We start from the raw sequence: 72,089 nt of genomic DNA, 5'->3' as shown, positions 1-72,089 counted from the left end.
TTCCTATCCTTTAAATCAAAGGAGCCCTAGTGTAATTCATATAGGAAAAAAGCATTAGCTCATACCTCATGGAAAAATTCCTTTGCTACAATCAAACAAACTTCATCTGCCTATAGGTTTTAAGTAGACATGCCATTCCAATCCTATACCTTTCCTATTCCTATGCTTTTCCTATCCTTTAAATCAAAGGAGCCCTAAATAGGTTAAACTAGGGTTTTGCCCAAGACTACAGATCAAGGTTCAAACCTTGTTTATCAACTTGAATATGCTTACTATATGACATAAGAAGACTATGTACTTTGGTTTTCATTTTTCTGATTTTTTTAATTTTCTACGCATTTGAATCTTGGTCAAATCCTAGGTTTGACCAAGATTTAGACAAGTTTAACACGTGAAAACGAATAAGTAAGCCTGGATCCTTCTTAGTCACTCTAAAATGAACTTTTGGGATGTTCTTGAAATTTCCATGTTTGAAACCCAAAACGACCTCTCTTCATGCTAGACTTCATAAGATCGACCGAGTTTAGGGTTAGGGGTAGATACATGATTTGTATGGTTTGAATATGTCCAAACCTTGTTAATTTATCAACTTGAATGCTTACTATATGACATAAGAAGACTATATGCTTTTTGTTTTTCATTTTTCTAAATTTTTTGAATTTTATGCCCATATATTTGAATCTTGGTCAAATCCTAGGTTTGACAAAGATTTAAACAAGTTTAAATTATGAAAATGAAAAGGTAAGCATGGATCCTTATTAGTCACTCTAAAATAAATCTTTTGGGAGGTTCTTGAAATTTCCATGTTTGAAACCCAAAACCACTTCTCTTCATGGTTGACTTCATAAGACAGAGTTTAGGGTTTTAGGGGTAGATATATACATGATTTTTCTGGTTTGAATATGTCTAGACCTTGTTTATCAACTTGAATGCTTACTATACATATGACATAAGAATGCTATGTGCTTTGGTTTTTCATTCTCTTTTGATTTTTTTCTAAATTTTTAGGCCCATTTGAATCTTGGTCAAATCCTTGGTTTGACCAAGATTTAAACAAGTTTAAAACATGAAAATAAAAAAGGAAGTCTCGTATCCTTCTTAGTCACTCTAAAATGGAAGCTTTTGGGATGTTCTTGAAATTTCCATGTTTGAAACCCAAAACGACTTCCCTTCATGCTAGACTTCATAAGATCGACAGGGGGTAGATACATGATTTGTCTGGTTTGGATATATCTATACCTTGTTTATCAACTTGAATGCTTACGATATGTCATAAGAAGACAATGTGATTTGGTTTTTCATTTTTCTGATTTTTTTGAATATTGTGCCCACCCATTTGTATCTTCATCAAATCCTAGGTTTGACCAGGATTTAAACAAGTATAAAACATGAAATGAAAAGATAAGCCTGGATCCTTCTTAGTCACTCTAAAATGAAGCTTTCGGGAGGTTCTTGAAATTTCCATGTTTGAAACCCAAAACCACTTCTCTTCATGATTGACTTCATAAGACAGAGTTTAGGGTTTTAGGGGTAGATATATACATGATTTTTCTGGTTTGAATATATATGTCTAGACCTTGTTTATCAACTTGAATGCTTACTATATATATGACATAAGAATGCTATATATGTGCTTTGGTTTTTCATTCTTTTGATTTTTTCTGAATTTTTAGGCCCATTTGAATCTTGGTCAAATCATAGGTTTGACCATGATTTAAACAAGTTTAAAACATGAAAATGAAAAGGTAAGCATGGATCCTTCTTAGTCACTCTAAAATGAAGCTTTTGGGATGTTCTTGAAATTTCCATGTTTGAAACCCAAAACGACTTCGATCTCTTTATGCTAGATTTCATAAGACTGAGTTTTAGGGGTTAGGGGATACATGATTTGTCTAGTTTGAATATGTTCATAGTACTCCCTCTATAGGAACTTGGAGAAAGCAATCACAGTTGTGCCACACGCTTTGTTGTTTTCCTATTTTTCTTTCATGAAGCTTTACGATGTGGTTCGTGTGTGGGGATCAAGCTCGTAATCTCGTCTCAATTACACAACCAACTACTCTGCTCATCCTTGCATGTAATTAACCAATATAGGAATTTGATTCCACGGAAATTTTTCAGTACATAAGTCTCCTCCTTAACTCCTCTAGTCTCTACCAAGCCGGCCGCCTCGCTACTTCCCTAGCTTCCTCCCTACAGCACACCTCGCCTCCCCGCACGCGAGCTAGGTCCAGCTGAGATGGGGCACAGCCGCCCCGCCGGAAGAATGCTCAGAGGAAGTCCGGCAGAGGACAAGGGTGACGCCATCCCGGATGAACTTCTCGGGCTGGTGTTCCCGCGCCTCACCTCGCCTCTCGGATCTCGTCCGCGCCGCGTCGTCGCAGGAGTCCGGCGCAAGGTCATCGCGGCGGAGGACTTTCGTGTCCTCTCCGCTCGCCACGGTGCGCCATCCTCCATAGTCGCCGGCCACTACCACATCAGCTTCTCCCATTGTCACTATCGGCCGTCTGGCTTGCTGCCCCACTTCGTTCCCTCTTCCTCGTCATGTTGGGCCGGGGTCGCCGCAAATAATCTCGCGCTCGACTTCCTCCCACGGGCGCCAAACGGCGACCTCAGTTTGGAGCTCGCCGACTCTCGGGGCGGCCTCCTACTCCTTGTGGACTTCGACCACACCGAACACGGAAAGCCTTTCGAGCAGCCTTCACGTCTCGTCGTCTGCGATCCCCTGGCAGGTCAGTACGTGATGGTCCCTCCACCCCCCTGCTGTTTCGCACACAACATTCGTAAGCTTGTTCCTGGGCGCCGCCCTCCATGGCGAGGACGCTGCAGCGCGCATCAGTCTGTCAAATTACAGGGTGACGTGCCTGATCTGTCATGACGGCATCTGCAAGACCTGCGTGTTCTCGCCTGGCCCTGGTGGCCACACTTGGACCTCCTCCGGCGCCATCGTGCCTCTCCACGCCACGCACACAGGCCTGTCGGATATCCTCTTTGTGGGGTGCAACGCCCGTTTCTTCCAGTGGTACGTGTTCGGTGGGCTCGGAAACTTCATTCTTGCTCTCGACAGAGAATCCGGCGAGCTCTCACGCTTCGAGAGAGCTCGAGACGAGGACTGGCTTCACACCGTGCCGATTGAGATGCTGGGCGGGCCCTCGCGCGTGCTGAATTGGTACGTGCTAGAGCTTCCGTGGCCACCTACCTTCCGAGCTTGCTTATCCTAGGATTCTGGCTTCCTGGGTTGGATTAGTGTCGGCCATGGTGCTGTCGACACGGTCCTGGAGGTTGAAGACGAAGGGCATCTCAAGGATTTTGTTGTAATTTCTGCTTTTTGTTCGTGTGTTTTGTACTATTTGATGTTTCTCTTAATGCCAGAGGGTTTATTTGCACTAGTCATACTTGACATAGCTGTACGTTTTGAAAATTACATTTAACTTGTTCATCATGATCCGAACTTCTAACATACTCTTAATGCCAGAGGGTTTATTTGCACTAGTCATACTTGACATAACTTCTAACTTGTTTTGAGTAATAAGTAGTATGGTATACTAGAATAGGAGGAGTAACACTTTTCGCATTTGGGCCACACTACTTCCATTTCAAGGAATAAGGCGCACGCGTACTCCAAGACGTATCTTTTGGTCAGATTACCTTGACCATTGAATTGACAAGACAATACACAGAGCATTGGGGCGTGCTCGATGGTGCTAGCTGCGGCTATACAGACATGTGATAGGCATCGCGGAAGCGTCGCAAATAAAAAACAAATCATATTTTTTGGGGGAGGATGTTTTGGCTCCTGGTTGCGTATGCTCCCTTTAGTTTGAACTGCAACATCTATATATTTTGAAATGTAAAAATTCCAAACAAAAAATTAATCTTTTCATCTTCACATGCTAAGAGCGCATAAAGTCTTTCCATAAAAAACTAAATTGTCGTTTGGGCTATGTAAAAAAGATAAAATTTATTGCTAAAAATAAAGCTGTTTGTAATACGGAGTACTTGCTTTTGTCTTCTTACATCAACCACAAAAAATATCGGCTTTTCACGAAACTACACGAACACACATAGATTATCGAGAAGTACATGCGGATTTTTTTGTTAGAATTTTTTGAAAATTAAAAATATGTTTTTTTGGGTCGAGGTAGCATATCCGCCCAATAGCCGAATTAAATTTCCGATTTTATTGGACTGACAATTTCATGGGGAAGACATGGATGCGCGCAGATGGCGTGCAAGGCAAGGCATCGATTTGACCGGACGTACTTAGGGCAGGTCAGGCTGCCAGCGTACTTATTTCGGGCAGGTGAGGTACTAGAACTCAAAGTCCTCCTCAGCGTCTCTCTCTCTCTCTCTGTCTTTATTGAGTGTACTAGCGCGCGTTCAGGGACTCAAAGTCAGGGAAATGTTTGAGATGCAAAGTAAGAGAATATTTACCAGTATAATTGGTTGATTAGAAGATTAAGTGGTGAAATCACAACAGATTAGAGCAGTACATGGTGGAAACCGCAAAATATCCTTCCAAATGGTGTTTTTGTGCAACATACGAAGTATGAGGTGGTGGAACTTGAGGCCAGTGACTTTACTTACTCCAAAATGCAACTTTACGTACATGAGCCATCGGATCAAGATCCAACGGACACAGTTGATCCAGAATTTGTAGTCACATTTTAAGTTGCTCAAAAAATCGAAAACATTACAAGAAGATATATATCTTTCTTAAGTATTCTGGTAAAGTTTTACTTCATTTGAAAATTGAGTTTAATTTTAAGTTTAAAATTTGGATCAACCATGTGCGTTGGATCTTGATCGAATGACTCGCGTACAAGTCGCCAAGAAGTCACCGGATCTCGTTCCTTGGTGGAATCTGCAATTCCTCGCCTATATATACTATACAAGTCGAAGACTACGACCCTCTAGCCCTATCTCCTTCACATCCTCTAAATTCATATTCCCATTGAGAATCGTTGGGCATGGAGGTCCCCCCCGGGTAGCTTTTGAGCTTTTGTCGACGATGCTACATTGAGAAGACTGCTCACCTGTGGTTTGTGCTCTCAATCCGCACAACCTCCATTTTGGCGGGTTAGTACTTTCTTCACTAGGTTCATCAAGATGTATTTTAATTTGGGCTAACAATGTGTTAATTTCCTTGTATTAAGCAAAGGCATGTGCGTGCAAGAAGGTTGCATGCGACAGCTGCGCTAGAACCTGCCCGGTGGCGCGTGCCCGGATGCCGTGGCTTCTTCCAAGGTGAAAGTCCTCCATCTCGAAAGCATGGACTTTTCCCGTGAATGTGTTATGGAAAAGAATGTGGTGAGAAGAACGTTCATCTGCGGTTTGTGCTCTGAAATCGCACGACGTCCACTATACCGGGTTAGTACTTTCTTCACTAGGTTCCACCCAGCTGTATTTTTCTTTGGACCAACAGTCATGTAAATTTCCTTGTATTAAGCAAAGGCATTCGCATGGGGAGGGACATCACATTGCATGCGGAAGCTGCTTAAGAAACCTGCCCAGTCTCGTGTGCCCGAATCGCGACGACATCTACGAAGAGGATGAGGATTTAAGTAGATTTGCCTCCTTGTTTAAGGTGGATTGCAGCAACGATGGTTGCGACATGAGCGGCGACTTGCTCGAATACTTTCAACATGAGGCGACGTGCCCGCATGCGCCAACGAGACGGTAGGTGGTTGATCTTGCCGGTCTCGATGGAGAAGATGATCGCGCTTTGAGGCTAATCTGAGCTCGGTGGAGAAGGACCGGATGGAGTTTCCTTTTCTAGAACTAGAGTTCTTTTTGTACTTTTGGATGTCTTGTCTGTAGTTTCCTTTTACTTGGAGGGTCCTCCTAGCTTGCAGTCTGTAATCCCACCGTCATCATCATAATATAAAAGCAGTGTCGCCTTGTCCTTCGGGACATTTCTGTGTTCAAAAAATGTATGATTTTAGACATGTCGTCTATTTATGTGTGCGATGTTGTATCATCTATTACCATGATTAGTTTGAACGTGTCCATGTCCTAGAACAAAACTTCGGCATGATGTGTCTTTGATTGTGGCAAAGGAACTTTTCCATGAGGTATTAGCTAATGGTTTTTTCCTATAAGATTTGCACTACAAGATTCCTATATGAATAGTTCCTATGAATCAAATGACTTGTATAGGAATTTTTCCCATAAGAACCAAATCCAACATAATTCCTATGACAATCATATGAATCAAAGGAGCACGATTCCCATAGGATTCAAGTAGACATGACATCCCAATTCTATGATTTTCCTTTTCCTATGAACCAAAGGAGGCCTAACTAGTTGGCCATACTGAAACAATTGCCAAATAAATGCCGTGCATCCTATGGCCCCGTGAGTTTGACCTAATTTTGAAATCATGGTAAAAGGTGCTTAAAATAGGCAAATAAAAGCATGTAGTCAATTTTTTTTTGGATGTACTACCTAGGGAAAATACCAAACATGCCATAATGCAAACTGTGTTTTAGAGAGTAGCCCTTCAAAAAAGTTGGCATCCACTTGTTGATTTTGCTATCGACATGACAAAATAACTGATCAGATGACCAAGTGGTAAAAATTGCAACAGATTAGACCACCACATGGTGGAAACTGCTAAAAATCATGAAATCTGCGAAGAAAAAGTTAAAGTGGTGGTTTGTGCAGCATATGGAGGATTGAGTAGTAGAAGTTGGATGTGCACTACCGTGTGCCCGTGGTAATGTTCGCCTATTATGATGATGGCAAGAAAACTCTGCTGAAATCGTCCCGAGCTGATTTGACGAGACAAAATACAGCTACACGGCGTGCAAGGGACGGCTATACAAGACATTAGCTTCTTCTCGGGTCACACGCCCGCACCACGTGCAAGAAGTGCAAGCAGAGACCGTAGAGAGAAGGAACGCCCGTATTATATTTGATTTCAATTCATATTGTTTTTTTCCTTGCCTCTCCATCTTCTTCACCGCCATCTTCTCGGTGTTTTCAAGAGTGATTATCAAGTGGAGAGACAATTGCATTGGGAAAGTCTCTCCACTTGATAATCTCTCGTTGAAAAACTCGCACGTCTTGTGAAATGTGAAGGCTGCACGCGTGGGGAAGGGAGACGCAAACGCCGCACCGCATCATTAGTAGTAGTATACCTTTCTCTCCTCGTGCACCCCGGCTGGCCGCCCGCCGCAATAGTTCCTTGCATAGCGCTTGCCGTCTCCTCCAAAACCCCCAGCCGCACTTGCATCCGCCATCCACCTAAATCCACCGCCGAGTACCTTTCTCGTCCTCACCACCGCCGCTGCGCCTATTCCCCGTCTGCCAGATCCGCTCCGCTACTCGCTACACACTTCGAGCGCACGATCGCGGCGTTGCGTGTGTCGCCGCCGTGTCGATGGAGGCGGAGCCGCTCAACTCCCGAAGGCGGGTCAAGCTAGATCGGGAAGAGCCTCCGTCGAGCCTCGACCTCATCGCCCGCTCTCCCGACGAGATGCCGCACATCATCATCTCCCTCCTGCCCATGATATCCGCCGTAAGGACAACATTGCTCTCCAAACGGTGGCGCCACCTCCGGCGCTCCGTCCCACTTAACCTCCTCGTCGGCGACAACGACCTCATCAGCCGCCTACCGGACCAGATTCTCCACATCATCATCTCCCACCTGCCCACTATATCCGCCGTAAGCACAACCTTGGTCTCCAAACGGTGGCGCCACCTCTCGGCACTCCGTCCCACTTAACCTCGAGATCGACGACCAACTCGCCAAGCAAAACCACAAACGCATCGCCGCGGTCTCCAGTATCCTCGCCGCTCACCCCTGGCCCCGCCGTAAGCGTGTCAATCGACCCCTTCGTAACCACTTGCAAGGTCGACACCACGCTCGACAACTGGTTCTGGTCCAGCACCCTATCTTGCGTCGAGAACCTCAGATTTGATGCTCGAACAACTGATGCGCTCCTTCCCGCTGTCCGCGTTCGCTCGTCGCGCGCCCACGCTGCGCATTGTCGCATTTCTACTTGCTATTTGCCTAAGATTCATGCCAACTCCATGCTTCTTTTCCCCCAACTCAAAAGGCTCTTGCTCTATGACGTCTACATCTGTAAGGCGACGAACATCGACCGCCTCGTTCACCCGCCGTATTGTGCTCGAGGCACTTCACCTTGAGGGGGTCCACGGGTTCACCCAACTCAACATTCAAATGCCAAATCTTCGTACAATTAGTGTGGCTAGCTATTGGAAACGTAACACCACCGAACTTATTCAGTTAGGACACGGTGCAAATTATGGATGCATCTTGCCTCGAGAGATTGGTCATATGCGTTGATGATGTTCCACTACTAATCCAGGTCGCCAACGCACCAAAGTTGATGGTGTTGGGCTTTGCGTCGTACTCCTGGCTGCCAACTTGTTATTGGACGCATAAACTTTTTGGTAGAACAGCCTTCTTCTTGTTGAATTAACTCACATTTTTGTTATTTTTTTTGACATATGTACCATTGTCCTGTAGAGGATGATGCCCATAAGCTTGGAAAATTCTCTCAGGCACAAGAAGAACTTGGTTCTAAAATCTGACGGCCCTCGTCCTGGATCAACTACTTGCATTTCTTAGATGCTTTCCTGCCTGAGAGAAGCTATATATCCAGGTAAATTCGTTGTTGTTAACTGTTTACCACTATGAGCAAAAACTCGTAGAGTTACATGGAGTTAACCTGTTATTAGCCTAGATCAGCTTGAACAATTGTACTAGAAGAACATCCACAATGGAGTTATATTATGTTGGTTCAAAACTAAACTTCTTGTCATACAATGTGTTGTATCTTGTGCATCCGTGAAGTTTCATATAAACACATGATAATATGTGATCTGTGTAAAAAGAGAAGACATATGTAAATAGTGTGACTTACTATTTACACATCATTTGTTCTTTTTTTGTGTAGATCACATATTATCATATTTTTTGGATGAAACTTCACAGAAGCACATGATAGAACACAATGTATGTCCAGACTTTTAGTTTACATTTTTTTGGAAACTTGGAAGTGTCAAAAGAAAAATGGGTGCACCGCAATTAGTTGCGGATTGGAGTTTCCCATGTTGGTAACCTTTCCCCAACTTTACAATGACAATAACAGATGTAAAAAAGTGCATCTATCAAATTGGAACGTGTCGTGATTATGTTGTTCCACGGTCCTCAATTAACACATGATTCAACTCACCCGAGATATTCATTAGTTGATAGCTATGAAGTACTTTGTTATTGTACTGACTACTTAATTTGACTTCTTTGCGCTTTTATAGAACCGGCAATAAGGTTCATGTGCCGCATAATGAGCCACCGTCCCATTGAATGCCTTGATCTCCACCTCAAAGAAATTTCGATTTCGACTACCGAGGAAGGAGAAATGATGTTATTGTCTCCAGGTTCTTTATACGTAACACTAGAATGCTCAAAGTAATGAATTTTGGTGTAAGATATCATCACAAGAAGATCTCGTGGGATACCCAGTTCAAGCAGCTAGACTCGAAGAACACCGCCTATAGAGATGTTGATTTTCGCTTGGATATTTACCATCCTTAGATAAGTTCAGCTCGGACGATGTTCTTAGCTGGTTGGTACATGACTTGTCATGGCTGATCCCTTTGCTAGAGGGATATATGCAAGAGATGGGCCAATTTCTGCATAGTGTTAGTTTAACTCCCTATATTTTGTACCGGTCTCAACAATATATTTTATCACTCGTTAATGTAGTTCAGACTTGATGTTATTCTTGTGAACATGGTCTAATATTCTAATGCTTTCGCGATGTATGTACTACTAGTGATATATACGTAAGCTAGCAATTAGTTGACAAAATTTACTAAAAAGCCCGTAACGCATGTTCACATTCAGTTCGTCAATGCTAGTGTTCACAGAGGAAAGGTTTATTGTTCACGTGAGGTCGACATTTGGGGCCCATGAGCCAGCAGAGTCCTCAACGTTTCAAAGGCGGCGGGGGATCAAAAAAAGGAAGTAGCCACAAATTAGGGTAAAAATAACTCCAAGAAAGGAAACTTTTTTTGTAAATAGAGGACGACATGCGGGTCCCATTTTGCACGGGATCGAAAGAAAAAAGGCAAGTGACCAAATATCGAGAGCCAAAAATAATCCACGAAAAGAAACTTTTATTGTACATAGAGGATGACATGTGGGTCCCATTTTTCAATAGCGGTCTCATAGTTTCCAAAGGCACAGATCAAAAGAAAAAGGAAGTAGCCGTAAATCGTGTGTCAAAAAATCCATGAAAAGAAAGATTTCAATTGGGCTGCATCCGGACATCTGGGCCTTCGAACTATCGTCTTTGGAAGCCTTTTGACTCGTACAATTTAAGCCCACTCCAAAACAGGAAAGTCCAATGCTTGGCAAAAACAAAAAACAAGGAGATTCAACATATAAGTTTGTTTATGTAAAAACAAAGATTTAATTTACCCCTTTGCAATAGCTCAGAGCGAAATACACTGTTTACTGTCTGCAAAATAATCAAGAGATCACATGTTTCTTGTACGGGGAGGCTGACATCGTGGACCCATGAGCCAAGAAGCGTCGTCAACGTTTTAAAGGCAGCAGGAGATCGAAAGAAAAAATAAGCCAAAAATCGCTTGGTAAACAAAACCAAGAAAAGAAACATTTACCTTTCTCGAGGGGATGACATGCGGGACCCATGAGGCAGCAAGATCCTCAACTATTCCAAGGCGGCAGGGGATCAAAAGAAAAAGGAAATAGCCAGAAATTAAGTAGGGTAAAAAATAAATCCAACAAAGGAAACTTTTATTGTTCTTAGAGGATGACATGCGGGACCCATGAGCCACAGCCTCAACGTTTCAAAGTCGGCATGAGATCGAAAGAAAAAGGCAAGTGACCAAATATCGAGCCAAAGATAATCCAAGAAAAGAAACTTTATTGTACATAGAGGATGACATGCGGGTCCCATTTAGCAAAGAAATTTGTAAATAACGTTTGAGAGGCGGCAAAGCGATCGAAAGAAAAAGGCAAGTGACCAAATATGGGGTGCCAAAAAAATCCAAGAAAAGAAAGTTTTATAGTACATAGAGGATGACATGCGGGTCCCATTTAGCATCAGCGGTATCACCGTTTGAGAAGCGACAGGGGATCAAAAGAAAAAAAGGAAATAGCCGTAAATTAATTAGGGGTCAAAAATAAATCCACCAAAGGAAACTTTTATTGTTCATAGAGGATGACATGTGGGACCGACCTGCCAACAAATGGGCCCTCATCGTTTCAAAGGGGGCAGGGATCAAAAGAAAAAGGCAAATAGCCGTAAATTAGGGGTCAAAAATAACTCCAAGAAAGGAAACTTTTATTGTTCGTAGAGGATGACATGCGGGACCCATGAGCCAGCAGGTTACTCAACGTTTCAAAGGCGGCATGTGATCTAAAGAAAAAGGAAAAAGACAAAATATCAGAGCCAAAGATAATCCAAGAAAAGAAACTTTATTGTTCATAGAGGCTGACATGTGGGACCCATGAGCCAAAGTAATCCTCAACGTTTCAAAGGCGGCAGTGATCAAAAAAAGGCAAGTGACCAAATATCAGAGCCAAAAATAATCCAAGATTTATTGTACATAGAGGATGACATGCGGGTCCCATTTTGCAGCAGCGGTCTCAATGTTTCAAATGCGTCTTGAGATCAAAAGAAAAAGAAAGTAGCTAGAAATTAGGGGCTCAAAAAATCCAAGAAAAGAAAGTTGATGGACATAGAGGATGACATGCGGGTCCCATGAGCCGAGCCTTACTCAACGTTTCCAAGGCGGCGGTGGGATGAAAAGAAAAAGGAAATAGCCAAAAATCGTAGGGTGAAAAAATCCAAGAAAAGAAACTTTTATAACACATAGAGGATGACATGTGGGTCCCATTTAGCAGCAGGTTCCTCAATGTTTCAAACGTGGCATGAGATCGAAAGAAAAAGGCAAGTGACCAAATATCAAGAGCCAAAAATAATCCAAGAAAAGAAACTTGAATGTACATAGAGGATGACATGCGGGTCCCATTTAGCAAGAACAGTATCAACGTTTGAGAGGCGGTAGCGATCGAAAGAAAAAGGCAAGTGACCAAATATGAGGTGCCAAAAAATCCAAGAAAAGAAAGTTTTATAGTACATAGAGGATGACATGCGGGTCCCATTTTGCAGCAGCGGTCTCAACGCTTCCAAGGCGGCACAGACCAAAAGAAAAATGAAGTAGCCGTAAATCCAAGAAAAGAAAGATTTAATTGGGCCGCATCTCGACATCCTGGGCCTTCGAACTATCTTGCCGGGCCTTTTGACTCGTACAATTTCAGCCCACTCCAAAACAAAAGAAAGTTCGGATTTTTCTAAAAAAACAGAAAGTCCTATGCTTCGCAAAAACAAAAAACAAGGAGATTCAACATATATGTTTAATGTAAATATAAAGATTTAATTTATCACTTGCAATAGCTCGTAGCGAAATACAATGTTTATTGTCTCGTAAAATAAGATATCACATGTTTCTTGTACGGGGAGGTCGACATCGGGGACCCATGAGCCAAGAAATACGTCAACGTTTCAAAGGCGGCAGGGATCGAAAATAAATAAAAACCAAAAATAAGTTGGTAAAAAAATCCAAGAAAAGAAAACATTTATCATTCTCGAGAGGATGGCTGCATGGGACCCATGAGGCAAAGAAGCATCCTCAACGTTTATTGTTTATAGAGGTCGACATGTGGGACGCGTGAGCCAAAGCCAGCGTCGTCAACGTTTTAAAGGCGGCAGGAGATCGAAAGAAGAAAAAAAGCGAAAAATCAGTTGGTAAACAAAATCCAAGAAAAGAAACATTAACCTTTCTCGAGAGGATGACATGCGGGACCCATGAGGCAAAGCAGCATCCTTAACGATTCCAAGGCGCCAGGGGATCAAAAGAATAAAAGGAAATAGCCAGAAATTAATTAGGGGTCAAAAATAAATCCACCGAAGGAAACTTTTATTGTTCATTGAGGATGACATGTGGGACCGACCTGCCAACAGCGTCCTCAGCGTTTCAAAGGGGGCAGGGGATGAAAAGAAAAAGGCAAATAGCCAGAAATTAGGGGTCAAAAATAACTCCAAGAAAGGAAACTTTTATTGTTCGTAGAGGATGACATGCGGGACCCATGAGCCAGCAGCTTACTCAACGTTTCAAAGGCGGCATGAGATCGAAAGAAAAAGGCAAGTGACCCAATATCAGGAGCCAAAAATAATCCAAGATTTATTGTACATAGAGGATGACATGGGGGTCCAATTTTGGCAAAGCAGTCAGTCTCAATGTTTGAAATGCGGCTTGACATCAAAAGAAAAAGAAAGTAGCTAGTAATTAGGTGGTCAAAAAAAATCCAAGAAAAGAAAGTTGATGGACATAGAGGATGACATGTGGGTCCCTTAAGCCAGCAGCTTACTCAACGTTTCAAAGGGGGCAGAGGGGATCAAAAGAAAAAGGCAAGCCAAAAATCAGAGGGTAAAAAAAAATCCAACAAAGGAAAGTTTTATAGCACATAGAGGATGACATGCGGGTCCCATGAGCCAGCAGGTTCCTCAACGTTTGAAACGTGGCATGAGATCGAAAGAAAAAGGCAAGTGACCAAATATCAGGAGCCAAAAATAATCCAAAAAAAAACTTGATTGTACATACAGGATGACATGCGGGTCCCATTGTGCGGCAGTGGTCCCAACATTTCAAATGCGGCTTGAGATCAAAAGAAAATGAAAGTAGCCAGAAATTAGAGGGTCAAAAAAACTCCAAGAAAGGAAAGCTTTATCGTTCATACAGGCTGACATGTGGGACCTATGAGCCAGCAGCTTACTAAACGTTTCAAAGGCGGCAGGGGATCAAAAGAAAAAGGAAATAGCCAAAAATCAGAGGGTGAAAAAAATCCAAGAAATCAAACTTTTATTGTACATAGAGGATGACATGCGGGTCCCATGAGCCAGCAGATTCCTCAACGTTTCAAACGTGGCATGAGATCGAAAGAAAAAGGCAAGTGACCAAATATCAGGAGCCAAAAATAATCCAAGAAAAGAAACTTTATTGTACATAGAGGATGACATGCGGGTCCCATTTTGCAGCAGCGGTCTCAACGTTTCCAAGGCGGCACAGGACCAAAAGAAAAATGAAGTAGCCGTAAATCAGGGGTGGAAAAAATCCAAGAAAAGAAAGATTTCAATTGGGCTGGATCTGGACATCTGGGCCTTCGAACTATCCTTCTGGGCCTTTTGACTCGTACAATTTCAGCCCACTCCAGAACATGAAAGTTCGGATTTTTCTCAAAAAAAAAAAAACAGGAAAGTCCTATGCTTCGCCAAAACAAAAAACAAGGAGATTCAAGATATAAGTTGTAAAAATAAAGATTTAATTTATCCGTTTGCAATAGCTCAGAGCGAAATACACCGTTTATTGTCTGCCAAAATAATCAAGATATCACATGTTTCTTGTACGGGGAGGTCGACATCGTGGACCCATGAGCCGCCAGCGTCGTCAACGTTTCAAAGGCGGCAGGGGATCGAAAATAAAAAAACCAAAAATCAGTTGGTAAAAAAATCCAAGAAAAGAAAACATTTATCGTTCTGAGAGGATGACATGCGGGACCGATGAGGCAGCAGCATCCTCAACGTTTCCAAGGCGGCAGGGGATCAAAGAAAAAAAGGAAATAGCCAGAAATTAATTAGGGGTAAAAAATAAATCCACCAAAGGAAACTTTTATTGTTCATAGAGGATGACATGTGGGACCGACTCGCCAACAAATGGCCCTCATCGTTTCAAAGGGGGCAGGGGATCAAAAGAATAAAAGGAAATAGCCAGAAATTAATTAGGGGTCAAAAATAAATCCACCAAAGGAAACTTTTATTGTTCATTGAGGATGACATGTGGGACCGACCTGCCAACAGCGTCCTCATCGTTTCAAAGGGGGCAGGGGATCAAAAGAAAAAGGCAAATAGCCAGAAATTAGGGGTAAAAAATAACTCCAAGAAAGGAAACTTTTATTGTTCGTAGAGGATGACATGCGGGACCCATGATCCAGCAGCTTACTCAACGTTTCAAAGGCGGCAGGGGATCGAAAGAAAAAGGCAAGTGACCAAATATGAGGTACCAAAAATAATCCAAGAAAAGAAAGTTTTATAGCACATAAAGGATGACATGCGGGTCCCATTTAGCAGCAGCGGTATCACTGTTTGAGAGGCGGCAGGGGATCGAAAGAAAAAGTCAAGTGACCAAATATGAGGTGCCAAAAAAAATCCAAGAAAAGAAAGTTTAATAGTACGTAGAGGATGACATGCGGGTCCCATTTAGCAGCAGCGGTATCACCGTTTGAGAGGCAATAGGGATCGAAAGAAAAAGTCAAGTGACCAAATATGAGGTGCCAAAAAAATCCAAGAAAAGAAAGTTTTATAGTACATAGAGGATGACATGCGGGTCCCATTTAGCAGCAGCGGTATCACCGTTTGAGAGGCGGCAGGGGATCGAAAGAAAAAAGGCAAGTGCCCAAATATGAGGTGCCAAAAAAAACTCCAAGAAAAGAAAGTTGATTGCTCATAGAGGATGACATGCGGGTCCCATTTAGCTGCAGCGATCTCACTGTTTGAGAGGCGGCAGGGGATCGAAAGAAAAAGGCAAGTGAACGAATATGAGGTGCCAAAAATAATCCAAGAAAAGAAAGTTTTATAGTACATAGAGGATGACATGCGGGTCCCATTTAGCAGCAGCGGTATCACCGTTTGAGAGGCGGCAGGGGATCAAAAGAAAAAAGAAATTGCCAAAAATCAGAGGGTGAAAAAAAACCAAGAAAATGAACTTTTATAGTACATAGAGGATGACATGCGGGTCTAATGAGCCTGCAGGTTCCTCAACGTTTCAAACGTGGCATGAGATCGAAAGAAAAAGGCAAGTGAAAAAATATCAGAGCCAAAATAATTCAAGAAAAGAAAGTTTTATAGTACATAGAGGATGACATGCGGGTCCCATTTAGCAGCAGCGGTATCACCGTTTGAGAGGTGGCAGGGGATCGAAAGAAAAAGGCAAGTGAAAAAATATGAGGAGCCAAAAATAATTCAAGAAAAGAAAATTTTATAGTACATAGAGGATGACATGCGGGTCCCATTTACCAACAGCGGTATCACCGTTTGAGAGGCGGCAGGGGATCGAAAGAAAAAGGTAAGTGACCAAATATGAGGTGCCAAAAATAATTCAAGAAAAGAAAGTTTTATAGTACATAGAGGATGACATGCGGGTCCCGCTAGCAAGACAGCGGTATCACCGTTTGAGAGGCGGCAGGGATCGAAAGAAAAAGGCAAGTGACCAAATTTGAGGTGCCAAAAAAACTCCAAGAAAAGAAAGTTGATTGCACATAGAGGATGACATGCGGGTCCCATTTAGCAGCAGCGGTCTCAACGTTTCCAAGGCGGCAAGGGATCAAAAGAAAAAGGAAGTAGCCAGAAATCAGGGGGTCAAAAAAAATCCAAGAATAGAAAGAATTTTGGTTCATAGAGGATGACATGCGGGACCCATGATCCTGCATCGTAAACGGCTCGATCGGAGAACGTTGAACGAGATGGCGCGATCTAGAAAAAAAACGATGCCAGAGAGGCTGCCATCTGGGCCCTACATCCCTCGGCGGTGCGGATTTGCGTTGACTCGGTCGGCGAACCCGAGATTTCGAGATGCACCACGTCCCGGGCCACCATACGCGACGTTTTGGCCGCTTTCGTCGGGCTAGGTGGCCTCAAAAACGAGAAAAAAAAAGTTTTGACATGCACCACAGAGGGACCCAAAATCGTCGGCCATGGTACACCAGCAACCACGGCGCGACTTCAACTTCGTCGGCCATGGCAACTTTTCTTGTAGTGAGAAAACGGGGGTTCCCGAGAAAAACCCCTGGAACGTGGCGCAGCTCAGGCGGTTCTACGCTTAGAGCCAAAAATATAGTCCCCCTTGTAAAAATACAATGTACTGAAACGCCCGCGAGTTTTCAGGCGCACTCTTTTCCTTTTCAGGGCACCGAGTGGGGCTGGAAAGGTTTTTAATGAGGCGGGCTCACGGTGCTGCAATATAATAAAAATAGTGGAGATATACTTCTTGTTCTTCGACATACTCGGGGGCTAAATGCCTTCAAGGTTACCAAATATACACAATACAGATGAACTCAACTCGCAAAAATATTTCGCCTTGGTACAAAATACCTCGCCAAATAAAGTCAGGGGATCACACCCATAAATATAGTATACTCGTTAGAATTCTATTGCTTTGGTTTAAAAACCTCGCGACAAAAATATAGAACGTCGCCACCAGAACACTCGGGGGCTTGACGAACAGAAATAATAAAAAATACATATACATAGCTGGCAGCTTTACAATATAGAAGATACAACAATGGAGAAAGTACAGCAAGATAAAAGAAAAACCCTCAGTGGATGCCTAGCACATGATCTATGGTTATTCGTTCATTTGTAGAACGAGTATTATGCTCAGCATAGCTACCCTTCACGAAGAACTCAGCATCCATCCGAAGAAGTTCATCCATCATATCTTCTGCTACGGGAGTCACAATATCGTCAATTTTGCCCATGTTTCTTTTCTTTTTTGACATCTTGGCCAGGCACTTGGAAACAATTTGATTCATGGGCAATTTTGGATAGCAAATCTTTATCATCATCATAGCAAATCTTGCGCCAGCAGAGAGTTGAGCCCGCACAAAGCCATGGATTTGAGGGGCATCTCGAAATTTCTCCATCAAAGCAGGAAGAGTTTCTGGCATCTTGTTGCGTGGGAACATGGTCCCATAAACTAAAAACAAGGTCTTTGTACAAAAGTCGAGGAAATCACGGACCTGAGCCGCGCGATCTTGGAATCTGACAATTTGGCGGGTACGCTCAGAAGTAACCCAAAAGTTAGAACCATGATGTGTAGCAAGTCTGAGCAGAACATTCGCTCGAGCATCAACGCGTTGATCTTCGGCAGCAGTATCTAAAAATGAGCCTGGTCCAGCAAAGAAATTATTAAGGAAGGAAAAATAGCAAGAACAACATCAAGCATGGTTATGTACAGGAAGCATACCTGTCATGTCCAGGCTGGCGTCAGTCATTAGTTGAAGCATATAATTTTCTCGCGAAGAAGCTTCGGTAGCCTCAGCAACAGCGGCATCCTTTGCGGCCATAGCATCCTGAGCCTGTTGAAGAGCAATTTTTTTCCCTCTCCGAAGATCTTCGAGATTGTTCCATTAGTACAAGCATTTTCTTTTTCATGGATTGAAGTTGTTGGCGAAGTTCTTGCAAATCTTGCGACAAATGTTTACTTGAAGAACCTTCGATAAGGTTATCATCGACAAGGGTTTTCTTCGAGAAAGAAGAAGCAGGCGAAGTATCGGCAGGACAAGGATTGGCGGAGTAGTTATCAAATATCAACTGGAAAAGAAAGTTTCAGTATCAATGATCATGCAAAATAGAATTTCATTGATCTTCAGGAAATTTACATAGATATTACAGAAAGGGGGTCTTCAAAAGGGTTGCTACGACAATTGTCGCCAAAGCTACTATGGCGACGACTTCAAAAGAAACAGAAAAATAAAAAAGATAGAGCATTCTACTAGACCTCCGGCTTCGATGAGCTAGGAGCAGGAGTGGGCTTGAATCCAAGATAAGCAAGGATTTTCTTCGTGTTGGGCTTCGCAGCCATGATCAGCGATCGCCACTTGGTGGTCCCCATCTCCTGTGTGTCGCCAACCTTGGTCCAGTCGATGTTTTGTTGACTGTCAGCAACCAGGGCGACAGTGCTTTCAACGGCAACCTTCATGTTTTCTTGGCGCAGTTTCAGTCCAAGATCCTCTGGCGGATTAAAATCCTTGGCAAGAGCAAGGAAAGTCGCGGGTTCCTTTTTCTTCAGAAAGAAGTAAGGATGGAGCCGCGACAATCCCTCCTGGGCCTGCTCAATGCCTTCACGGGCTTCTGTTCCGTGAAACTCAAGGAAAGAAAGTGCGTCGAGGAGAGGATCATCGTCAGGGTCTTCCAGTTCAAATTCTTGGTTTGTTTTCCCTGTCGGGGAAAAAATATGGTGGTCAACAAACAAGTAAAGAAAAGCAATTCTAACGAAGACAAAATAGATTGGTAACTTACTGAGGAAGCGTCGATTTTGCGAGTCCAAGCGCTTGAGGATCGCCTCTTCACGAGCAGCTTGTGCGGTTTTATGCTCGTTTAAGGCAGTTTCGGCGTCATGAAGCTTTTTCTGAAGATCGTCGACACCAGCAGCTTTTGCCTTGGCCTTGTCAGCCTCTGCCTTAGCCGTGCTAGCATCAGATTCGGCCTTTTTACGAGCCTCCTCACTTTGCTCTAATTTCTGAGCAAGCGTGTCGGCACGTTTGTTGGCCTCCGCAAGTTTTTCTGCCAAAATAGTCAAAAATAAGTTAAAATTACGACAATAAGGGAGTAAAGAGTCATAGGCAAAGAGAAGCAGGAAGTCAGTACCTTCAGTTTTGCTAGCATATTCGCGGTACCCAACAAATTGGGCACCGAAGCGGATGAATTCCTTAATTAAAGGCTGTTAAAGAAGGAAAAAAGGAAAAAAAGTGTCGGTAGCAGACAAAAATGCGATAGCACAAAATAAAAAGAAGCAAGCAGTGAAAATATCGACAGCATCAGGAAGCGTTCAAGAACTTACATCATCCAGAAGAGGAGTCGAGGAGCTACCCAATTGCAGGGTAGGTTCTGGGATTGTTTCAACCCTCGCCCTTTTTGGTGAAGGGACAAGGGGGCTTGCAGGAGCAGCAGGTTCGTCGGTGTTTTGTTGAGGAGGCGAAGATTCTTCTCCTTCAACTTGCACTTCAGAAACAACTAGAGTATGCAACGTACTCATTCAAGCAGTCGCATCAAAAGTTGGCATTTCCTCCTCGTCGTCACTACGATTAAATGGCGACAGTATAAGAAGCAGGATAGACAAAATTCTTCAAATAGCAAAATAGTAAGAGACAAAAAGGTGACTTACGAACTGACGAGGGCTTCAAGGTATGGATCGAAAGCTGCCTTCCGACGTGAAGGAGCAGCTTCTTCGGCTTTGGAGGTGCCGGAATCTTCGACATCAGTCCTCTTCCTTTTGTTCTTTGGAGAAACAGCAGGAGGAGGAGAGTGTGCCAAGGTGGTACCCTCGGATTCAGCTTCCTTTTCAGAGGATCCCGCAGATTTTCGAGAACCTGCGGGTTCACTATCAGGGACAGGAGCATCTTGGTTGTCTTCAATGACAACAGCTCGTTCTTCGACTTCTCCACCTTCAGGAAGGGGAGGAAGCGAGACAAGATCTGGATGGTTCTATACGAAAACAAGGGGAAGCGTCAGCAAAAGAGTTGGGCAAAGGATGGCAAATAAAAATGAGCAAAGTCGACAAAGGTTACCTCGGGGAGCGCATTGGTGGCGCTGTATGGTTTTATGCGACAAGAAGAAGGGACAGGATCTTTTTTGCTGAGGGAGGAAATTTTCCGGACAAGTTTTTCTAAGTCCTTGACCGGTAAATCCACCGACAGGCGATCTGCATCATTGTCGCCAGCATACTTCCAAAGGGGATTTTTGCGAGCCTGCAGAGGCTGCACCCTGATCCTAAGAAAATACGCCGTGATTTGGATACCCGACAGCTCCTTGCCGCAGGTGTTTTGCATCTCATGGATGCGGGTCATCAATGCCTCCGTCGCCATTTTTTCTTCCTCGGTAGCCTCTGCATCCCAGGAGTGGCGGCGATAGATTTTCTCGGCACCGTCAAAAGGAGGAATATTGTCTTCAGCACATCCATGGTTCTCCTCATGGACGTACAGCCACTTTTTGCGCCACCCTTGAACTGAATCAGGGAATTTGACATCGAAATACTCGACATCGGGGCGAACGCAGATGACAATGCCGCCTATGTTATAGGCGACATTGGGAGAGCCATTGCGGCGACAAAAGAAAATGCGCTTCCATAGCGCCCAGTTAGGCTGGACGCCAAGGAAGGCTTCGCAGAGGGTGATGAAAATGGAAATGTGGAGGATAGAATTGGGCGTGAGGTGATGAAGTTGCAGACCGTAAACAAAAAGCAATCCTCGAAGGAAAGGGTGAATGGGGGCAGAAAGGCCGCGGATGAGATGGTCGACAAAACTAACCCGATACTCCATTGGAGGGGTTGGGTAGCTTTCTTCGCTGGGGAAGCACAGCGCCTTGGGCTTCTTGCTGATCCCCAGTTTCTTCAGGAGGTTGATGTCTTGGGTGGAGATTTTGGATCTCTCCCACTCGGCGCTTCCCAGATCCACGGAAGCCATCGTCGATTCCGGCGTGCTGTGTCTGGTCAATCTACGCGGTGGCATTAACAATGGCGCAGGAATGCAGCTTGGGAGAAGATGAGCTCAGGGAACTGTGGGGCGCAAGAGGAGTTTTTGCAGAGGAGAGCAGGAAAACGGCGCGAGCGGAGGTGCTCGAGGAAGAAGAAGGGGATCTTATATAGAGGTGCGGCGAAGCGGCGTACCGTTGGATGGAAAAAGTGTGCGGCAGATGATGACCACGTGGAGGAGGGGTAAAAAAGTAATTTAACCCTGGAGGAGTTACAGTGCGTGCGCCAGGAAAAGCGGAGGACGTGTGTCCCCCACTTGCACGACGTGTCAATATGATGCGTAATTTGGGCCCGCAAGGCAGCGGGAGAGGATTTCTCGCGATTTCAGGAAATTGCAATCGTGGCTATCGTCAGCAATAACGTCACTTTAGCAGGAGAAAAAATTCGACTTCACAGATTCATAAAAAAGGCGACAGTAAAAAATATTGGAGAGCCTTTGATCAAATACAAGTTTCTGATCAAATGCTCGGGGGCTACTTTGGAAAAATGAAAAGTTCGAGAAACACAAAATAGAAATGGCGTGAGCCTATGATCAAATACAAATATTTGCTCATAGCCTCGGGGGCACTCCCATCGGGAGCGCTGTTCGCGCACCCGAGAGATTTGAAAATTTCGGAAGAAAAAGAAAATATAGTGGCATAAGGTGTGGAGCCTACACCCAAGCACAAATCCTTGGCTGTAGCCTCGGGGGCTACTCCCATCGGGAACGCTGTTCGCGTGCCCGATGAAATTATAAAAAAAGGGGAGAAGAAGAAAGATTAAAAAACAAGAGAGTATATTTCGAGTTATAAGTAACTCTACATATACTCCCATCGGGAGAGCAATATAAGTCATCCGTTGACTCAATAAAATGTGCCATTCCAACAGCCGAATAAGCACTCGATAATATATTCTCAGAACGCCAAAGTTGCGAACAATTTCTGAATGCCGCAAATTTGCGAAGGTAAGACCCCAGATCCGTTCTGTGTGGCGTGGTGCCGTCTCTGACGTCGGTTTGCTACTTTTATCCGTATCAACATATACGAAGAAAAATCCTAACGGACGCGTTAGGTACCCGATAAATATGACTGGGACTCGACAGAATGGTAAGACCTTCAGCGGCACCTGTCGAAGTTTACACCAGTATCCCGAGATCATGTCCAGGGACGTGATCTTGAAGTAGGTTTTTGCGGATTGCCACTAGAGCTGTTAACTAGTACCTGATCCGTCAGATGAACTAGCCCCAACTACCATTATCCCTGTACAATATAGAAATTCATATGAAGAAATATAGAGAAGTTTAAAGTTGTCGAATAAGTATAAACAGTGGAGATTTTCCCTGACTCTACGATTCAGGCAAAATCTCGGGGGCTACTGACATAGGCATCCCCAATGGGCCTGCCGAAGATAGTACCCAGGGTTTACTGAAGACCCACGACTCGAAGAATAAGAAGATTCGGAAGCCCAAGTTGATATTAAGGAAAGTTAGAATTGTATTAGAGATGATGTTTGTAATCTTGCGGGATGAGTTGTAAATCGTCTCGGACTATGTAACTTGTACAACACGAATCCCTCGGCTCCACCTCCTATATAAGGGGGAGTCGAGGGACAAAGAAAGCATCGAATCATTGTCTCACAAACCCTAGTTTTCATAATCATCGAGTACTTTTCGGCTGAAACCTTCGAGATCTACTTGCCCTCTACTTCCAACTAAACCCTAGTCTACCATCCGTAGGCATTGACAAGTTAATCCCTTGTCACTAATAACCTGTGTTACGACGGGTTCCTCTGTTATTTCAGGTTCAGGAGGAAGTACATTTGCTTGAGGAGCATTGGGTGGGGCAAGACCAGCTTTCAACCATTCACAACCAGCTTTGTTGTAACTTGGGAGACCACAATATCCACATGCATGATTACACTGTGCCTGCTCATTCTCCTCCCTCCACCTCTGACATCTACTTCTCCAGGAGCCTTCCTTCAGCATTTTGTTGGTCTACCAACATGTTTAGTGAAGACATGTGGCAATATAGGAGGGCCGTTCATTCTCTGCCACACTGTCTTGTCTTTGCATGGGTATACTATGTTTGCATAGGCCTTCTTGTGCATCTCAATTGAATAGCAGTTGTCTACCACAGTAATAGGGTCTATGTCATCATTCCTTAAGCATGAAATTACATGTGCACATGGTATTCCGGTTTTTTTCCACCTCATGCAACTGCATGTCCTCTGCTTCAGGTCGACAACATAGTCAACTGGTTGAGATGAAACTAGCTCTCCCACTTGAAAGAGGCCATCTCCTGCCCCATCAGCATAGACATTACTGGACAACTCAATGTTCTTGAGAAGCTTCTTATGAATTTTAGGACAGATAGGACCTGGCCACTTTTCTTCATCTTTCTATTTTGTATAGTGCCTTGTCATTAACTGTGACTTGACCCTTTCAAACATAGAGAGAACTGGCAATTCTCTAACTTCTAAGATGTACCTATATTCAGGATCAGAAGATTAAATTCAAATAATTTGATCTCATTAAATTCAATGATTATTGTTAAGGAACACCAGACTAAATTTAGTTGCAAATTATGTGACAAAATTAAATCAGTTTCTTGTTGAACACCTCGCAGTTATTGTTGAGAAGTATATCACACTTAGGGAGGTCACTCTGAAACGCTCTCGCCCAACATCCGTTTTGGAAATGGATCAGATACAGATCGGATAGTGCCCTTTCCATATCCATTTTCATATTTTCAAAACGAATACGGATGTTGCCGAATACGAATTCAGAGCGGATGTTACTCGAATATGAATACAGATAAAATGTTTTGTCAATTCGGAGCGGATATGAATATAAGAAAATAATATATTTATATCTTATAATGAGCCAACTATAAAATGGTAGAGAGATAAATACAGTAATATAATGCATAGTAGTTTCAAGCTGAATCACATAAAAAACATTTGACCGATTTGTTAGTTTCTCTAGGTTGGGAAATTGTGAATTAGTAAAATTGGCTAACATGATCTTATTCGGATACATACATATCCATTTTCATGTCAACATTTATTTCAGATTCAATACCACATCTGTATTTGTTTTGGTAAAACAGATCCGGATATTCACCATATTTCACAGACGTCCGGATTTGGATATTACCACTTCCATTTTCAATTTTTCAAATACGAATGTTGGATAATATGGATTATCTACTGCCAGTTTTCACCCCTAATGGCACACCTGATATGAAAAAAATTCACGTGAAATAAGTTGCTCATGCATGAACATGTTCGACCGTGTAAATTATGCAAAGATGTTTTAGTAGATATATTTTTTAAACTATGATGGCACTTCCGTCCCTGCAGATTTTCTCAACAAAAGTTAAGCTGGAGTAGCAGACAGCTGGCTACTTGCTTCTGGACATCAGAGCGCCGTTGGATTGCATGTGAACTGGAAATTAAGGAGCACCGACCAGATCGCAATGAGCAGAAATAACTTCTACGTCCAGCACAAAGAAACATACTATGACAGGAAATCGGAATTATTCAGACTAGAGTACGGATCCAAACTCTCATCAGTTTTCTACACTGACTCGCAGAGGACGGCCGACTCACACCGGAAGTCGGGACCCTCTGCTGCTACATAAGCATAGGCACCCGCGGGAAATACAAAGGAGCTCTCGGGTGCAACGCACTCCCATACTTGGAAAAATTAAAAAAAGTTTTAAAAAATTTATTTTTTTTGGAAATCAAAGATGATTAGGTATTGTACCTGAAACAAAACATTTTTCTAGGAAATTACTTTTATTGTATCCTGGGCAAAAAAAAAACAAACTCGAAATGCTCCATGACCAGGTACTATTCACTTTATTTTTGTCATAATTTTGTCTTTTTTGCCCTGGAGTCCATGGGAATCATTTCGTGTCCAAACATTTTTTTACGAATACAAACTTGATCATCTTTTATTTCCAGGAAGATTCATTTTTTTTTACTTATTTAAATTATTATAATTTTTTTGGTCTATGGGGGTGCATTGCACTCGAGAGCCATAAGTCCGTTTTGAGGCACCCGCCCTCTTCTCTCCACCAAACGAACCAAGCAAATCGATTCAGCCAGAACCACATACCAGGTACGAGCATCGATCCATCGAAAACAAGTTCTCCAGCCAGCGAAACACGAAGCGTCGAGCAGTAGGTACAGCTAGCTACTGATGGGGATCAACATGGCCCTCGGCACTAGGGGTCTCGCCGCCGCCGCGATGATCTCGGTTGTCCTCCTGCTCCTGCTCATCTTGCCTACCACCGATGTGGCCGCTGCCGTTCCAAGCATCGACGCCAGGCGGACGCGCCACCTGCCACTGCCACAAGGACTCCTGCGCGGCCCGGAGAGTGTCGCCTTCGACGCCAAAGGCCACGGCCCCTACAGCGGCATCTCCGACGGCCGCGTGCTTAAGTGGAACGGGGACGCGATCGGATGGACGACATACACCGATGGCCCCAACTACAGCAGCGAAGCCTGCACGGCGTCCGTCCTTCGCCCGGAGACTGCCAACGAGAGCCAGTGCGGCCGCCCGCTCGGTCTGCGCTTCCACCTCAAGTCCGGGTACCTGTCCGGGTACCTGTATGTGGCTGACGCCTACAAGGGGCTCATGCGAGTCGCTCCGGGTGGTGGCGAGGCGACGGTGTTGGTTACCGAGGTTGATGGCGTGCCTCTCCGATTCACCAACGGGGTGGACATCGACCAAGCCACCTGTGGTGATCCTGCATACCACTGCATGTTGTAGTATGCCAGTCGTTGATATAACATTGACGAAGTACCATTCCGCAAATATTACATCCCTCAGAGTAGTACAACAGAACATAGCAGGTCCATAACTCATTCATTTATTATTACAAGCATAATGTACATACCATCTCGGAGCTCCTCTTGGGTCCTAAGAGGGAAACTCCTGGGTTCGAGGTGAACCCAACTTAACTTATAATACAAGAGTCTTACTAAGTGGTACATTCATTCCCTCGAGCAGCTAAGTACTAAGAATTCGCACTGCTCGGATACTACTACTACTTGGTTATTCTAGACTTGATCTCCTCCGGAAGCCTCCCCGGTTCCGTAGACTATCAGGTAGTCTACGCCTTCAACACCTCCAAAGAGGTTTGGTTCTTCATAGCCGATGATCTCGGCTCCTTCAGGGTTGTCGTTGTCCTCCTCCAGACGGTTCAGACAATCTAAGCAGGGGATTTAAGATTGGGATGAGTACGAGCGTACTCAATAAGTTCATTATAGATAAGAGGTGTTTAATGCACTAGCTACGATATTAGACCAGAAAGTCTAATACCAATGCAGGTTTTGATAAACATTTCTTCAAGATGTTTCTTTTATTTCAAAGAACTATGTCCGTCAGCCTTCACCGGTTTACTAGAACTTCATGGAGCTCCTTTCCGGCCGCGTTCGCAGTTCCATATCCCGGAACAGGGAGTGACAGGTCACGGTTCTTTACACTCTGCAGAGGTGTGTTGCTTTACCCATAAGAGATCTTAACCTTGGTGCCAACCGGGTAATCTTCCCGTCCACACTTCCTATGGTGTGAGGCCCGGTATAAGGTCTAGCCAATCATGTTCCTCCGCTACCTCGAACACCCACCCTTTGTTGCATGCCCAGACCCTGGGTCCTCGCCGGTCCCATTATTCCCACTTACGGGTGGACCCCGACCACGACGACAGTCTGGGATCGAACCAAACTCCTTCGCCGGTAGCTGCAACCCATCCTAGACCGCAATACCGTGGGGACGTAGGACTCCCCAGCCTCACCATCTTGCTCCTTCGGGCGACAAGTGTACTACGGACAATGCCGTGGGGACTTAGGACTCCCCAGCCTCACCAGCTTGCCCCCTTGGATTACAAGTGTACTACGGTAAAGCGCATCCGTTGATGAACGAGAGGTGGAAACACTTTTGACTACTCCGTCCCACTCCGGATCTTATGGTTAACACGGGTATTACGGCACAAGAATCACTGGACGACATTTGTTGTTTAATCCTAGATGGATATAACCCTTGCAATGGAACCTCCACCATATCAACACAATCCATGGTTCCATTGCCCACCACATAGTCATATTCATAGTTATGAAAATAGTGGTTTTGGTTTTTATGCAATAGTGATAAACATAGTACTTTGTAAGTAATTTGGTAAAAATACTCAAATGACATGAGCAAGCGATGAACTTGCCTGAACACTGCAAAGTGTTGCAGTTGGATGGTGTGGACTGACCCTTGTCCTCTGTTTCTGAAAAACAGCATCATTGTCCGATAAGGGCAATGGTTAAAGAAGCATTGATGCATGATTCCAGTTTTAGGGTTTGTTCCCCCTTCCGATGTCGTTATTATTTCATGTGACAGGTTAATACTAAGAATAATTTGGGGATACTCTATTTAGGGCAAAATACAACCTTGAAATGTTGTCAAGGTGTTTTTAAAGTCCAAAAGAATTTATGGACTTATTTTCATTATTGAAAATAATATGTGTGATTTAAATGATTATTTAAATCATCAAATTTTAACTTACTCTTGTTTATCTTCAAAAAATCTATTTCATATTTTATTATGATAGAGTTTTTTATACTGAGTGGTTTTCATATTTTTAATTATTTTTTAGAGCTATAAAACATTTCTTGTGTAATTTCAAAGTTTCTGTTTTAATTGGAATTATGAAAAGTCTAAAATGCCCCTGGGCCCACTTGTCAGGGTGGCCCAGCGGGTTAACCCTAACCCGAACCGCACGTCCGGCTCGGTCGGACGCATCCGTCCCCTTCCTCTCTCTCTCACGCGCTAACCCTAATCGCTCCCGTGCTCTGGCGACTCGCGCGTCGCCGCCTTCGCCGAATTATTCCGGCCAACTCCGGCCATGGCCGCCGGCGAGATGGGGTGCATCTGAACCGCCGTTCGACGGCGCTTCAGATCCACCGCGCCGATTTGTTCTTCGTCGCCTCCTTGTTTCACCCCCAACCCTTCTGCTCGTCTGGCCGTGGGGATCCACGGCGATCTCGTCGCCGCCGACGTTCCTGGTGTCGTGGCGCGGCCGTGTGCCTCGCCGAGGTGGTACTGGCATTGCGGCGAGGTGGTGCCTGGCTTGGCTTGGCCTGGCGCCGCCGTTCGCCCGGCGTGTTCCGCCGTGATGCCATGGCCGAGCTTCTCTCCGCTTAACCAGTAAGTTCTTACCCCCTCCTTCCTTCTATACTACCTGTTCTTCCTCTTCTCCTTCCCTTCTAGTCTAGCTCTGGCCACTGGCATGCTTCTCCTTGTGGAGATGCGGGTCAGGCCGTGATGCTGCTGCTACTACTCCTCTGTGTGCCTTGCGCCATGCCAGCTCTGGTGCTGTGCTAGCTGCTGCTGTGCATCTGCCATGGATCCTAGCTGCTATGCTATGCTATTCTGCTCTATAGCTTGCTGTTGCAACTCATGGGCTCTTGCTCATGAGCATACTGTGATGCTATGCTTTATTTAATTGTTACTGCTGCTGCTATCTTGCTCCTGCCTCTCCTGTGTGTGCAATTACTTCTCCCTGGCTTGATCATGATGCATGATCCTTGCCTTTGGCAAGTGCCAGTGCTCCTGGTGTGATATCTCTGTGCATGGTCATGCTCAATTGAGCATCGTTACTGACTTGGCAGCTCCATCCCTTGATGGAGTGCTTCTGGATGCAGTTGTACTACCTGTATTCACTTATCTGTGATGCAATTGTTCATGTTATATGGTTGATTTAATTATCTGGTCCATGTATTGATACTAGAATTGATTCTAGCATGTTGTAACATACTCTAGCAAGCTTCTGATGATTTAGTGATCATCAGTTGCTTGTACAAGCTGTTGTGATGTTCCTGTGCCTCACTGCTGCTTACCCTGTGATGTGTGTGTGTCACACAGACTGGTCCTGGTGTGTGCTGGTGCTTGCTCAAGCATCTATTGATGCTTGCAATGATCCTCTGGATCATGTGCAAGTGTTCCAGTTATTTGTGATTTATGAATTTCATTTATCTGTATAGCTTGTCCTTGTTTACTGGATAAATGAGATGAACTGCTTGCAGTGATGACTCTTACAGTTAATTTGATTGAGCTAGAGGGATGCCAACATCTGTTGGGGACCCTAGCTCCTTTTTGAACCCATTTGGGTGATGATACAAGTGTTTGGCTTGATGGTTTGGGGCTGTTTTAGTGGTTGAGGTGGCCTCAACTGCAACTCTTTGTTGTTCAGGAAGCTCCCACCCATGTTGGCTTGCTGTGGTTTTGTGAATACCTCACTGGATAATTCCTTGTTGGATTTCCAGTGAGCTTTGCTGTTGACAACAAGAATAGACACAAATTGTCTATCTGTCTGATGGTTAGTGAACCATGTAGTGCTAGGTGAGTTGGGCTAGGCTAGCTGTGGATCAATCCTTGCTGGATTCTTTGGTTTGCCTCAGTGATAATACACTGGGCTTGACCATTTCTTCCCTAGGATGGTTTTCTTCTGGCTTATTTCCCTTTTTGCCAGCATCAAATGGTTTTAACACCAAGTGATGATGCACACAGGGTAATCATACCCTCTGGCTTGTGTATGTGTTATGCACATGCTTATTTATGAGCAAAACAGATGTTTGCCCATGATTTCTTGTTTATACCTCACTCCAGCTCCTAGATTAAGTTGTTGGTGTAGAGGATTTCTTCTGGTGGTTTGGCTTGCTTGCCCTGCTCCTCCATGCCAGCTTGTGATGCTTGATTAATTTATGTGGCTGTTTGGAATAGGTTGAACAGCAGTGGCTGTTGTTCCTGTTCTTGTGTTCTTACTTGTTCTTACCCAGAAGCTTGTGTCGATGCTAATGGCTAGGGTTTTGGCTGTGAAAAGCTTTTATGTGCCTGGCCCTTGCTTCTCTGGTCGACAGCACTGCCTGGCGTTTGTTGGTGACTCTCCATGACTTGTATGTGTTGTGAGACATGCACACAATCTTGTGAGCTGCCTGTGTGTGTGCTGGTTGGTACTTGGTCCAGTGGATGGATCAGCTCGGCTGATCATGGTCATATCCTCTCCATTTAACTTTATCTTGCTAACCTGCCAAGTGGCTTTGCCACTTGGCATAACTTGTATTTGGTCTTTGTGTGTGTGATTGCAGGGAACAATGTGATGCTCTGGATGAAGATCAAGATCCTCTTGAGCAAGATCTCCATGATGATCATCTTGTATAGTTTAGGATAGATCATTCACTTGTAATTTTCTTTATTTTTCTTTTTCCTTTTATTCAATTTATGTAATGTGTTGTAATATTTCATATTTCTATTCTGAATATTGTAAATGACAATGTATCATGTGTGATTATCAATAAAGCTCCAATTTTCCTTAATGAGCTTTACTTTATATTTGTATTGTTCATATTCTTTATTATTTATAATTTGTTTAATGAATTACCTCACATTTGAATTATGAGATATTCATTTGATGTTTGAATTTGAAATTCAAATGCAACTTAGGTTTGAATTCAATCATGCAACTTAAGTTGTAATGCACTTACTCTCCTCTCTTCTCAAAACCCTAAATTAGTTAGGTGAGATACAAGTTTGTCGCACTCTCGAAACCCTAACCTTGTAAGGTGTCGAGAGAGAAACTTGTCCCCCTTCGATGCAGTTTTGTTTTAAAAGTGCGAAATTTCCCAAGAATTTACGATGCAATGCACATCCCTTTCTAAAATCTACCCCTCGATCGTCTCTAAACATGGGACATTACAGCCTTTCCCCCTTAAAGAAAACTTCGTCCCGAAGTTGTGGTTGCAATACCTGAAGAGTTCGGGGTATGTTTTCCTCAGGTCTTCCTCCTTTTCCCAGGTGGATTCCCTCTCGGGGTGATGTTTCCACTGTATCTTGCAGTACTTAATAGCTCGATTCCTGAGTTGTTTCCAGTTCTCCTCGAGAATCTTCGCTGGCTTCTCGATGTAAGTCAAATCTGGTTGTAACTCGAGCTCATCATGTGACACTGGCTCATCTGGGGTCTTTAAGCATTTCCTGAGTTGCGACACATGGAATACGTTGTGAACTTGGGATAACCTCCCTGGTAGTTCCAATTCAAAGGCTAACCCTCGGTTTTGACTCAGAATCTTGAAAGGTCCGATGTACCTAGGGCTTAACTTCCCCTTTACTCCAAATCTCTGAAGTCCTTTCATCGGGCTCACCTTGAGATATACCATGTCTCCAACTTGTGGCTCCCATGTTCTTCTCTTCTGATCGGCATAACTCTTTTGCCGACTTTGGGCTATCTTCAACCTATCTCTTATAATGTCAATGATTTGTTGCTTTTCCTTGACATAATCAGGATTAAACTCCTTGCTTGCTCCAGCCTCATACCAGCATATGGGGGATCTACACTTCCTTCCGTACAGAGCTTCGAACGGTGCCATCTTGATGCTGCTTTGATAGCTATTATTGTATGAAAACTCTGCTAGTGGCAAGTGCTCCTCCCATGATCCTCCGTAGTCTAGGGCACAAGCCCTAAGCATATCCTCTAGGATCTAGTTAGTTCTCTCTGTTTGTCCACCCGTCTGAGGATGATAGGCGGTACTATAATCCAACTTAGATCCTAAAGCTTCATGTAGTTGCTTCCAAAATGCTGACGTGAACACGGATCCTCGATCCGACACGATCTTCTTGGGCACTCCATGTTTACTCACGATCTCTTTGATGTAAAGATCGATGAGTTTCTCTCCTTTATCCTGCTGATTTACCGCTAAGAAGTGTGCACTTTTCGTCAACCGGTCCACGATTACCCATATCATGTCCTTCTTTTTATTGGTCATGGGTAGTCCGGTGATGAAATCCATTCCTATTTCCTCCCATTTCCATTCTGGGATTGGTAAAGGTTGTAACTTTCCTGCCGGACTCTGATGTTCAGCCTTCACTCTTTGGCAGGTATGGCATTCCGCCACATATTGTGCTATTTCTCTCTTCATATTATTCCACCAGAATAACTCCTTGAGATCCATGTACATCTTTGTACTTCCCGGATGTATGGAGTATGGTGTTTGATGGGCTTCCCGGAGTATTACTTCCTTGATCTCAGCAATATCCGGAACGCAAATCCTCTTTTGAAACCATAGTGATCCTGATTCTCCTCGGTGGAATTCTGATGGTCTTCCTTCATCAATCCTTCTCATCTCCTCTACGATGAATGGATCGTCCAATTGACCCATCATTATCTCATTCTTTAAGTTAACATTTAGCTCATCGGCTACTTGTAAAGCTGATAGTCCTTCATGAGCTTCTTTTTCCCAAAGTTGTATTTGGGCTTGGCTTATTTCCTTCCTCAACTCCGGTGATAACTCTTGTTCTACTCCTCCAGTACTCTTCCTACTCAAAGCATCTGCTACCACATTGGCCTTTCCTGGAGTGTAATTGATGGTCAAATCATAATCCTTGATTAGTTCAAGCCATATTTTCTACCTCATATTGAGTTCCTTCTAAGTGAAGAAGTAGTTGAGACTCTTATGATCCGTATAGAGCTCACACTTGGCTCCATAGAGAAAATGTCTCCAAGTTTTGAGTGCAAATACGACTGCTGCTAGTTCTAAGTCATGTGTTGGATAATTTACTTCGTGAGGTCGTAGTTGCCTTGATCCATAAGATATTACTTTCAGATCCTGCATGAGTACGCAACCCAATCCATGTTTGGATGCATCACAGTACACGGTGTAATCCTTGCCAACTTCCGGAACTGCTAACACCGGTGCCGTGGTGAGTTTCTCTTTCAGAGTTTGAAAACTCTTCTCACACTCCTCTGACCACACGAATGGTGTGTTCTTTCTTAACAGTTTCGTCATTGGTCCTGCTATCTTGGAGAATCCTTCAATGAATCTCCGATAGTATCCTGCCATTCCTAGGAATCCTCGAATTTCCTTGACAGTCTTGGGTGCTTCCCAATCTAAAACTGCTGCTACCTTGCTCGGGTTAACAGCTATTCCATCCTTGCTAATGACATGCCCAAGAAATTCCACTTGATCTAGCCAAAATTCACACTTGCTGAACTTGGCATAGAACTGATGTTCTCTTAGTGTTTGCAACACTAACCTCAAATGTTCAGCATGTTCAGTTTTATCTTTGGAGTATATCAAGATATCATCGATGAATACGATGACAAACTTGTCTAAATATGGCATGAAGATCTTATTCATAAGATTCATGAAGATTGCTGGGGCATTGGTTAATCCAAAAGGCACTACAAGGTATTCATGATGTCCATACCTTGAGACAAAGGCGGTTTTCGGAACGTCTTCCTTCTTGATCTTAATCTGATGATAACCGGACCTTAGATCAATTTTGGAAAAGACTCCCGCGCCTCTAACTTGATCAAATAGATCTTGTATTCTAGGAAGTGGGTACTTGTTCTTGATTGTGACATTATTCAAATTCTTGTAGTCTCCGCACATCCTTCTACCTCCATCTCTTTTATCCACGAAGATCACAGGTGATCCCCATGGTGAAACACTTTCTTGTATGAATCCTTTATGTTCCAAGTCATCCAATTGCTCCTTAAGTTCTTTCAACTCCTTAGGCCCCATTTTATATGGTGCTTTAGCAATCGGAGCTGTTCCTGGAATTAGGTCGATAGTAAATTCTATCTCCCTATCTGGTGGCATTCCAGGTAATTCCTTAGGAAACACATCCTGGAATTCATTTACCACAGGTATATCTTCCAACTTCACCTCCTTCATGCTGTTCAGCTGTAGCTCTACTTCGATCTGTGTATGCTTGTCTCCTTGGTAGATCATTCTACTTCCATCGGGACTTTTCAAAGACACAGTCTTATTCACACAGTCGATCAATGCTCCGTTAGCTTCTAACCAGTTCATACCAAGAATGACATCAATGTCCTTCATCGGTAAAATGAACATGTCTGCGTCAAACGCGCATTTATTGATCATGATGAGTTGTTTTTGTTTGGTATGGGTAACTACTATCGTTCCCCCCGCGGAAAGTATGGTTATGGGTGTATCTAACTTAGTGCAACTAATCCCATGTTTGATGATGAATTGCTGAGAAATGAATGATGTAGTTGCACCAGTATCAAAAAGTACTTTGCCAGGATGAGTAAGTATCTGGAGCGTACCTATCACTGCCTGATCGGAGTTAACCACCTCCTCCAAGCTGGTGCAGTTTAACTTGCCGAAGGGTTTCTTGTTCTTCCAATTCCCTCCGGTGTTTCCTCCTCGACTTCCTCCTCCTCCAGACTGACCTCCTCCATTCTTTTTATTTGGGCAATCCTTCATCATGTGCCCCTCTTGACGACACCCAAAGAAAATTATCTTGGGTTTACGACACTCTGTTGAGAGATGTCCTTTCATTCCACAGATACGGCAAACAATCTGGTTTGCCTGCTGGAATCCTTGATTCCTCTTCTGGTTGTTGTTGTAGTAGTAGTAGTATTAGTTGTTGTTGTACCTTGATTTGAAACTCAAGCCAGTGTTAGGCTTGTTGATGACAAACCTCTTAGGCTCGAATTTAGCCTTCTTTCTCTTCTCATCCTGCAGTTGCTTAAAGTCATCTTCAAGAGTGATGGCTGCATCCACCAACTCTTGGAACTCTGTTGCTCTCATCATCCTAAGCTGAACCTTAAACTGGGAATTCAGTCCCCGCATGAACCTCTTTTTCTTCTTGTCCTCGGTGTTGACCTCCTCAACAGCATACCGAGACAATTTCGAAAACTCCCTGACATAAGTCGGGATGGCCTTGTCCTTCTGCTCGAGACTTTCAAATTCTCGACGCTTCAACTCCACAATGCTTTCAGGGACATTGGATTCCCTGAACTTTCGCTTAAACTCCTCCCAGGTGAATACCTTTTCAGCCGGATATACGGCTACTATATTGTCCCACCAAGATGCGGCAGGTCCACACAACAAGTATGTTGCATATTTGACCTTCTCCAGGTCATTGCATCCAACGGTGTTGAGCTTTCGCTCCGTGTCCATCAGCCAGTCCTCCGCTTCCATAGGCTCGGGCGCGTATGCGAAAGATATAGGCTTTGTGTTCTGGAAGTCTGACAAGGTGACTCCCTGGTTCTCGGGTCTCTCCACCCTGTTCTGTTGAAGCAGCTCCTGGAAGAACTTGTTCTGCTGCTCCAACGTTATACGTTGCCTTTCCTCCAACATTTGCATGTATTGGAGGAAGTTCTGCTGCGTCATGGGTGGTGGTGGTGGTGGAAACTGATTTCTGGCTGCTTCGTCAGCCTCTTCCTTCTGCTTAGCCTCGCGCTCCATGCGCTGCGCTTCACTCTCCTCTCCTACCGGTCCCGACATATCCCCCTAGTTCTGCAACACAAGGTGATACTCATAATTACTCCATGCGCAAGTTTTCTGAGCTCAACTTTGTGCACAGAACTAGTCACGCAATGGAAATCAAGAAGCAAAACCAAATCATTCAAAACATATACCATGTATATACATAATTAAGTGGTCTTATTACAATACTCAGGTCGATGTGAGTATGCAAACTCACTTATTGAAGTATATGTACAAATTTCTACAAATATTACACACTACAATACATGTGGTACTTATGTATTGTAGTCTCACCTCCCTTGGTGGTCTCTAGTCGTGCTTCACTCCCGGTACATCCCAGGCTTCCATCCGGTCGAACGTGTCGTCCTCCTGAAAGAATCTGGAACGTAGGGTCTTCCCGTTGGCTGGTAGTCGGAATCAGAGGATGATCCGAGGGAAAAATCTGTGTTCATGAATTGATTATTCAAAACATCATAATCCACCCATCGGGTATATTCCCCTGTGACTCCACCATAGGTATTACCTCCATCCGTATCTGACTCGATCAGTATAGGGTACTCCTCATAGTCACCCCTATTATACTGATTGCCCTGGAACTGGGTTGTGGCGTCCTCATTCATCCCCGCATTATTTCTGACTGAATTGCCAGAGTTTCCGGTGTCTGACCCCCAACGCCAACCTGTTGAGTTCTCTATAGGAGTCTCGGAACGCTGATTGTTTCCGGATTCCTCTCCACCCTCATATCCTCTATAGGAACTGCTAGGATAGTACCTAGGTGTAATGGGTGTGGTTTCTAGTTCAGGATGGTCAATACTAATGTAGTCACCAGCTGAGTAAACTGGTGTGTGCACCTCATTCTCCATGGTTTCCTTCCCCTTAGTCTCCTCCTTGGGTTCAGTGAACTCCTCTAACATTGTATCAATTGCCCCCGACAGATGTCGGTTCAACTGAAAGAACAATGACAATAAGTTGCGGCTATTGTCCATGTACTTAGCGGCTTCTGCTGGTTTGCGTTTTGCAAATTTGAAGTGGTTAAGCATAGGATCATCTTCCTCCTCCATATGAGGAATGTGTGAGAATTCGGAACCCATAAGATCTTTCGTCTTATGTTCCCAGATATCAGTGATGGCTCTCATAATGGCTATATGGTAGGCTGTTTGGGTAGTTCTAGCCTCACCTGCTGGCATCACTATGCTCATTCCTAGGGATTCTGGAAGTCTTAGTCCTACCCTACACTTCGCCAATACAGTACCATCGTAGTACATGTATTTCTTTACTTGGATCTGGGGATCACACCCAAATTCAAGTAACATGGCACGTAAAATATCTGCGAGTCCTCCTTCATATTCACTCAGTGTTGAATCCATCACTTTCACGTTTCGTCCCGAACGTGAACTTGCCATAGTTGGCTGTAGAAATAGAAAGAATATAAGATTAGTAATAATGCATCATAATAGAGATAATAAAGAATTATCGCACTAAGAGATATGATTGTTGTATTCTCAATTGAATATACACCATATTTTTAGAGAATTCTTTACTAATCCTATTTGACTCCTAACGTTCGGTCCCATTTACTAGGTTCCAACCTAAGGTCAAAGCTTTTGCTCTGATACCAACTGTGGTGACCCTGCATACCACTGCATGTTGTAGTATGCCAGTCGTTGATATAACATTCACGAAGTACCATTCCGCAAATATTACATCCCTCAGAGTAGTACAATAGAACATAGCAGGTCCATAACTCATTCATTTATTATTACAAGCATAATGTACATACCATCTCGGAGCTCCTCTTGGGTCCTAAGAGGGAAACTCCTGGGTTCGAGGCGAACCCAACTTAACTTATAATACAAGAGTCTTACTAAGTGGTACATTCATTCCCTCGAGCAGCTAAGTACTAAGAGTTCGCACTGCTCGGATACTACTACTACTCGGTTATTCTAGACTTGATCTCCTCCGGAAGCCTCCCCGGTTCCGTAGACTATCAGGTAGTCTACGCGTTCAACACCTCCAGAGAGGTCTGGTTCTTCATAGCCGATGATCTCGGCTCCTTCAGGGTTGTCGTTGTCCTCCTCCAGACGGTTCAGACAATCTAAGCAGGGGATTTAAGATCGGGATGAGTACGAACGTACTCAACAAGTTCATTATAGATAAGAGGTGTTTAATGCACTAGCTACGATATTAGACCAGAAAGTCTAATACCAATGCAGGTTTTGATAAACATTTCTTCAAGAGGTTGCTTTTATTTCAAAGAACTATGTCCGTCAGCCTTCACTGGTCTACTAGAACTTCATGGAGCTCCTTTCTGGCCGCGTTCGCAGTTCCATATCCCGGAACAGGGAGTGACAGGTCACGGTTCTTTACACTCTGCAGAGGTGTGTTGCTTTACCCATAAGAGATCTTAACCTTGGTGCCAACCGGGTGATCTTCTCGTCCACACTTCCTATGGTGTGAGGCCTGGTATAAGGTCTAGCCAATCATGTTCCTCCGCTACCTCGAACACCCACCCTTTGTTGCATGCCCCGACCCTGGGTCCTCGCCGGTCACATTATTCCCACTTACGGGTGGACCCCGACCACGACGACAGTCTGGGATCGAACCAAACTCCTTCGCCGGTAGTTGCAACCCATCCTAGACCGCAATACCGTGGGGACGTAGGACTCCCCAGCCTCACCATATTGCTCCTTCGGGCGACAAGTGTACTACGGACAATGCCGTGGGGACTTAGGACTCCCCAGCCTCACCAGCTTGCCCCCTTGGATTACAAGTGTACTACGGTAAAGCGCATCCGTTGATGAACGAGAGGTGGAAACACTTTTGACTACTCCGTCCCACTCCGGATCTTATGGTTAACACGGGTATTACGACACAAGAATCACTGGACGACATTTGTTGTTTAATCCTAGATGGATATAACCCTTGCAATGGAACCTCCACCATATCAACACAATCCATGGTTCCATTGCCCACCACATAGTCATATTCATAGTTATGAAAATAGTGGTTTTGGTTTTTATGCAATAGTGATAAACATAGTACTTTGTAAGTAATTTGGTAAAAATACTCAAATGACATGAGCAAGCGATGAACTTGCCTGAACACTGCAAAGTGTTGCAGTTGGATGGTGTGGACTGACCCTTGTCCTCTGTTTCCGAAAAACAGCATCATTGTCCGATAAGGGCAATGGTTAAAGAAGCATTGATGCATGATTCCAGTTTTAGGGTTTGTCCCCCCCTTCCGATGTCGTTATTATTTCATGTGAGAGGTTAATACTAAGAATAATTTGGGGATACTCTATTTAGGGCAAAATACAACCTTGAAATGTTGTCAAGGTGTTTTTAAAGTCCAAAATAATTTATGGACTTATTTTCATTATTGAAAATAATATGTGTGATTTAAATGATTATTTAAATCATCAAAGTTTAACTTACTCTTGTTTATCTTAAAAAAATCTATTTCATATTTTATTATGATAGAGTTTTTTATACTGAGTGGTTGTCATATTTTTAATTATTTTTTAGAGCTATAAAACATTTCTTGTATAATTTCAAAGTTTCTGTTTTAATTGGAATTATGAAAAGTCTAAAATGCCCCTGGGCCCACTGGTCAGGGTGGCCCAGCGGGTTAACCCTAACCCGAGCCGCACGTCCGGCTCGGTCGGACGCATCCGTCCCCTTCCTCTCTCTCTCACGCGCTAACCCTAATCGCTCCCGTGCTCTGGCGACTCGCGCGTCGCCGCCGCCTTCGCCGAATTATTCCGGCCAACACCAGCCATCGCCGCCGGCGAGATGGGGTGCATCTGAACCGCCATTTGACGGCGCTTCAGATCCACTGCGCCGATTTGTTCTTCGTCGCCTCCTTGTTTCGCCCCCAACCCTTCTGCTCGTCTGGCTGTGGGGATCCACGGCGATCTCATCGCCGTCGACGTTCCTGTTGCCGTGGTGCGGCCGTGTGCCTCGCCGAGGTGGTCCTGGTGTTGCGGCGAGGTGGTGCCTGGCTTGGCTTGGCATGGCGCCGCCGTTCGCCCGGCGTGTGCCGCCGTGCCGCCATGGCCGAGCTTCTCTCCGCTTAACCAGTATGTTCTTACCCCCTCCTTCCTTCTCTACTACCTGATCTTCCTCTTCTCCTTCCCTTCTAGTCTAGCTCTGGCCACTGGCCTGCTTCTCCTTGTGGAGATGCGGGTCAGGCCGTGATGCTGTTGCTACTACTCCTATGTGTGCCTTGCACCATGCCAGCTCTGGTGTTGTGCTAGCTGCTGCTGTGCATCTGCCATGGATCCTAGCTGCTATGCTATGCTATTCTGCTCTATAGCTTGCTGTTGCAACTCATGGGCTCTTGCTCATGAGCATACTGTGATGCTATGCTTTATTTAATTGTTACTGCTGCTGCTATCTTGCTCCTGCCTCTCCTGTGTGTGCAATTACTTCTCCCTGGCTTGATCATGATGCATGATGTTTGCCTTTGGCAAGTGCCAGTGCTCCTGGTGTGCTATCTCTGTGCATGGTCATGCTCAATTGAGCATCGTTACTGACTTGGCAGCTCCATCCCTTGATGGAGTGCTTCTGGATGCAGTTGTACTACCTGTATTCACTTATCTGTGATGCAATTGTTCATGTTATATGGTTGATTTAATTATCTAGTCCATGTATTGATACTAGAATTGATTCTAGCATGTTGTAACATACTCTAGCAAGCTTCTGATGATTTAGTGATCATCAGTTGCTTGTACAAGCTGTTGTGTTGTTCCTGTGCCTCACTGCTGCTTACCCTGTGATGTGTGTGTGTCACACAGACTGGTCCTGGTGTGTGCTGGTGCTTGCTCAAGCATCTATTGATGCTTGCAATGATCCTCTGGATCATGTGCAAGTGTTCCAGTTATTTGTGATTTATGAATTTCATTTATCTGCATAGCTTGTCCTTGTTTACTGGATAAATGAGATGAACTGCTTGCAGTGATGACTCTTACAGTTAATTTGATTGAGCTAGAGGGATGCCAACATCTGTTCGGGACCCTAGCTCCTTTTTGAACCCATCTGGGTGATGATACAAGTGTTTGGCTTGATGGTTTGGGGCTGTTTTAGTGGTTGAGGTGGCCTCAACAGCAACTCTTTGCTGTTCAGGAAGCTCCCACCCATGTTGGCTTGCTGTGGTTTTGTGAATACCTCACTGGATAATTCCTTGTTGGATTTCCAGTGAGCTTTGCTGTTGACAACAAGAATAGACACAAATTGTCTATCTGTCTGATGGTTAGTGAACCATGTAGTTCTAGGTGAGTTGGGCTAGGCTAGCTGTGGATCAATCCTTGCTGGATTCTTTGGTTTGCCTCAGTGATAATACACTGGGCTTGACCATTTCTTCCCTAGGATGGTTTTCTTCTGGCTTATTTCCCTTTTTGCCAGCATCAAATGGTTTTAACACCAAGTGATGATGCACACAGGGTAATCATACCCTCTGGCTTGTGTATGTGTTATGCACATGCTTATTTGTGAGTGCTGGCGTGCAGTTGGCGTGGGAGTTAGAAATCTCTGTGGTGTAATTTTCCTTCACGTCCCCGGCAACGGCGCCAGAAAAAGAGCTTGATACGCGTACAACACGCGTCCGTTGGGAACCCCAAGAGGAAGGTGTGATGCGTACAGCGGCAAGTTTTCCCTCAGTATGAAACCAAGGTTTATCGAACCAATAGGAGCCAAGAAGCACGTTGAAGGTTGATGGCGGCGAGATGTAGTGCGGCGCAACACCAGGGATTCCGGCGCCAACGTGGAACCTGCACAACACAACCAAAGTACTTTTCCCCAACGAAACAGTGAGGTTGTCAATCTCACCGGCTTGCTGTAACAAAGGATTAGATGTATAGTGTGGATGATGATTGTTTGCAGAAAACAGTAGAACAAGTATTGCAGTAGATTGTATTTCAGATGTAAAGAATGGACCGGGGTCCACAGTTCACTAGTGGTGTCTCTCCCATAAGATAAATAGCATGTTGGGTGAACAAATTACAGTTGGGCAGTTGACAAATAGAGAGGGCATGACCATGCACATACATGATATGATGAGTATAGTGAGATTTAATTGGGCATTACGACAAAGTACATAGACCGCTATCCAGCATGCATCTATGCCTAAAAAGTCCACCTTCAGGTTATCATCCGAACCCCTTCCAGTATTAAGTTGCAAACAACAGACAATTGCATTAAGTATGGTGCGTAATGTAATCAATAACTACATCCTCGGACATAGCATCAATGTTTTATCCCTAGTGGCAACAGCACATCCATAACCTTAGGGGTTTCTGTCACTCCCCCAGATTCACGGAGACATGAACCCACTATCGAGCATAAATACTCCCTTTTGAAGTTAAGAGTAAAAACTTGGCCAGAGCCTCTACTAATAACGGAGAGCATGCAAGATCATAAACAACACATAGGTAATAGATTGATAATCAACATAACATAGTATTCTCTATCCATCGGATCCCAATAAACACAACATATAGCACTACAGATAGGTGATCTTGATCATGTTAGGCAGCTCACAAGATCCGACAATGAAGAGTAATGAGGAGAAGACAACCATCTAGCTACTGCTATGGACCCATAGTCCAGGGGTGAACTACTCACTCATCACTCCGGAGGCGACCATGGCGGTGAAGAGTCCTCCGGGAGATGAATCCCCTCTCCGGCAGGGTGCCGGAGGCGATCTCCTGAATCCCCCGAGATGGGATTGGCGGTGGCGGCGTCTCTGGAAGGTTTTCCGTATCGTGGCTCTCGGTACTGGGGGTTTCGCGACGAAGGCTATTTGTAGACGGAAGGGCAGAGTCGGGAGAGTCACGAGGGGCCCACACGCTAGGGTGGCGCGGCCAGGGCTTGGGCCGCGCCGCCCTACTGTGGCGCCGCCTCGTGGCCCCACTTCGTCTTCTCTCCGGTCTTCTGGAAGCTTCGTGTGAAAATAGGCCCCTGGGCGTTGATTTCGTCCAATTCCAAGAATATTTCCTTACTAGGATTTCTGAAACCAAAAACAACAAAACAAGAATCGGCTCTTCGGCATCTCGTTAATAGGTTAGTGCCGGAAAATGCATAAATATGACATAAAGTATGCATAAAACATGTAGATATCATCAATAATGTGACATGGAACATAAGAAATTATCGATACGTCGGAGACGTATCAGCATCCCCAAGCTTAGTTTCTGCTCGTCCCGAGCAGGTAAACGATAACAAAGATAATTTCTGGAGTGACATGCCATCATAACCTTGATCATACTATTGTAAGCATATGTAATGAATGCAGCGATCAAAACAATGTAAATGACATGAGTAAACAACTGAATCATATAGCAAAGACTTTTCATGAATAGTACTTCAAGACAAGCATCAATAAGTCTTGCATAAGAGTTAACTCATAAAGCAATAATTCAAAGTAAAGGCATTGAAGCAACACAAAGGAAGATTAAGTTTCAGCGGTTGCTTTCAACTTATAACATGTATATCTCATGGATAATATCAATGCAAAGTAATATAACAAGTGCAATATGCAAGTATGTAGGAATCAATGCACAGTTCACGCAAGTGTTTGCTTCTTGAGATGGAGAGAAATAGGTGAACTGACTCAACAATAAAAGTAAAAGAAAGGTCCTTCAAAGAGGAAAGCATCGATTGCTATATTTGTGATAGAGCTTTGGTTTTGAAAACAAGAAACAATTTTGTCAATGGTAGTAATAAAGCATATGTGTTATGTAAATTATATCTTACAAGTTGCAAGCCTCATGCATAGTATACTAATAGTGCCCGCACCTTGTCCTAATTAGCTCGGATTACCGGGATTATCATCGCAATGCACATGTTTCAACCAAGTGTCACAAAGGGGTACCTCTATGCCGCCTGTACAAAGGTCTAAGGAGAAAGCTCGAATCGGATTTCTCGCTATTGATTATTCTCAACTTAGACATCCATACCGGGACAACATAGACAACATATAATGGACTCCTCTTTAATGCATAAGCATGTAGCAACAATTAATTTTCTCATATGAGATTGAGGATGTATGTCCAAAACTGAAACTTCCACCATGGATCATGGCTTTAGTTAGCGGCCCAATGTTCTTCTCTAACAATATGCATGCTCTAACCATTAAATGAGTGGTAAATCGCCCTTACTTCAGACAAGACGGACATGCATAGCAACTCACATGATATTCAACAAAGAGTAGTTGATGGCGTCCCCAGGAACATGGTTATCGCACAACAAGCAACTTAATAAGAGATAAAGTGCATAAGTACATATTCAATACCACAATAGTTTTTAGGCTATTTGTCCCATGAGCTATATATTGTAAAGGTAGAGGATGGAAATTTTAAAGGTAGCACTCAAGCAATTTACTTTGGAATGGCGGAGAAATACCATGTAGTAGGTAGGTATGGTGGACACAAATAGCATAGTGGTTGGCTCAAGGATTTTGGATGCATGAGAAGTATTCCCTCTCGATACAAGGTTTAGGCTAGCAAAGTTATTTGAAACAAACACAAGTATGAAGCGGTGCAGCAAAACTCACATAAAAGACATATTGTAAACCTTATAGGACTCTACATCGTCTTCCTTGTTGTTCAAACTCAATACTAGAAATTATCTAGACCTTAGAGAGACCAATTATGCAAACCAAATTTTAGCATGCTCTATGTATTTCTTCATTAATAGGTGCAAAGTATATGATGCAAGATCTTAAACATGAGCACAACAATTGCCAAGTATCACATTATCCAAGACATTATAGCAATTACTACATGTATCATTTTCCAATTCCAACCATATAACAATTTAACGAAGAAGATTCGACCTTCGCCATGAATACTATGAGTAAAGCCTAAGGACATACTTGTCCATATGCAATAGCGGAGCGTGTCTCTCTCCCACACAAAGAATGCTAGGATCCATTTTATTCAAACAAAACAAAAACAAACCGATGCTCCAAGCAAAGCACATAAGATGTGATGGAATAAAAATATAGTTTCAGGGGAGGAACCTGATAATGTTGTCGATGAAGAAGGGGATGCCTTGGGCATCCCCAAGCTTAGACGCTTGAGTCTTCTTGATATATGCAGGGGTGAACCACCGGGGCATCACCAAGCTTAGAGCTTTCACTCTCCTTGATCATATTGTATCATCTCCCTCTCTTGATCCTTGAAAACTTCCTCCACACCAAACTCAAAACAACTCATTAGAGAGTTAGTGCACAATTAAAATTTACATGTTCAGAGGTGACATGATCATTCTTAATACTTCTGGACATTGCACAAAGCTACTGAAAGTCAATGGAATCGAAAAATCCATCAAGCATATCAAAACAGGCAATGCGAAATAAAAGGCAGAATCTGTCAAAACAGAACAGTTCGTAAAGACGAATTTTACTGAGGCACCAGACTTGATCAAATGAAAATGCTCAAATTGAATGAAAGTTGCGTACATATCTGAGGATCACTCACGTAAATTGGCATAATTTTATGAGTTACCTACAGAGAATTAGGCCCAGATTCGTGACATCAAAGAAATCTGTTTCTGCGCAGTAATCCAAATCTAGTATGAACCTTACTATCAACGACTTTACTTGGCACAACAATGCACAAAACTAAGATAAGGAGAGGTTGCTACAGTATTAAACAACTTCCAAGACTCAAATATAAAATAAAAGTACAGTAGTAAAATCATGGGTTGTCTCCCAAGAAGCGCTTTCTTTATAGCCGTTAAGATGGGCTTAGTAATTTTAACGATGCTCACATAAGGATGAGAGTTGAAGCGAAAAGAGAGCATCAAAAAGCAAGTATAAAAAAAAATTTAAGCCTAACCCACTTCCTATGAAAAGGAATCTTGTACACAAATGAATTCATGAAAAACAAAGTGACAAGCATAGGAAGATAAAACACAAGTAACTTCAAAATTTTCAGCATATAGAGAGGTGTTTTAGTAACATGAAAACTTCTACAACCATATTTTCCTCTCTCATAATAATTTCCAGTAGCATCATGAACAAACTCAACAATATAACTGTCACATAAAGCATTCTTATCATGAGTCTCATGCATAAAATAATTACTACTCCCAACATAAGCACAGTCATTCTTATTAATTGTAGTGGGAGAAAATTCAACAAAGTAGCTATCATTTTTATTCTCATCAAATATAGGAGGCATAGTATAATCATAATAAACTTTATCCTCCATAGTAGGTGGCACCAAAATACCACTATCATCATAAATGGGAGGCAAAGTATCATCAAAGTAAATTTCCTCCTGCATGCTCGGGGGACTAAAAATATCATGCTCATCAAAACCAGCTTCCCCAAGCTTAAATTCTTCCATAGCATTAGCAATAATAGTGTTCAAAGTATTCATATTAATAACATTGCCATTAGCACGCATATAAAGTTCCATAGGATTTTTAATTTTCTCTTCAAACACCTCATGTCCTAACTCAAGATAAATACTATAAAGATCTCTAATATTTTTGTTGTTTTCCATTAAGCCTAACTAGTGAAATAAAAACATGCATGGAATTAAGTCAAGTAAACCAAGTAACTAATTTTTTTGTGTTTTTGATGTAAAGAAAGCAAACAAAGCAGTAAGTAAAATAAAGCAAGACAAAAACAAAGTAAAGAGATTGGATGTGGAGACTCCCCTTGCAGCGTGTCTTGATCTCCCCGGCAACGGCGCCAGAAAAAGAGCTGCTGGCTGACGTGGGAGTTAGAAATCTCTGTGGTGTAATTTTCCTTCACGTCCCCGGCAACGGCGCCAGAAAAAGAGCTTGATACGCGTACATCACGCGTCCGTTGGGAACCCCAAGAGGAAGGTGTGATGCGTACAGCGGCAAGTTTTCCCTCAGTATGAAACCAAGGTTTATCGAACCAGTAGGAGCCAAGAAGCACGTTGAAGGTTGATGGCGGCGAGATGTAGTGCGGCGCAACACCAGGGATTCCGGTGCCAACGTGGAACCTGCACAACACAACCAAAGTACTTTGCCCCAACGAAACAGTGAGGTTGTCAATCTCACCGGCTTGCTGTAAGAAAGGATTAGATGTATAGTGTGGATGATGATTGTTTGCAGAAAACAGTAGAACAAGTATTGCAGTAGATTGTATTTCAGATGTAAAGAATGGACTGGGGTCCACAGTTCACTAGTGGTGTCTCTCCCATAAGATAAATATCATGTTGGGTGAACAAATTACAGTTGGGCAATTGACAAATAGAGAGGGCATGACCATGCACATACATGATATGATGAGTATAGTGAGATTTAATTGGGCATTACGACAAAGTACATAGACCGCTATCCAGCATGCATCTATGCCTAAAAAGCCCACCTTCAGGTTATCATCCGAACCCCTTCCAGTATTAAGTTGCAAACAACAGACAATTGCATTAAGTATGGTGCGTAATGTAATCAATAACTACATCCTCGGACATAGCATCAATGTTTTATCCCTAGTGGCAACAGCACATCCATAACCTTAGGGGTTTCTGTCACTCCCCCAGATTCACGGAGACATGAACCCACTATCGAGCATAAATACTCCCTCTTGGAGTTAAAAGTAAAAACTTGGCCAGAGCCTCTACTAATAACGGAGAGCATGCAAGATCATAAACAACACATAGGTAATAGATTGATAATCAACATAACATAGTATTCTCTATCCATCGGATCCCAACAAACACAACATATAGCACTACAGATAGGTGATCTTGATCATGTTAGGCAGCTCACAAGATCCGACAATGAAGCATAATGAGGAGAAGACAACCATCTAGCTACTGCTACGGACCCATAGTCCAGGGGTGAACTACTCACTCATCACTCCGGAGGCGACCATGGCGGTGAAGAGTCCTCCGGGAGATGAATCCCCTCTCCGGCAGGGTGCCGGAGGCGATCTCCTGAATCCCCCGAGATGGGATTGGCGGCGGCGGCGTCTCTGGAAGGTTTTCCGTATCGTGGCTCTCGGGACTGGGGGTTTCGCGACGAAGGCTATTTGTAGGCGGAAGGGCAGAGTCGGGAGAGTCACGAGGGGCCCACACGCTAGGGTGGCGCGGCCAGGGCTTGGGCCGCGCCGCCCTACTGTGGCGCCGCCTCGTGGCCCCACTTCGTCTTCTCTCCGGTCTTCTGGAAGCTTCGTGTGAAAATAGGCCCCTGGGCGTTGATTTCGTCCAATTCCGAGAATATTTCCTTACTAGGATTTCTGAAACCAAAAACAACAGAAAACAGCAACTGGCTCTTCGGCATCTCGTTAATAGGTTAGTGCCGGAAAATGCATAAATATGACATAAAGTATGCATAAAACATGTAAATATCATCAATAATGTGGCATGGAACATAAGAAATTATCGATACGTAAACAGATGTTTGCCCATGATTTCTTGTTTATACCTCACTCCAGCTCCTAGATTAAGTTGTTGGTGTAGAGGATTTCTTCTGGTGGTTTGGCTTGCTTGCCCTGCTCCTCCTTGCCAGCTTGTGATGCTTGATTAATTTCTGTGGCTGTTTGGAATAGGTTGAACAGCAGTGGCTGTTGTTCCTGTTCTTGTGTTCTTACTTGTTCTTACCCAGAAGCTTGTGTCGATGCTAATGGCTAGGGTTTTGGCTGTGAAAAGCTTTTATGTGCCTGGCCCTTGCTTCTCTGGTCGACAACACTGCCTGACATTTGTTGGTGACTCTCCATGACTTGTATGTGCTGTGAGACATGCACACAATCTTGTGAGCTGCCTGTGTGTGTGCTGGTTGGTACTTGGTCCAGTGGATGGATCAGCCCGGCTGATCATGGTCATATCCTCTCCATTTAACTTTATCTTGCTAACCTGCCAAGTGGCTTTGCCACTTGGCATAACTTGTATTTGGTCTTTGTGTGCGTGATTGCAGGGAACAATGTGATGCTCTGGATGAAGATCAAGATCCTCTTGAGCAAGATCTCCATGATGATCATCTTGTATAGTTTAGGATAGATCATTCACTTGTAATTTTCTTTATTTTTCTTTTTGCTTTTATTCAATTTATGTAATGTGTTGTAATATTTCATATTTCTATTCTGAATATTGTAAATGACAATGTATCATGTGTGATTATCAATAAAGCTCCAATTTTCCTTAATGAGCTTTACTTTATATTTGTATTGTTCATATTCTTTATTATTTATAATTTGTTTAATGAATTACCTCACATTTGAATTATGAGATATTCATTTGATGTTTGAATTTGAAATTCAAATGCAACTTAGGTTTGAATTCAATCATGCAACTTAAGTTGTAATGCACTTACTCTCCTCTCTTCTCAAAACCCTAAATTAGTTAGGTGAGATACAAGTTTGTCGCACTCTCGAAACCCTAACCCTGTAAGGTGTCGAGAGAGAAACTTGTCCCCCTTCGATGCAGTTTTGTTTTAAAAGCGCGAAATTTCCCCAGAATTTACGATGCAATGCACATCCCTTTCTAAAATCTACCCCTCGATCGTCTCTAAACCTGGGACATTACACCACCGGTGAGGTCTATTTCACCGACAGCTCCATGACCTACCAAAGGTCGCAACATGAGATGGTCACGCGAACCGGAGACTCGACTGGCCGGCTAATGAGGTATGACCCGCGGACATGAAAGGTTGTCGTGCTCCAATCCGGCATCACTTACCCTAATGGCCTTGCCATGAGCGCCGATAGAACACATCTCATCATCTCATCGACCGGACCATGCAAGCTACTAAGATATTGGATAAAGGGTTCCAAGACTGGCACAATGGAGCTATTTGCCAATCTTCCGGGCTATCCCGATAATGTGAGGCCCGACAATAGAGGAGGATATTGGGTGGCATTACATCGTGAGAAGAACGAAGTTCCCTTCAGGGTTGCCTGCTAGCTTTGAGGATAAGTGATGAAGGACAAATCATAGAGGAGATACGAGGACCCAAGAGCGTCAGGCCAACCGAGATAGTGGAGAGGAAAGGTGGAAGACTATTCATGGGATCTGTCGAGCCTCCTTACGTATCCGTTGTCACACATAAATCAACACAAATAGATATCAATTAGGATGTGTAGTATAAGATATTTGGTAGGATTTGATATTTTCTAGTGTTACGTTATTGTTTTCTCTTTGGTATATTTTATTATTTATTATTATTAGCATATAGAGATCAATCTAAGGATGTTTAATTAAGTTTTTTCGTAGGATATGTTCTTGCTAAGTGTTATGTGAAGGTTCTGTTTTCTCTTTGGTATATTTGTTACCATATTTTGTTAGTTTAATTTTCTATTGGACAAAAATCATGTATTCCATCGGTATAATAATGTATAATAATTCCCTCTTTTATGAAGCATTATACAATAGTAACGTTGTGAGTTTAAAAAATACACTAATGACGTTGTGGCTATCGAAAACTGTTACAAGTCGCAAGAACAAAAAATCGAATCTTGCAGAAAGAAAGCTATGCACATATCCAGTCCAATGGAAGCCAAACCATGATTCAAAATAAAAACCCTAACAGCGGCACCACGGAACATGATAATGATTTCGGACAACTAGCAGAACCCCACAAACTTGACACCATATTCGTGTATGAACTTGATCCGCGAAATAGCAACCAGTTCACAGACCAACACAAGGGAACATGTATGTTGTATAAATAGAAGACTTTGCACTACAAAGAATTGTCACATTATTATTCATAGCACCAAATGTCGGCGACGCGGTGAGCTACTTGTGTGTACCGTCTGCTGTCGGCGACGCGGTGAATCAATGACGGCGCCGTTGTGATTTTTGATGATCACAAATTAGAGAGTAGAGAGCACACGCGTTCAACACTGGAGCGCGCCAGTTCGTATTTTGCCTTGGAAAAAGTGTATTTCTTGGTTCGCGCCTCCGTGGCCAGTGAGCTGTGTCCCCGACCATCCCCACGCTGTCTACGCGTCGTCCCCGCTTTGCTTCCCGGTTCCTTTCTTCCAAAGTCTTCTCGTCCATCGCCAACCCGGGATCTCCCTTCACAACCACCATCTCCGTAGCTTCCCGTGTGCCGCCGCAGTTGCCGTGCCGTTGCCTGTCGACCAGCTCCGCGTCGCCGTCACGGCCGCAGAAGATCCCCGCTACCTGGGCGCCACCGCGAATCAAACCGCCGTCCTCTTCCATATTAAAGTCCGGCCCGTTCCCGTTACATCCACCGCACTTTGTTCGATCCCCTCTCTCGAATCCGTGACACGACACCGGCAGCCAATCCGCCATGGCGTCCGCCTCAAAGCAGCAGCAGAGCCTCTACCCGGAGGTGCCCCAGTCCCACCCCGACCACAACACCCCCTTCAACTCCAAGCCCGCCGCCGCCACCGGCGCCGGCGCGGGCGACTCGCTCTACCCCACCGTCAACCCCGACGAGCTCGCCGAGAACCTCTTCCCGGCCGACGCGGCCGAGGACGACGCGCCCGCCCCGCCCACCGTCGAGGAGACCCTCGTCGCCGTGCCCGGCGCGCAGCTCCACCTCGTGGACCCCGACCGCAGCCTCGACCTCGGCGCCGGCACGCTCTCCGTCGTGCGCCTGCGCCAGGGCGACCACGCCGTCGCCGTCCTCGCGCGCCTCACCCCCACCAAGACCTCCAAGTGGCGCGGCCTCCTCGGCCTCCTCGGCGGCAGCTCGTCCTCCAACGAGACCGTGCAGTGGCCGCTCGCCGGCGACGTCGCGGTCGTCAAGCTCGACGCGGGGCACTACTTCTTCTCGCTCCACGTCCCGCACACCGACCACCCCGACGACGCGGACGACGCCGAGTCTCCCGACGGCGAGACTGCCCTCAGCTACGGGCTCACCGTCGCCGGCAAAGGGCAGGAAAAGGTCCTGGAGGAGCTGGACGCGGTGCTCAAGGAGTACACCACCTTCTCCGTCAAGGAGGTCGACGCGGGGGCCAGCGGCAACGAGGTGATGGACACCAGGGCGGTTAGCGAGATCACGCCCGAGGAGGCCGCCGGGGACAAGAAGGAGATCATGGAGGAGCAGTCGGCGGCGTTCTGGACCACCATCGCGCCCAACGTCGACGACTACAGCTCGTCCGTCGCCAGGCTCATCGCCAAGGGCTCGGGGCAGCTGGTCAGGGGCATCATCTGGTGCGGGGACATCACTGCTGGGGGCATCAAATGCGGGGAGGCCGTCTTGACCAAAGGCGCGGGGGCAAACGGGAAGCCTACGCAGGTCAAGCCCAGCTCACTCAGGAGGATGAAGAGGTATGGATCATGAACTTAATAATGCTCCACTGTTTGTTTTTATCTGCTTAATTCTATCCCATGCTATGTTGCGGAGCAGATCATATTGGATCTGGAACTTGATGAACTTGATGATGATTCACTTAATTCAGAAAGCTACTGTTCCTGTTAAGCTGTAGTCTTCATAAGTTGTTGGATGATTTAAAATTTAATGAGTGGATGATAAACTTTTTTGCAATAGTTGAATGATCTAGACAGTTATAGCTTTGAAGGATGTCATGTCAGCATACTAAGTGCTTCTTTTATTAGTATCCCATTCGCATGTCATAGTTCATCACTTGAATAGAATAAACAACAGAAAATATTACTTATGAAAATTACATAGTTTTCTTGACTAAGATTATGAAACACATAGTACGGAGTACCACTATTCAACAGAGCAGGGTCTTTGGTCAGACATGCTAGGTCTTTTGCTGTTCTCTTCCAATATCTCTGAAAGGACACAGATGCTTTTTTATGGTTATGCAAGGCAAATGTCACACTCAGATGTAGTAATCCTTCGCATTAATAGGACGGACATTCGTCTTTATTATGATGAATTGACCGCGAACTTAGCCAATGTTGCAAGTATCCATTCTTCCATAATTGCTTCCTATCCTGGAAGACACCTACCATCTCTTGATAACGACTGCCGGTTATATTTTGGCTAAGGCCCAAAGAACACCATTTCAGTGGCTAAGGGTTACATGTTCAACCAATTTGGATCCTTATCGAAGCATGTCTAACTAAACTGGCAGGCTACTCAATATATTCTCACGCTTTCTTAATTGAAAAATGCATGTGTACAAGTTCTACTTCTATTTTGACATTATGGCTTATGCATTTCTCTTCTGTATTCTGCAGAGCCAGAAGGATAACTCAAATGTCCAACAATGTGGCAAACTCAATCCTCTCAGGTGTTCTCAAGGTCTCGGGATTTGTTGCCAACACCTTGATCAACTCCAAACCTACCCGGAAGTTCTTTAAATTAATGCCTGGTGAAGTTATTCTTGCTTCACTCGACGGGTTCGGTAAGCTTTTGTCACTAGCTGTGCAATGTTACATTTGCTAAATTACAGCTGCTATCTATGCTGTTACAAAAGGATAGAATATTAGAGCAGCTAAGATATTAGATATTTTCTAGTTACTGGATTTCTAAGTTAGAAGTCTGGGTAATCTGTGATGGCTACTAAGGAACTATGGCGCTGTGATTCTGTTCCGAAACAAAATGGTTCTCACCGTATTGGATCTTGGATGGCTTGGATTAATATTCACAATTAACAAAGCACCAGATAGAATGAAATCATTTTTTCGATAAAATAGAATGAAATCATATTGTGACTTAACATCTCTTGGTTCTGCACTGCCAATATCCTAAGTATTCAGTGTATATTACAGAATGCACTGGGTTTGCATGTCTTGACTTCAAGTCTAAAACAGAGTGTTGATAGCTAATGTGAGAATTTAATAGTTCAACAGTAAGAAAGAGTGTTCTCTATGGTTTGGGTTCCCAAATACTAGATTGAATGCAAGCGCCCATAATGTTGGCCGCTATAAGATTCAATATATATCAAGCCACCTTTTAGGTTTGATATGTATAATTGATGCTGTATTACTTATTATTATTTGCTGATTCACACTAAATCAATGGTTCAGGTAAAGTATGTGATGCTGTTGAGGTGTCTGGCAAGAACGTGATGCAAACGTCTTCGGTTGTCACAACTTCAGTTGTAACACACAGGTAATGTACAACTGTTTTACAGTATGTGTGTACATAGTTCATTCCTTCGTATCAGAAGGCAGATACTTATGGATACACAAATGCATCTGCATTTCCTCATATTGCTTTCTTCATGACTGTAATGCCAAGCTTAATACCAACTTTTATCCAAGTGATAGCAGAGTACAAGGTAGCCTGCAGGCCAGAGAAACGAAACATAGTTGCAACAAATTCTCCATAACTAATAGGAGTCATAGATTATGTGACTGTTTCTTACTCTAGGGCCGTCTCCAAAATGAAAAATGAAAAGTGTTAGGTTCAGCAACTCTTCCTAAGCGCAATTTTGTGGCAGATAATTGTATGTGCTGCTTGTTGACGAGGTCCATAATCTTGTTCCTTTCACAGGTACGGTGACCAAGCAGGAGAGATAACACAGGACTACCTTCACGCCACGGGGAATGCTCTGGGAGTTGCATGGGCTGTCTTCAAGATCAGGAAGGCCTTCGACCCAAAGGGCCAGCTGAAGAAATCGTCCCTCGCGAGCTCAGCGGCGCACGCTGTGGCGAAACAATCAATCAGCCGGCAAAAGAAGAAGTAACCAGTCTCGTCTCTCCTTTGGTCGATGGCTCCACCGGCGCTGTGTATACTAGTAGTATGTTCACTTCTTGTCAAGTTTCTTGTGTGAGCTAGTTAGCTATCAGGTTTTAGTTGGGTGTAAGTACATCACCTGCCACTTGTGAGTATTGCCTCCGTTTGTGAGTTGTATTCGTCGCAAGAATGTCGTGGCTGTTGAGAACTTGAGATGTTCGTGTTGTATGTACAGTGATGTGTGCGTGAACATGCAAGATACTATGCGTTCACTTGTGAGTTGAGACATGTACGGAAAATCGTTTAACTGGTTGGGTTTTGAGTCGAGGGGAAGCACCTGGTCAGTTTATGAGGTGCAGTATAATTTGTGAACGTGCGTGGTTGCATTCTGTTTTCCGCCCATAACTTAGATCCCCTATTTTTTTTGCCCCATAAAACGCAAGTAGAGGGTCATGTATTTTACTTTCCATCGGCCGAAAACTCGTTCGAGATAGCATACCTCGTAAATCAGAATCCTACGGAATATTCTGTTTTCAGCGGCGGCGCGCGCGTGACTATGGCGAAAACGGTTGGGAATTCTGAAATGTCCGCGTGCCCTAGTTGAAATGGGATGAGGGGTTGGCCCTGTATTCAGCCTCCCGTCCCGTACAAGTAGGGGCGAAGAGCCACCCCGTAGCCAAAACTGTAAAAAATCAACGCGGGAGCCAATTTTACGGGGTCTGCTAGACGGCCGGGTAGATCCTTACCCCGTATATCGGCGGTTATTTTACGGGGTTGTGTCTTTTAGGGGGTCTGTTAGACATGCTCTTACTTGATGTGCCCCGCTAATCCATTCGGTACTTACACTGGAGATGCTCCCAGCATGAGTGTTGTTTACATTATTAGACAACTCCATATTCTCTTGTCCTTGGGTAGAATTCAGTTTCATTTCAATCGACTGTTGCTCAGAGGTATTTTTAGGTTTTTTTTTTTGATTTATAGGAAAATCATAGAAAGGGAAAAAATGTAGGATTGGGATGTCATGATTAGTTAAATCCTATAGAAAGACGCATTATGTTCGATTGTGCTAAATGGATTTTTTTATGAAATATGACATAATATTTTATTCCTATAGAATTTGCACTACAAGATTTTTATAGGAATAGTTTCTGTAAGATATGTTTCTATAAATCAAACAACTAGTATTGGAAAAATTTCTCATAGAATTTAACTCCTACACAACATAGTCCCTACAATGACAATCAAATAACATCAAAATGCATGTTCCCTACATATTTCTACAACTTATATCCTTTGACATTGTAACCAAGAAAGATGCACTTAACAGTTCTAACTCTAATTTTTATTACCTAACTAATGGAAGAGATAGGTCTACAAAAATAAACTAACTAGCGCATACCATATCGACTGGTACAACACTTGCAAGAAATTCATTTTGTAGTACCTACAGTACTCTCCAACCAAAAACCCTCAATTCTGAAGAATCTGCTGGTAATACTTGCCGTGTTTTAGTAAAAAAAGGGGGAAATTTTATTGATGGAAATAGGGATGGAAACGGACCAGATTATTTTCAAATAAATACGAATGTGAATAGGTATTTTGTTGAACAAATGTTGCTCGAATGCAGACGCATATAAGATGTTTACTAAATTCGAAATGGATACAAGTAACAAAATAATAGACTCGTGTCTTATAGTGAGTTAACCGTATAATAATATAATACACAATACTTCAAAATTCGATGATAAAAACATACATCTAACCAATTTATTAGTATTTTTTGGTTAAATAATTGTCATTATGATAGAATTAATGAAATATCCTACCAAAATTTTATTCGGATACGATATATCTATCTTTATATCCACATTTTGTTTAAAATTCAATATCAATATCACAATCAATTATGTATATGTAAAACGAATTTGGATATTTATTATGGAGTATCCATTTTCATGTTCATTCGGATTCGAATATTATCATAATCATTTTTAAAATTTTTAAACTTTAAATACGAATATATATCAAATAATTCCACTATCAGTTCCCCCCTCTGAAACGAACGCTAGAAACTTAGAATTAGCATCCAAAAACTATGGATCCGAGGCAGTACCTAAACCGAGATCCCGTGAGTCAAAGTGAAACTGCGCGCGCGCCGCCAAGAGACTTTGATGAACCTGTCGCGGAGGCGGAGCTTCCCCATGCACCTATTCCCGGCCGGCGGCCAGCACGCCCTCCTCCGGCTGGTGGACTCCTGCTGCTCCCCGGCGCACCTCTCCGCCGTCCGCGCCGCGCATGCGCGCCTCCTCCTCCTCCAGGACCCCTCCTCCCACCCGTCCCCCGCCGTCGCTCGCGTCAAGCTCATCCAGGCCTACGCCGCCTGCTCCGCGCTCCCGGCGGCCCGCGCCGTGCTCGCGTCCTCCCCGGACCGCACCAACGTGTTCTACAACGTCCTCCTCCGCGCGCTCACCAGGGCCGCCCTCCACCGCGACGCCCTCCTCCTCTTCGCCTCCATGCGGCCGCAGGGCGCCTCCTGCGCCCCCGACCACTACACCTACCCGCTCGCTCTCAAGTCCTGCGCGGCGTCGGGCAGCCTCCTGCTCGGCCTCCAGATCCACTCGTCCATCGCCAGGACCGGCCTCGTCGCGAACCTCTTCGTGGCGCACTCGGCGATCAGCATGTACGCGCGGTGCGGCCGCCCGGACGACGCTTACCAGATGTTCGGCGAAATGCCGCACCGGGATGTCGTTTCCTGGAACGCCATGATTTCCGGGTTCGCTCACGCGGGCTTGTTCGGCCGGGCCGTGGCGGTTCTCAGGGAGCTGGTGGCGCTGCAGTCTCCGAGGCCTGATGCTGGGACCATGGCGAGCATTCTGCCCGCCATGGGCGATGCCAAGCCAAAGGATATCACGTTCCTGAGGGGAGTGTTTGATGAGATGAGGTTTAGAGGACTCATCGCTTGGAATGCGATGCTTTCCATCTATGCTTTCAATGAGCTGCATGTTAAGGCCGTTGAGCTGTTCATGAGGATGGAGAAGGACGGGGTTGAGCCAGATGCGGTGACACTGGCGACTGTTCTTCCTTCCTGTGGAGAGGTCTCGGCGTTTTCGCTGGGGAAGAGAATCCATGAGATTATCAAGAGGAAAAAGATGTGCCCTAATATGCTGCTTGAGAATGCTCTCATGGACATGTACGCCAACTGTGGATCCTTGAAGGATGCCAGGGAGGTATTTGATTCCATGAGTGCGCGGGATGTGGTATCGTGGACTTCGATCATTTCTGCATATGGCACGCGTGGTCATGGGACGGAGGCCATCGACCTGTTTGAGGACATGCAAGGACAAGGTCTGGAACCGGATTCCATTGCCTTTGTTTCTGTTCTTGCAGCATGTAGCCATGCTGGCCTTTTGGAAGCTGGAAAGCGATATTTTGATTGCATGACTAGCAGATATCGGATAACACCAGGAGTAGAGCACTATACTTGTATGGTGGACCTTCTTGGGCGTGCAGGAAGTATAAGCGAGGCATATGATTTCATCATGGCGATGCCTATCGAGCCAAATGAGAGAGTCTGGGGAGCCTTATTAGGAGCTTGTCGGATTCACTCGAATATGGACATTGGTTTGTTGGCAGCAGACAGTTTGTTCAGGCTGGTACCCAAACAGTCGGGATACTATGTGCTATTATCGAATATTTATGCTAGGGCTGGGAGATGGGCTGATGTTAACTCAGTGAGAAGTGTCATGGCAAGCAAAGGTATCAAGAAATTGCGTGGTGGTAGCAATGTGGAGATAGGGGATCAGGTTCACACATTTCATGTTGGTGATAGATCTCATCCACAATCGGAAATGATATACGAGAAGTTGGATGAGTTGTTAGGAAGGATCAGGGGAATGGGTTATAACCCAGAAGTTGAGGGCGCGCTTCATGATGTTGAAGAGGAAGACAAGGAGGGCCATCTTTCAGTGCACAGCGAAAAGTTGGCTATTGCATTTGTTCTGATAAACACTAGTCCAGGGACACCTATTAGGATAACACTGAATCTTAGAACATGTAGTGATTGCCATCATGCTGCAAAGCTCATCTCAAAAATCACAGATAGAGAGATTATCCTCAAAGACATCAATAGGTTCCACCATATTGTACAAGGAGTTTGCTCATGTGGAGACTACTGGTAACATAGTATATGATTATCAAACGGTGCATTCGTAACTTCGGGTCGCATTGATTAACTAGGAAAACAAAAGCCTTGGTAGAAAGATTGAAATTTCTGTCTTTAACTTGTGTGGTTTCTGGGTTGACTGGGAGGGCAATTATATGTGCAAAATTTCTCACATAAATGTAACATACATGTGCTTTTCGTATCCGTTCCGTCATGCAGGATTGATCTTCCTTCTCATAGCAAGATGTATCAGGAACCACGCGAATCGGTTGTACAGCTTTGGCCTCTACTTGCAAGTCCGATAGAACTTAACATATGTGATGCTGGAGTATGAGTTTGCCGCAAGGACAAAATTACCGCGAAATTTATGAGCAGGTTTGAGATAAGTGCGCCTTCACTGGTGATTTGAAGGTTGGATGAGATGGCGTCTTTAATATTGCAATGTCAATTTCATTGCTGACTACGGCCTCTTCATCGATGGCGTGCTACATATAAGAGCTGTCGGAATAGCAAACTTGATATCTTACTCTACCAAGTTATAGTTTTGATACCAATCCAGAGGCCTAATCATGGCCCTGATCCCAGCGTGTTGCTTCATCATGACCTGCTCTTGTCATGTCTAAGATAAGATAGCAAGTCAGTGTTATGTGTTTGAGCGCGTTTGTCCTCTGTTCCTTTTGATGAACCACTGTATAAATACCTACCTTACGATGTCCTATCGTTGTTGCAGTTGGATTGTGATATTGTAGCGTTTGGTGTGCTCCATGCTGATGTATCCCAGTTTGCTCTCTTTTCTTTTATTATCTGATAAACCTAGCTATTAGTGGAGTCAGGACATACGCGTTGTATATTTTTATCATGAAATCATTCTTTTCTTGGATTTTGTTCCAGATTCACTGAGGGCCTTCCATGAAGACATAAGTTTGGTACTGGCACAATCTGCTGATCAAAGGTAGCCATTGGTTGCATGTTTTCTCCATACACAGATATCCTATTTCCTCTTTATCTACTTGAAGAATTTGCTTCTGCTACTAGTTGCTTGTGTGGTGTGGAATACACTATTTCACTAGATAACATATAACAGTATAAGACATTTGTTCGGATGATGTTATACCAAATTCTAATAGGATCCTTGGGTTAACATGTACAATTACCTTACTCAGTGAGCTGCAAGCTTGCTTAGATTGCAGAAGGCATCTAAATGACTTCAATTTCCTTGATGTTATTTTATACATTTTACTGTATTTATGAAGATTGAATACACTATTTCACCAGATAACAGCATAACACATTGTGCGGACGATGTCATACAAAATTCTGATAGGATCCTTGAGGTAACATTTATAGTTACCTTGCTCAGTGAGCTGCAAGCATGCTTAGATTGCAGGATGCATCTAAATTACTTCAGTTTCTTTGATGTTACTTTATACATTTTACTGTATCTATGAAGATTTATTACATGATTCTGCACCCATAGAAGAACAGAGTGTTCCAAATATTTTAGCAAGAAAACCCCTCTGATTCTATTCTGTACCTTCTACATTTCCCAACTTATCTTTTATTTCATGATCTTCAACATTTTGCAGGTAATATGGACAGACTATTGACTCTTCTTCAACCAATTTGGGTACACCTGTTTTACAAGTAAAGACAATTTATATCAGTACGGCAATTCTTGCTGCAAGAAGTCCTTTCTTTCTCAAGGTAGTTCTGATAACCTTGCAAATGCATTTGTTCTATTGTCAGTTCACGATTGCTAATAAGGCTTCATGTTTCTTAGCTTTTCTCAAATGGCATGAAAGAGTCTGATCGGATGCATCCAACACTTAGGATTGCTGATTTAGGTATGTGATAACTCAATTGCAACATTCTTCCTCTCTGATAACTGTTTGTAACTTGCTATTATGACTGCCATACTATTTCCAAAATCTCTCAAAATAAAAAACATAATTGTTCATAGCAAATAAATGCTCACGTTTCGAGTTTGTACCACTCCTTTTTGCATGTGATAAAGAAATTGTTTCTTCTCACATATATAGCTTTTCTCAATACTGCAGGTTAATAGTGAAATTTGAATAATCACTTACTTTCACTTTTTTGTTTATTTTATTATTGAATTATTTTCTTAGTCCTTATGCTGTTTTGCTTTGTTTTCGCTCTACTTGGAACAGAGGAAAATTCCCTTATGGAGCTTTTGAGCTTTATGTACAATGGAAAGTTGACAGCAACTGATCCCATTCTTCTGCTCGACATCTTGATGGCTGCTGATAAGTTTGAGGTTCTTTCTTGCATGAGGCACTGCAGTCAGTTGCTCACAAGCTTGCCTATGACAACAGAATCTGCACTGCTTTACCTAGAGCATCCATACTCCATTTCAATGGCTGCTGAAGTTCAGGCATTGACAGATGCAGCCAAGGAATTCCTTGCCAATAAATACAGGGATTTAGCTGAGTGAGTCATCTCTATTTGATGTATTCACCTTTTCTTTACTGAGAGAAGTGCATACGTTGTTGTCACACTATCATGTATGAAGTGCACTCAGGGCATGTCTGTCTCATTTCAGGTTTGAAGATGAAATGATGAACTTACCACTTGCTGGTATCGAAGCCATCTTCGGAAGTAGTGGCCAACAGGTGGAATCTGAAAATTCCATATTGGACTTCTTGTTTGAGTGGTCATGTGCGTGGTACCCAAAGTTGGAGGACAGACATAAGATCTTGAGTTCTCGCTTAACTTCCGCTGGTGCGGTTCAGTCATGTCTTATAGGACACTGCGGGATATTCTAACATGCACTGATAACTATGCAGACCTTGAACAAGTAGCTAAGTGTATCACTGAGGTGCTTATGTACAGAGCTTACCCAGCATACCAGCAAGGTCCTTTTACAGCCGATGCAACAACCCGTTGACAATTTGCAGAGCGAGCTTACAAGGCCAAACCTGTGAAAGTGGTTGCGTTTGATCGACCTAGCCCACTGGTTAGTGTACTTGGATCTAAAGCGTGATGAATGCTCTGGACTCTTCCTGTCAGGAGATATCAGCTTGCACCCATTCTATGTTGCATTGCAGGGCATGGATTTCGTCTGGTGGCAGCCTGCAAAATGCATGAGGACAATAACTTTTACTGCTTTGACCTTTACTTGCAGATGGACTGGGACCTGAAGTGCTCAAAGTGTGTCACATTAGACTATGAGTTTGCTGCAAGAAGAAAACCGTCAGGGAAATTTGCCAGCCTGTTTAAAGATGCGTACACCTTTGACGATGGATGGGGCATGGATGCGGTGATCTCTTTGAGACTCCATGGTCAAATTTTTTTTAGGGGGATGGAGGGGGACTTACAGACTTGATGATATGATATCTCACTCAGCAGAGTTAGGTGGTGTGTGCAGTATCAGCCACTTCAGTAGGATTTCAGTTATGTCCTCTGAGTTTGTTGGTTTACTGGGAATGTTGGCAGCAGGGAGTTTTTGTTACTTTTCGCTTCTGTCTGCGGTCCGTTAGTTTTGTGTCTGCTGGAAATTTGCCTCCTGAATGATGCAAGGAATTGATTTTTTTGGATAAAGATGCAAGGAATTGATGGAGGCTCTTACATTGAAAGTTAGCTATGCTGCTGTGGATTTCGGCCCTGCAAGCAACACAGTGAACTGCAGCTGCATGAAGCTTGAATCCCTAGGAGGCATTATATAGTGTAGCTGAATCCTGAAGCTTTTGATTTAGATAAAATGCTGTACAGTATTGTTAGCGTGCTTTATAATGTACTTGGATAAGATACAATCATAAAATACACATGGCCGCATGTTGACTACGAAATTCCTAACTCTTGTATATTTTTGCGGTGTGTAAGCCTAACAAGTGTTTCATCCTACAATCAGTAACCTGAAACTTCTTGTAGCTCAAAGAATTGAGTAGCTGCTCATCACCTTAGCTTCAGCCATTAGCAGTTCATACTGATTCATGATTTGGTTTCACCATATTGAAGGGTTTTGCCGGGCAATCAAATCTAAAAACTGGGTTTGGATTCAGTTTCGTGTCTGTGGAAGCCTAACAGGCTACGTTTTCTAGATCGCCTATCAACTGAATTTCCCATCATTTCAGGATTTCGGTGACTGCGCATCATTTGCATTCACTGTGTGGCTCATAGGGTAATTAAAAGGGCAGAAACATGGTCTTGCATTCCGCGTTAGCGTTTACCAGTTTTCTTTTTGACCCATTAAGGATAGTTACTGAATCACGAGAGTACAACATACTAGAGTGTTTATACTAAACCCAAATCTCTGACTTTAAAGAAAAAAAAAATCAGTATTAGAGATTTTACATGTCAAATTAGATTAAGGGCCAATGACCCTCTATAAAAAGAATGTTCAACAAATTTATGTTTTATTCAAGGTCTGCCAATTTGTAGATCATTTTTTTCTTCGTTAACACGATTTAACGATCACACATCCAAATAACATAGGCGGACAATGGACCAAAAATTTCTATATAACACAAAAAAAATACTCAAGTTGTAACAAGTTTTTTCACTCTTTTATATCAGCTTCACATGTAACATTCAACTGCGAGTATCTCGAGAACCAGCCTGTGGTTGGATGGTTAGGAGGGCAGTGGCACCCCCAACCCACCAGAGTTCAAATCCCAGATTTGACACTTTGGTGTCTCATAAAGACGGAATATTTAGTTCTTCGATGCAGTATTTTGGAGGTGCTCATAGGGGTAGGGTGTGCGTGCGTGCGTTCATAGGGGTGAGTGTGTGCGCGTATGTATGAGCGTCTTTGATTGTACTGTGTTTCGCAAAAAAAAAAAAAACTGCGAGTATCTCTCATTTTATTCTGTCAGATGAATCGATGATTCCAAATGGTTTATAGTTCACCGTTGTATTCTGAACAGTTTTTTGAGCTTAGGGGTGAAACTTGTACCAAATCAGAGGCAATGGTTGTAAAGTGAACTTTGGTTCCGGGTAAAAAAAAAGAGTGAACTTTGGGACAAGTTCGGGGAGGGAGGGGTGAATTTGACCTCTAAATATGTCAGAAAAAATGCAAAAGCACCACTAATCGTGCGGATAGCCAATATCCCTCCCATGCTCGAATTCCGTCTGCGTTTGGATGCATAGAAAGTAGGCGTGGAATTGGAATTTGACCCAATTCTGCAAATTCTGCCGTTTGAACTGTCATCGGAATTGATATGTGGAAAGATGACTATATTCCGAGCACCCCCACCTCCCGTGCAAAAAGAGCGGCCCAACTTTTCGAGGTCTCACCCTCGGAAAGGCTCGGAAAAGTTGCGTCTGCCCCGCCCATCTCCCTCCCTGCACGACTGCCCCGCCCAGCCTCCCTCCCGTCCTCCTCGCGCCCGTAGCCGTCTCCCTCCTCGCGGCCTCCGCTGACTCGACCCTACCCCGCCTCCCTCCAGCTCCCTCCTGTCCTCCTCGCGCTCCGGCTCCCTCCCGTCTCCCTCCTCGCGGCCGCCACCGACTCGCCCCTGCGCCCACCGCCGCATGCCCTGCGCACGCCGCCGACTCCCTCCTAGCGCCCGCCGCCGACTCGCCTCGGTGCCCTTCTCCCCTACGCACCCCTCGTCCGGCCCAGCTCCGGCGAGCCCCTCATCAGGCCCTGCACCGGCGAGCCCCTCAGCCGGCCCTACTCCGGCGAGCCCCTCAGCCGGCCAAATTGATTCCAACCCCAAATTCCAAAACACATCCAAACAATAGAATCGAATTAGAAGCCAATTACTTTCAATCTCGGGTTTGGAATCTTAGTACAATTCAATTCCATGCCAACTTTCTATGCATCCAAACACAGAGTGTGAGGACACCGTGCGGCTCATAGGAATAGGGTGCAGAATGCCAGAATTAGACTTCTACTCCTCGTACACGTTCACCAGTTTTTAGAATTCTCAATTCGCCATGGATAATTATGAATCATGAGAGTGCCCATACTTAGAGTGTTTAACTAAATTCAAATCTCTAATTTTAAAGAAAATAGTCAATGCCAGAAGTCCTCAATTTTAAATTAGATTGGAGCCAACTATCCTCTGCATATACAATCTTCAACAATTTAGCGTTCTATTCAAGGTCGGCTAATTTGCAACTCTTCAAGTGTTTGAATAAAACTATTTGGCGATCACATGTCTAATAATAACATGGGGGACACTGGACCTGAATTACTATGCAACACTGTAAATATTCAAGTTGTATGTAACAAATTCATTCGCTTGTTTATCTCTCGCCTACCTGTAATATTCAACTGAGTACTTTTGTCAGGTGCATCATCCAAGTGACCATTTAACTGGAGCACATGGTTGTACATGCTTGAAAAGTTCTTTTGCACACACACATTTATATATAGGATACACTGCTTCCTGCTGTGTTCACTACAAATAAACAATGATCTTTGCTCTTCCTCTGCAACATGTAGTGGAAATGCGTGCATTCGGAAATCGGAAGGCCGTGGGGAATGGGTGTGATGCGGGGTGGCCTTTGGACACCTACGCCTCAAGACCAACAAGTGCAGTCCCGCCTATCATCGACGCTACATCATGGTCAAGGAGTCCTCTAAGTGGACCAACAACACAAACCCCCACCATATATGTCAAGGTGAACTCTTTCCTCTCGACACTCGACCTCGTCAATACCTTGGATGGAATGCTACCTCATGTCGGTGTGTTAATGTCATTAGGTACAAGAGTCATCGAGGAACCGGAGAGAAGGAACTCCCATGGTGCAAGGAAGAAGAAGGAACGAGAGGAAGGAAGAAGGAAGTAAGAGGAAGAAGGGGCGAGAGGAGGAAGGCCGGCCGGCCCCAGGGCCGGTCAACCGGGCCCCAGGGCGGCTCACCCGGCCCCAGGGCCGGTCTGACCGGGCCCCTGACCGGCCTGGCCGGTTTTCGACCGGAACATCGACCGGTGCCATCCGGAAGCAATCCCGGGGCTCCCGAAGCCCCGCTCGGTCACCGTCCGGCCCAGAATCCGGTTTGGACCGGATGGGCCGGTCCCAGACCCGGTCCAACCGGTCATGTGACCGGATTTCACGGGTTTGACCCCACCAACTTGTACCCGTTCGACCCGAGCTGCCTTGTATGCCTATATAAGCACCCCGGTCGCCCCCTTACCTCTTTAGACAAGATTTAGGCTTAGAGATGACTTTCAGCTTTGTCTCCCTAGGGTTTCATCCCCTTTGTATCAAGGCTACCCTTGTTGGATGTTGGATTTGGTGTGTGAGATTCTAGTGCTACCCACTCTCTCTCCCACTCCTAGATTCATCTCCTTCACCGATCTCTCACCGGGAATTCTACCTCGCGTCTCTTCCGGGTGATTTTACTGGCGTGGTCCATCGAGCCACGGGGGTAAGTATCGGTTGTATCGGGTTAGCGTGCGTGCGTGAGTTCCTTGTGTTCTTCGTGTCCTTCGCGCTCTCCCTCTCCTTCCCCTTTGGATTTCGGGTCAATCGCGAGATCGGGCCACAAACGGGGTCTTAGACCACATCATATGGTATCAGCAGCCTTTGGTTTCCGCGGATTTGACCCTCCACCCACCCAATTTCGTCTCAATTTTTTTTCCAAAAAATAGCCCTAATTTGCCTTTGGACGGATCTACGATTTCGTTGCGTTTTGAGTGGTTTTGGTCCATGGATTTGATGTTGTTGTGCTTGATCTACTATTTCCCCAACTTTTAGCGCCCATTTCCATCGTTTCCCTTCGATTTGGATCGATTTGGATGAGTTTGGCTCAAGAACAGGAGAGAGAAAACGCGCGATCCGGTTGAAATCCGGTCAACCGGGCGGCAGACCGGACCGGCCAGCCCAGAACCCGGTCAACCGGGCGGCAGACCGGGCGCCAACCGGGCGGCAGACCGGCCCGGCCGGCCCAGAACCCGGTCAACCGGGCGGCAGACCGGCCAGGCCGGCCCAGGAGTCGGTCAACCGGGCCCCAGGCCGGGCGCCACGCCACCAACTCCCCCGCCGACCACCGCCACCCCCTCCACCGCCGGCAAACACCGCAACCACCCCCAAACCATTGGGAAACACCACCGCGGCTCCACAACCACCGCCGCAACCGCAAGAGCATCGACACCACCCACCACCGGCATACCACCGCCACCACCGCCAAGCTACTTTGACCCTTTTCTTCCGCTATCTTGTGTTTGCTTGTTCCGGTTTGAGTGCCTTGTTTGTGAAACTAACCCGCAGCTCCGAAGCAAGCGACGACATCCGAGGCACCCCGAACTTGCAACCGTACTCTTGACATCACCGCCATCATCGCAAGTTGTGTGTTCCGACACCGCCTAACATTTTCATCTAGGTATAACTTGCATTCCCCTTGTAACCCCTCTTCTTTTGCGATCTATCCTATCGAGCATTGCTTATTGAGTGTTGCGAGACATTGCACGTGGCCCCGATTGTGAGGTGTGTGTGTAGTGTGGAGTCAAGCTTATAAGCAAAACTCATGTGGCAAAATAGCAAAAGCGAGCTAACGCTAACATAGAGCGAGAAAAAGAAAGAAAAGCACAAAAAGAGTGCAAGTGCCATCATACATACAAAAGAGTGCAAGTGCCACCATAGATACAAAAGAGTGCAAGTGCCACCGTATACAAAAGAGTCACAAGCTTGTAAGCAAAAGAGAGAAGAGAAGAGAGGCCGCGTGTGAATCTTGTTGTCTCTCCGTTTGCAACCAAAGCTTTGCCTCTCCTTGTGTTAGTGTGACACCGAGCACCCTTACATACACTTTTCCGCTCATTCCTTGGTCGCACTAACCCCGTTCATCTCGTGTGTGCGTTCCATACCTTTTTCCGTGTTTATAGTGATCATCGCTTTGACATTTGATTTTTGGATTTCACCCACTCTTGACAATACACTTCATTTTGGATTTCGTCTTTTGGCTTTCCACCACACTCACCTACCACCATATTTGCTAGCTTTTGCGTGTGTTTTTGTGTGAGTGCCCGATACAATTGTTCTAACTCTCGGTTTGTTGGATCACCCCAATCTTGTCATACCACGGTAAGGTTGCGAGGTAGTGTTCTTCCACTAACATACACCATATACATACCATCGTGCTAACATGGATAGCGAAGATGAGGATACGGAGGAGTACATGGAGCACTTCGAGGAGGATACCTCCTCAAGCACCGCGGATGTGGAGGAACATGTGGAGCTCGACACCGACTATGGCTCCGCGAGCATCGCCAACATGACCGACATCGACTATGGCTCCGCGAGCATCACCGACATAACCGACATCGAGGAGCTCTACATCGACAATGGCTCCTCAAGCATGGATGACATGGTGGAGCAACGCCACGACTACGACATCGACGACAGGGCGGAGCCACACCACGAGTACAACATCGACGACTTGGTGGAGCAACGCCACGCCTACGACATTGATACGTCTCCAACGTATCTATAATTTCTGATGTTCCATGCTTGTTTTATGACAATACCTACATGTTTTGTTCACACTTTATGATGATTTTATGCATTTTCCGGAACTAACCTATTAACAAGATGCCGAAGTGCCAGTTCCTGTTTTCTGCTGTTTTTGGTTTCAGAAATCCTACAAAGGAAATATTCTCGGAATTGGACGAAATCAACACCCAGAACCTTATTTTTCCCGGAAGCTTCCAAAGCACCGAAGGAGGGCCAGAGGGGAGCCAGGAGGGCCCCACCCCACAAGGCGGCACGGCCAGGGGGGTGGGCGCACCCCCCTATGGTGTGGCCCCACCAGGGCCCCTCCGAGGCTGCCCTTCCGTCTACTTAAGGACTCCGTCGTGAAAACCCTAAAGGAATAAGCCACGATACGAGAAAAGTTACGCAGCCGCCATCGCGAAGCCAAGATTCGGGGGACAGAAGTCTCTGTTCCGGCACGCCGCCGGGACGGGGAAGTGCCCCCGGAAGGCATCTCCATCGACACCACTGCCATCTTCATCGCCGCTGCTGTCTCCTATGATGAGGAGGGATTAGTTCTCCCCCGAGGCTGAGGGCTCTACCGTAGCTATGTGGTTCATCTCTCTCTTTGTGATCTAGTTGAATATCATCTATGTGCTACTCTAGTGATGTTATTAAAGTAGTCTATTCCTCCTCCATGATGTAACGTTGACAGTGTGTGCATCATGTAGTACTTGGTATAAGCTATGATTGTGATCTCTTGTAAATTATGGAGTTAACTATTACTATGATAGTATTGATGTGATCTATTCCCCCTTTCATAGCCTGACGTTGACAGTGTGCATGCTATGTTAGTACTAGGTCTAAATTGCAATGGTCTATCTTGCACTCTAAAGGTTACTTAAATATGAACTCCGGATGTTGTGGAGCTTGTTAACTCCGGCTTGAGGGTGCTCTTGTAGCCCTACACAATGAATGGTGTTTGTTATCCAACAAGAGAGTGTAGAGTAGTTTCAGTTATGTGATCAATGTTGAGAGTGTCCACTAGTGAAAGTATGATCCCTCGGAATTGTTTCCGAATATCGAAACTCCGTTTATTTACTTTTCTATTGCATGTTTACTTGCTGCCATATTTTATTCAGATTGCTATTACCACTCATATTCATCCATATTACTTGTATTTCACTATCTCTTCGCCGAACTAGTGCACCTATACATCTAACAAGTGTATTAGGTGTGTTGGGGACACAAGAGACTTCTTGTATCGTAATTGCAGGGTTGCTTGAGAGGGATATCTTTGACCTCTTCCTCCCTGAGTTCGATAAACCTTGGGTGATTCACTTAAGGGAAACTTGCTGCTGTTCTACAAACCTCTGCTCTTGGAGGCCCAACACTGTCTGCATGAATAGAAGCGTGCGTAGACATCAAGCTATTTGCTGGCGCCGTTGCCGGGGAGGTAAGGTAAAAGGTATTCACATCCTTCGACTACTAAGCTATTTCCTAGCACTGTTGCCGGTGTGTGAGTGCTCGAAGCTAATTCCTTTAGATCCTGCAATTGCATATTTTTGTTTCTTGTTTACACTAGTTAGGCATAATGGAAAATAACGGTGAGCTTTTTAATCTATTTCCTGTGTTAAAACATGGATTGTTTGATGCGAAAATTAAAAAACCTATGGAACCTTGTTTGCATGCTAGTAGCAATGATATTAGTATGAACGCTTTGAACACCATTGTTGCTAATGCTATGGAAAATTCTAAGCTTGGGGAAGCTGGTTTTGATGAGCGTGATATTTTTAGTCCCCCAAGCATGGAGGAGAAAATTTTCTTTGATGATACTTTGCCTCCCATTTATGATGATTATAATGATAGTGGTATTTTGGTGCCACCTACTATGGAGGATAAAGCTTATTATGATTATACTATGCCTCCTATATTTGATGATGAGAATAATAATGATAGCTACTTTGTTGAATTTGCTCCCACTACAATTAATAAGAATGACTATGCTTATGTTGGGAGTAGTAATTATTTTATGCATGAGACTCGTGATAAGAATGCTTTATGTGATAGTTATATTGTTGAGTTTGTTCATGATGCTACTGGAAATTATTATGAGAGAGGAAAATATGGTTGTAGAAATTTTCATGGTACTAAAACACCTCTCTACATGCTGAAAATTTTGAAGTTACTTGTGTTTTATCTTCCTATGCTTGCCACTTTGTTCTTCATGAACTTGTTTATTTACAAGATTCCTTTTCATAGGAAGTGGGTTAGGCTTAAATTTGTTTCATACTTGCTTTTTGATGCTCTATTTTGCTTCAACTCTTATTTCTTGCGAGTGCATCATTAAAATTACTGAGCCCATCTTAATGGCTATAAAGAAAGCACTTCTTGGGAGATAACCCATGTGTTTATTTTACTACAAATTTTTTTGTTTTATATTTGTGTCTTGGAAGTTGTTATTACTGTAGCAACCTCTCCTTATCTTTATTTTATTGCATTGTTGTGCCAACTAAAGTCTTTGATAGTAAGGTTGATACTAGATTTGGATTACTGCGCAGAAACAGATTTCTTGCTGTCACGAATTTGCGTAGCCCCTTCTGTAGGTAACTCAGAAAAATCTGCCAATTTACGTGCGTGATCCTCAGATATGTACGCAACTTTCATTCAATTTGAGCATTTTTATCTGAGCAAGTTAAGTGCCCCAGAAAAATTCGTCTTTACGTACTGTTCCGTTTTGACAGATTCTGCCTTTTATTTCGCATTGCGTGTTTTGCTATGTTTGATGGATTTCTTTGTTCCATTAACTTTCAGTAGCTTTGGGCAATGTCCAGAAGTGTTAAAAATGATTGTGTCACCTCTGAACATGTGAATTTTTGATTATGCACTAACCCTCTAATGAGTTTGTTTTGAGTTTGGTGTGGAGGAAGTTTTCAAGGATCAAGAGAGGAGGATGATATATGATCAAGAAGAGTGAAAAGTCTAAGCTTGGGGATGCCCCCGTGGTTCATCCCTACATATTTCAAGAAGACTCAAGCATCTAAGCTTCGGGATGCCCAAGGCATCCCCATCTTCATCAACAATTTATCAGGTTTTTCTATTGAAACTATATTTTTATTCCGTCACATCTTATGTGCTTTACTTGGAGCGTCTGTGTGCTTTTGTTTTCATTTTGTTATTTTCATTCTCTGAATAAATTCATGCTTGTGTGGGAGAGAGACACGCTCCGCTGTTGCATATGAACACATGTGTTCTTAGCTTTACTTTTAATGTTCATGGCGAAGGTTGAAACTGCTTCGTTAATTGTTATATGGTTGGAAACAGAAAATGTTGCATGTGGTAGTGGTATAATGAAATACTTGCATAATCTTGTAGATCATTGAGCTTTGATAACCTGATTCTTTGCAAATGTTTTGAGGTATTTAGATGGTAAAGCTTGCTGGATAAACAAGTTAAAATTAGTAGTGGATTGTTGTCTTTAAGCTTGTGCCGTACTACAAACTCTACTTAAATAGTTGAAGGTGTAGTTGGACTTGGTAGCTTTCCATGTCTAAGAGTTCATCGTAATAACTAAGTTGTGCTGAAGGTCGAGGGAGCTAGCGGGGTACTTGTGCCACCGTGAACGGCCCTCCTTGGAGTAAATTTTAATCATGCTCTTAATGTTAAACCTGCTAGTTGTTTGCAATAAGCTTGTGAGTTCTTTTTGACTAATGTTAAGCTACGGTTTTTGGCACTTCCACCATCCAAATTTGCTAGTCTCTTCGGTACTGTGCATTGCCTTTTGCTCACATTGAGAATTGTGCATACTTCGCCAGTACATCCAAACTAGTGGGAGGACTTTCTCTTATTCTCCTACATATAAGCCATACATCTTCCTCAAAACAGCCACCATACCTACCTACCACATCATTTCCATAGCTGTTCCGAAATATATTGCCATGCAACTTCCATTTTACATTACATGACTTGTTGTCATTTATTATTTATATATTGCTTTGCATGGTTCTATACAGCTGATGTGTGGTTTACCCATGTTACGCTAGATCATTGCACATCCTGCTACACTGGCAGAGGCATACAGTTTTATACATCATGTTTCATTATGAGTTATTTGTACCAAAAAGTGTGTTGTCATATTAGGATGTTGCCCCTAAAAGTGAAAAGAGCCATGGAGGCCATCAAAAAGAGAAAAAGAAAAGAAAGAAAAAATAGAAAAAAGAGAAAAGAAAAAGAAAAAGGGGGCAGCATCACTATCTTTTATCCACACTTGTGCTCATGTTTTAGCACCTGCAGTATTCATAGTCATCATTTGTGCTCATGTTTAGCATCTATACTCCATATGAGAGAGTTTTCATGTTTTACTAGTATAG

At 44.0% G+C, this 72,089-nt stretch overlaps 2 protein-coding genes and 2 pseudogenes across 2 annotated transcripts; all 4 read left to right on the top strand.

Moving 5' to 3' along the window:
• Positions 1–25,447: 25,447 nt before the first annotated feature.
• Positions 25,448–49,683, top strand: LOC127347850 (protein STRICTOSIDINE SYNTHASE-LIKE 10-like; annotated as a pseudogene).
• A 1,148-nt stretch (positions 49,684–50,831) lies between these two features.
• On the top strand, positions 50,832–54,486 carry LOC127296364 (protein EARLY-RESPONSIVE TO DEHYDRATION 7, chloroplastic). The gene is made up of 4 exons (XM_051326422.2): positions 50,832–51,853; positions 52,736–52,902; positions 53,528–53,612; positions 53,997–54,486. Exons 1-4 carry the CDS (start codon positions 50,868–50,870, stop codon positions 54,187–54,189), a joined length of 1,431 nt encoding a protein of 476 aa, XP_051182382.1. The 5' UTR covers positions 50,832–50,867; the 3' UTR covers positions 54,190–54,486.
• Positions 54,487–56,297: 1,811 nt separating this feature from the next.
• Positions 56,298–58,377, top strand: LOC127296361 (putative pentatricopeptide repeat-containing protein At3g49142). Its single transcript, XM_051326421.1, has one exon. It carries the CDS (start codon positions 56,351–56,353, stop codon positions 58,355–58,357), a length of 2,007 nt encoding a protein of 668 aa, XP_051182381.1. The 5' UTR covers positions 56,298–56,350; the 3' UTR covers positions 58,358–58,377.
• A 97-nt stretch (positions 58,378–58,474) lies between these two features.
• On the top strand, positions 58,475–62,362 carry LOC127296362 (BTB/POZ domain-containing protein POB1-like; annotated as a pseudogene).
• Positions 62,363–72,089: the final 9,727 nt, after the last annotated feature.

This window comes from Lolium perenne, chromosome 4 (assembly GCF_019359855.2).
Source record: "Lolium perenne isolate Kyuss_39 chromosome 4, Kyuss_2.0, whole genome shotgun sequence".
Taxonomy (NCBI): domain Eukaryota; kingdom Viridiplantae; phylum Streptophyta; class Magnoliopsida; order Poales; family Poaceae; genus Lolium; species Lolium perenne.
This window is presented reverse-complemented; position numbering and strand designations above follow the sequence as displayed.

Bases quoted from the DNA above. Each gene is read 5' to 3' on its own strand.
- LOC127296361 (XM_051326421.1), top strand. From the start codon at position 56,351: ATGAACCTGTCGCGGAGGCGGAGCTTCCCCATGCACCTATTCCCGGCC.
- LOC127296364 (XM_051326422.2), top strand. From the start codon at position 50,868: ATGGCGTCCGCCTCAAAGCAGCAGCAGAGCCTCTACCCGGAGGTGCCC. The intron at 52,903-53,527 runs GTAAGCTTTTGT...TCAATGGTTCAG, and splicing joins TGCTTCACTCGACGGGTTCG to GTAAAGTATGTGATGCTGTT. The intron at 53,613-53,996 runs GTAATGTACAAC...TTCCTTTCACAG, and splicing joins ACTTCAGTTGTAACACACAG to GTACGGTGACCAAGCAGGAG.